The sequence below is a fragment of the Pan troglodytes genome, chromosome 15, assembly GCF_028858775.2.
Source record: "Pan troglodytes isolate AG18354 chromosome 15, NHGRI_mPanTro3-v2.0_pri, whole genome shotgun sequence".
NCBI classification, from domain to species: domain Eukaryota; kingdom Metazoa; phylum Chordata; class Mammalia; order Primates; family Hominidae; genus Pan; species Pan troglodytes.
Genome location: NC_072413.2, coordinates 20,233,858 through 20,305,946, shown reverse-complemented (window position 1 = coordinate 20,305,946; position 72,089 = coordinate 20,233,858). Strand labels below are relative to the sequence as shown.

General features: G+C 37.8%; 2 long non-coding RNA genes and 2 gene segments (V, D, J or C); 1 reads left to right on the top strand and 3 right to left on the bottom strand.

The window, feature by feature from the left end:
• Window positions 1-13,122: 13,122 nt before the first annotated feature.
• Window positions 13,123-16,365, bottom strand: LOC452774 (T cell receptor alpha variable 8-3-like). The segment is given in 3 exon segments: window positions 13,123-14,819; window positions 15,872-15,971; window positions 16,080-16,365. Coding segments are annotated over 3 exon segments (408 nt in total).
• An 18,040-nt stretch (window positions 16,366-34,405) lies between these two features.
• On the top strand, window positions 34,406-36,115 carry LOC107968117 (uncharacterized). Its single transcript, XR_001709025.1, has 2 exons — window positions 34,406-34,487; window positions 35,565-36,115. It is a non-coding gene; the product is annotated as an uncharacterized LOC107968117 (long non-coding RNA).
• Window positions 36,116-50,022: 13,907 nt separating this feature from the next.
• Window positions 50,023-50,720, bottom strand: LOC467388 (T cell receptor alpha variable 13-1-like). The segment is given in 2 exon segments: window positions 50,023-50,423; window positions 50,591-50,720. Coding segments are annotated over 2 exon segments (432 nt in total).
• A 3,304-nt stretch (window positions 50,721-54,024) lies between these two features.
• On the bottom strand, window positions 54,025-65,656 carry LOC129136961 (uncharacterized). 2 transcript variants are annotated; one of them, XR_008538973.2, is made up of 4 exons: window positions 65,230-65,656; window positions 64,853-64,966; window positions 64,383-64,597; window positions 54,025-57,674 (listed from the first exon to the last, which is right to left on the bottom strand). It is a non-coding gene; the product is annotated as an uncharacterized LOC129136961 (long non-coding RNA). The 2 variants fall into 2 exon arrangements; XR_010150877.1 differs by having other exon boundaries at window positions 64,383-64,966.
• Window positions 65,657-72,089: the final 6,433 nt, after the last annotated feature.

Sequence of the window (72,089 nt, the reverse complement as noted above, 5' to 3'; positions counted from 1 at the left end):
TAAGGATCCCTTGAGCAGAACCTCCTGATTGCTGAACACGTGGTGGGTGGCAGAGCCAGAGAAGGCATGGAAGCTCAGGGCCATTTTTCCCATACCTTGCCCTATGCGTCTCTTTAGCTGACTCTTTACTTTACTATGTACATGTGTGTCAAAACTTCATGTTGTTAACTTAAATGCGTACCATACATTTTTTTGAAAAACGGAATCCATTAAGCATCAACTGGCCAACAAAATGCTCTAAACCTTTCTGGGTCACTTTGACTCTAACCTCATTACATGGTTTTAATATCTATATGTTAGTTTCCACTTATGAACAAACAAAATGACAAGTGCTATAACTAAAATTTATTGCAAAGGAAAGGGATGCTGCTTCACCTCCCATCTCAGGTTTGGGTGATGGTTACAGATGCCTGGAAAGCAATGTGTATTCTCTGCACAAAAGTAGACAGCTGAGTCTCCAAGTTGAGTAGCTGCAATTTGCAGAGAGAGATGTTTCACTGTCTTATTCAATAAAACGGTGACTCTTTGGCCTTGCCTTTTGTCCATATTTGAACGAATGTCTATAATGAATTGAGGACCTTTTCCAGATTCTTGCTTGTACCAAATGAAGTAGTCTGAGGCGCTGTTTGAATAAGCACAGTTGATAATAGAGTTGTCACCCTCCTGGACACTCAGGGTAGGAAGATGCAGCCCCACACTCTCTCCTCTGCTCACCCCTGTGCAGAAAGAAAAAGAGAAAGGTTTATCAAGTTATTATTCTCCAGAATTTTCTTTTTCTATAGTAACTAGAGGAAGCCTAAATAAAGCAAGTCTTCCTCCAGATGTCTCAAAATCATCAACTAATATACTGTGTTACCCAAAACTCTAAACTCACAGTCCAGCTGCAGCCACAAGTACATAAATAAAGCTCGAATGCCTGCCATCATTGTTCTTCCCAAATAGGATCAGTCATAAACCTGCAATCTCCAGCCATAAGAGCTACTTCCATCATCGGGTATTCCTTTCTTTCCTCTAACAATCATAGTGGTTTCTCACATTGTCTACTCAGCCAATAGAAAAAGGCTCTACTTCTGCCATAAACCTATTTCATCAGAATCCACTAAAATGAACCCTCTGTGTGTTCTGCATCAGCAGAGAAGCACTGCCATCTTGTGGTCACATTCGTAGCTACTAAACTTGCAGTTTGAATGTTTTTCTATAACCCTAGGAGGGACTCAGATGCACAAAAGGAGCAATAGGTCAAACAAATAAAGTCTTCACTCTGAGATGAAGTTCACAGTAAGAATGTAGATATCAAGATTGATATTTATGCAAACTAATGAGTCATTGTTAAAAAGTTAGAAAGAGGTAGATGTTGCAGGTGTATATACAATGATGCACCAAGTTTACATGTTTGAAATCAGGAAAGCACCATGATTCACTCTCCTGGACAAAGACAAGTAATACATTCCCTTGCAGTCAAATCTATCATCATGATTTGTTTGTTATGGAGAAAAACTCTTTCTTAAAGGAATATATAAGCCAAAGATAAGAGTAAGAGAGAGAGGACTACTCAATATTTCATGTGCATATTATCTCAGGTTCTGCTTCTCCAAGACTGGTCTTCCCCATGACTTTCTATTCCCAGAGACTTGACAGTACCAACAGTCAAAATGTGGAATCTTTCTTTGGTAAAGATGGCTTTAATAAAAGGTAAAGAATTAAAGTACAATGATAAAGGAGGAGGGGGACAAGTTCCATGAGTTATTAAATACTCCAACAATAGGAACAGTTTGACCCATAGGTTGGGCTGGTTTGCAAGGAGAAATCTGGCATGTTTTAAGAAACCTTTTCCTATTGCTATGTGTCTTGTATTCTGCAAAGTGCAGAAAAAACAAGGAGAAATTCTCAGAAAACATCAGGCTGCAGGCTCCAAAAATGAAACCACATGTAAATTTCTTATTAAGGTGCTTTTATTTTCTGATACCAAAATGAATGATATCAATATGGCATGTCCTTAAATACAATGATTGACTCATCTCTTCAGTGGAACTTGCCTCTAAAATATGAGCCAACTCCTCTGGCATGGACTGCTCTTGCCTTAGCCATTGCTAGCTCAGGTTCCATATCTGCCGTTTTTCTCCCAAACTCCACTACAGTGTTCTTCCCTAAGATATTGATAAAGTCCTTCAGTCTTGTACATTTCTGGGTTTATCTCTTCTTGCCAAAAAAAAATTGCTTATCTACTTTAATTTTTGATACGTTCCGATTACTTCCGTAAAACTAAATCTATGGAAGCCAAAATATTGCCTGTGTCCGCTAGGAGGGAGAGTGCAAAACTAAATAAGTGACCATGGGAAATGGTTCCTCAGATACCAAGACTATCTGGTTTCCAGAAGAAAAGCGCATTTCCTGTGACTTGTACTCACTAGGCCCCTGGAATTATAAAGACTGAATATAATTTCTTATTCACATCTTGTACCCTTAAGTATGTAAGGACAGTTATGATGAAAAATAGCAACTAAAACATATAAATACAGATATGTATACATAAAATGTGTGTTTTTACATATGTAAAACTTCTCCGTTCTAAGGATTTTCTCTTTTCTCACTCATTCCTCATACAATATAATTCTCAAATCCTTTATTGGATGAGTTTCCCTCCTTTTGGTGACAGATAATTTAGGTCAATATTTGGCCTTTTGAGTATATCATTAAGAACTGAATGTAATGGTCTAAATATGACTGCTCATATGGATCATAGTATTCCACATATTAACTATGCCTTAGGTATGGCCATCCCCTGGACAAAATTCCCAACCCTATGATTATTTCATTGAATATTACCTAACTCATTGTCAATGTGTTGGTCCAGAAAAGATTTTCTCACACCTTCATGAACTATCAACTACATGAGGACATGTTACCCTTAGCTTCTCTATTCTAATTATTATTTTTTGACAATGTAGAGTAATGCTCACTATGTCCACATCCTTCCTTCAAGGAATATCCACCCAGCATAATGAATATCTCTTACTATTTTTAGGAAGTCCTTAGAAATACCTCTGGGGGTTGAGGGTGGCACCATTATGTTTGGCTCACTCCTACAGCAGCCAGTGAGTCATGGACTGATTTCCTGGTAGAATAACAGTGGCTCAGCCTGAATATCCTTCTTGCCCAAAGTGGTAAATGTTTACACAAACTGGAACTCTCTGTTCTCATGGTCAAAGTGATTGAACCAAGGCTTTCCCAGAACCAAAATGCAGAGGTCAACCTGGCAGGGCTGCCATTAGATAGTTTCTCTTTGTTCAACAATATGTGCCTGCAGGAATAGGCAAGAGCAAGAAGCTAAGCAGGAAGGGAGGAAATCCAGTTTCTTTCTACTGCTAGATCATTTACTATCTAATGGTTTCATACTGGCATCTTGGATATAGTTTCTGTGTTTGTAAAATGAAGTTGAACTAAAAGGTTTCTAAATGCTTTTATAGGTCTAAAATTCTTTTATACTATTGAACAAGGCAAATATTTACTGAGGACTGATTATGTACAACATAGAGCATGGGAGTAGGCAGAAGTTATCCTGCATCAAGGAACTCCAAGACCATTTTCACACCCACAGGCAATCTAGTGGGTCTGAACTTACCCTAACCAATCCTTGGGCTCCTTCAGAAGCAGAGACAGGGTCTTCTGTGATCTCAGCACTTTGGGAGACCTAGACAGGAAGATCACTTGGGCCCAGGAGTTCAAGGCTAAAGCAAACTATAATTGTGCCACTGCACTTGAGCTTGGGCAACAGAGCAAGACCACTTCTCTTAAAAAAAAATTTGTTTAAAAACGTAACAAAGTGGCTTCATGATATGTATATGATTCACTATGTTTGTTTGTGCATCCTATCATTGTATCTTCAATTATAAGAAAAATTGATTTGAAAATTAGCCTCTATGTAGATAACTTGGTCATTCAAAACTTCGCATGAAAATAATGTTCCTTTCTATCAAGCTGCTACACTTAGATTTAATTTCTATTTTGAAACCTGCAGATATTCAAATTGTAATGTATTAATTTTCAATACTAGAGTTTCTAAACTTTTTGAAGGATTCAGATACTCTTCAACATGCCTTATTGCAATGTTCATGATCAGTCTTTTCTTTAAAAGTTTTTAAGTTTAAAAACATAAGTTTTAAAAATCATCTGAAGAGGAAACCACCCACAGTGGCCCAGTGAGACTGCACAGCAATCTCTCCAAATTCATGGGTGTGAATAGTTCACGAGAGGAAGAGGCAATATTTCTAATGTATGAAGATATAGGTTTTTTTTTTAAAAAAGAAGCACTTTATGTAAGACTAGTTTATGGATAGTATGTGAGGAAGGGGGATGATACCTCTCAGAAGAATCTGTGTCTCAGCTAGGTTAAGTAGAGCTTTAAAGAGTCATGGGAAGAGAGATCCCATTTCCCAAATTACACAGTTTGACAGAAAATTGGAGAATTCAAATATATGAAAATTCTAATAAAGGAAAAGTATTTGATAGCATGCATTGCAAATTTAGAAATAAATAGTTTCTTGAAATCAGGGCATTAGAAAATGTTTCCAACTAAAGGTTGGTTGGTTAGAGGAAAAATAGGATGTGCGTATGATATCCACTCTAATTGCATTTCTACCTCTCCCCTTCCTCCGCCCAGACCTTTCCCCACACACCCTGCAGGCCCTCACAGCTGTTCTGATCAGGCCACATATTGCTGGTCAAATTAAATATTGTCCCCTCCCTATTCTCTTTCTGTTCTTCATCCTTATTTTATTCCTATTTTCTTCTCTTCTGTTTATTCTTGTTCCTTCTAGTCTCAGAGAAGATATATGAAAAGATCAGTTATCAGGGGTATTTAGAATAATTTCCAGGTCAGTGAATTTCATGAATTTTAATCATAAAAATTTAGGAACTGAAAACATGGAATGAAGATGTTTTCTAAGGAACATTCATGCTCGCAATGCCCAGTAAAACTCCAATTCCCTTACCTCTGCTTACAGAATCATCCTCACAATGGATTTATAGACCTATGAACTCCAGCTTTCTGAGGTTTTATATAGAATGTCAGAGCTGAAAACCTAAGATGAACTTTACACACACATCACGCTCCACCCCGCCCCAGCTCCCTGTTATCTGTGATTTGACTGACTCACATGCCCTTTTGTATCCTGTTCCGTCCGCTGAGACCATCAGAAAAAGTCTTCATTTCTGGAAATCCTAGAGTGCCCCCTAGTGGACTGAAACCATCAACAAAGACCACTTTGCACCAACTTAACTCCTCAGTAGTCACACACACAGCCCCATTCACTTCATGTTTCCTATGAAGGAAATGGAGGCGGTCAGAAAACAATATAGCTGCCTAGATTGAATGGGGATTAACAGTGAACCAATTACCACTTTTAAAATGCCACTTCATGGAAATTAATATCTTAAAATAATTTGACAATTCCCATCTTGCGCTATTTATTTGAATTCTCTGATTTTGTTTTAGAAAATCCAAAAAGATTTTTTGAAGTATTACCATAAGTGATTAATTTATTAGGTTTTAAGAGTATATAAAAGGTGATGAGACATTAGTTCATAATCTACTGAAGAGTACAAAACTACACATGTCTATAATAGAATCAAAGAGTGGGATCCTAAGCAGAATGTGAACTAAAAGCTATATGATCCCAGAGGTGAGAGAAATACTTAGGAAGGTTGGACAAGACCTTATAAAAAGGGTGGTCATTTCCCCCTTTCTCTCCTTTTTCATGAGGATAATAGAATAGAATATGGATAAACCTTTATGATGGCTTTTATGACTTTTTATTGGTTTAATATTATAAAGAATTCGTGAACATTTGAAATTATTAAAAGTAATACAACATACCCGGTAGACGAAAATCCTCTTTTGCTACCACTCCCAGTTCTGATTCTTTCATCACTCATTACCCTAATTCTCCCTTCATCTTATCAATTTGGAGTTGATACTTCCAAATGTTTTACTATAGCATTATATACATGTACTAAATACAAAAAATGCTGAAAATAAATAGTATTTCATTTATAATTTTAAAATTTAATACCAAATGATGCATCTCATGTATACCTTTTTGTAACTCACATTATAAATTCAATAATATATCTTGCAGAGCTTATTATATTAACACATGTGGGAACTTCTGCTACATTGCACCCTATTAGAGATATACTTCAGTTTATATAGTCCTCTCCCTATTGATGAAGACTTAAGATGATGTGTGATATAGTTTCGGTCTGTGTCCCTGCCCAAATCTCATGTTGAAATGTAATCCCCAATGTCACAGGTGAGTGATGACTACCTGGGCTGGTGGTGTGGGGATAAAATAATTTACCAAGACTGTTGTAGATAAAGAAAGGCAGATTTATTAAAGAAAGTATGAAAGTAGTTGCCAGGGAGCAATCAGCAGAAGAGGAGCTGATGGCAAGGAAACAAAGGCCTGCTGGAGATTTTATAGGATGTTTTTGGGTTGCCGAGTGCTGCATGCAGTACTGGTAATGCCAAGGTAGCAAGGAACTAACTTGCATTCTTCTGTCAACTGAGGTTTTTGATGATAGATAGAGGTGTTTGATGATAAGCAGGAAGTCTGTGAGTTATGTATGTTATTTGCTCAGGAGAGCTATAGGTCCTGAGCCATCAAGAAAGACCTGTAGCTTATCTGCTTCCTCTTTCTGTTTATACGTCCTGGACCATGAAAAAAAGGCAGACCTATAGCTTATTTGCTTTATCCCTTTGCTTTCCCCTGGTCCTGCCAGCCTGACTCCTTTTCCCTAATCAGGATTCCACGCCCAGTGCTGGAGGTAAGGCCTGGTAGGAGGTGATTGGGTCATGGGGATGGATTTCCCCCTTGCTGCTGTCCTGAGTTCTCCTGAGATCTGGTTGTTTAAAAGTGTGTAGTACCTTCCCTTTCTCTCTAGGTTCTGCTTGTGCCATGTAAGACGGCCTCTCCCTCTTTACCTTCCATCTTGAGTAAAAGCTCCCTGAGGCCTCCCCAGAAGCAGATGCTACTGTGCTTCCTGTATGGTCTGTGGAACTGTGAGCCACTTAAATCTCTTTTCTTTATAAATTATCTTGTCTCAGCATTTTTTATAACAGTGTGAGAATGGACTAATACATTGGTTTTTCTTTAACTATGAAATACAATGCTGCAATAAACTTTTTGAGCATTCTACTTTATTCACATGTTCCCATGTTTCTCCAGGAGCAAAGACTATGAGCCAGTGAAGGGATCTATGTGGCTAATGGTGAAAAACACTCCAGGCAGAAGGAGGATCAGGGACAATGGCTCTGAGGATGAAGGGAGCAAATTCATGTTGCAATTATTGTGTCGGATGCTTTTCTTTTTTATTACTTTTCTTAATGTACATTGGAGCTATAGTTTATTGTTCATTTCATAATATCTTACTGAAATTATTGTCCTGATGTATATAGCTTATGTGTAGTTTCTTCCAATCAGCCATGAAGGTAATTCTAAAATTCATAAGTCAGCAGGAGGTAAAGGAGAAGGACTGGGATATACAAGCAAAAATGTTACAGAATAACACTGAGGGGAAAAAAAGAATAACATTGGGCATAAAAATTAGATTTATATATGCATACACATATATACTTACATTTATATGTATTTTATACTTCTATACATACATTTATATAACAAGGGTACTTATCATAACAGAAATACACATTACATTTTCAAAGCAGTATGAAGAAAAATCAAACTTTATCAATGCAAGAGAAGCCAGGCTAAAAAGAAATAAGAAAAAAATCAAGAGAATGCTGCATAAAACAAATATATTTAAAATGAATCCAAGCATGTCAGCAATCAAAGCATATATTTTTTAAAAAAGATTATCTGGTTCAATCAAAATTTAAAATATTGATACATACTACTTGAAAAAAAAACAGAAAACAATCCTCAAGAAAGCTGAGCATATAGGATGGAATTCTTCCTGCTGCCCCTGTGTTTAAGGACTGTAGCCACCTTCCTCATCCACTTAACCCACTTCACTTGCCCTAAACAACTTCAAAAGAATTTCAATTCTTTTTTCTTTTTTAAATGTCAGTTCTGCTGATGAGGTGGTAAAGGAGGAGTGCAAGAGAAAAACAGCAAGTTAGCTAAATTGGCTTCTGCACAGGTAGAATCTAATATTAGACAAATGATAAGACAGAGGTAAAAAAAGTAACATGCAGACAGAAAACAGAATGGGGAAAGAAAGGAAAACTGTCAGAGATAAAATACCAAGGAGAAATTAAGATTTATCTTCAGAAAAGAACAAATCTAAACATGAGAGAATTCTGCACCCCAGTGGAGCAGAGGAAAAAGAAGGCAAGTCTGAAAAACAGCTTTTAATTTTTATCACTGGTCTTTTGCAATGTAGAATATTTTATAAGCTATCTGTATTTGTAATTGCACATTTCTCCTTCCTCTAGAAAGAAACTCAATACAGGAAAATCTCCATCAAAGTTATACATGATCATTGTGTGCACGAGAAGTTAGTAAAGCATTGCACAAAGAAAGGTTTCAACTGTCTTGTTTGTGAATGTAATATTTACTTGGAGAGTTGTTATGGACTGAGCTCTATCCAACCCAAAATTTACATATTGAAGCCCTTACCCCCAGTACCTCAGAATGTAATGGTGCTTGAAAATAGGCTCTTTAAAGAAATAATTAATGTAAAATGACGTCACATAAGTGGACTCTAATTCAATATGACTGCTCTTCTTATAAGAAAGGTAAATTTGGACACAGACATGCATACCCTCAGGGGCAAGACCGTGTAAGGACACAATGAAAAGGCAACATGATCTGCAAACTTCAGAAGAAATTAACCCTGCTGACAACTTGATCTTGGGCTTCTAGCCTGTGGAACTGTGAGATAATAAATTATGTTGTTTATGTCACCTAGTCTGTGATATTTTGTTATGCCAGCCTTAGAATATTAATATAAAGGTCAATTTTATTTTCCTATTATATAAGACATATCACAAAAAACAATTTGAAGTTATAAATACACATATAAACTATCTTCAACATTTTAACGTTCTGCCTTTTATTTTTATTTATTTATATTTTTGAGACAGGGTCTCACTCTGTTTCCCAGGCTGGAGGGCAGTGGTGCAATTATGGCTCACTGCAGCCTTGACCTCCCAGGCTTAAGCAATACTCCCTGCCTCAGCCTCCTATGTAACTGGGACCACAGACACGTGTCACCATGCCCAGCTGTTTTTTTTGTTTGTTTGTTTTTGTTTTTTTTTTACTTTTTGTAGAGATGGGGTCTCATTCTGTTGCTCAGGCTGGTTTCAATCTCCTGGACTCAAGAGATTCTCTCGCTTCAGCCTCTCAAAGTGTTGGGATTACAGGCATAATCCACTGTGCCTGGCCACATTCTACTTTTACACCCATGTTTTGGCGCATTTGTGTGCTAAATAAAGGTATTCCCTTGTCTTAGATATTCCCGTAAAAAATTGTGTACAGACATCCAATTATCCTGAGAACTTTGTTAACGTGCTTAAAAGATTGAAAATGTGTATTGTATATGCTATATATTTGGTATTAAATAATAGATTAGTGAAATTTTCTTCGTAAGTTACCTAACAAGCTTTAAAAGGTTTTAGTATGTACTGTATAGGGCAAAGTGCCTCTAAATGTTAAATAAGTTCTCTAGAATAACTGTTGAGCAAGGATTATAATTACATGACTTACAGATCTTCAGGACCTGCAGGAATAATGATCTAAATTTTGTTCATAATATCTGACTATCAGTTACCAAGTAAAAATAAATATATCACAGTGTTAGGATGTATAATTTACATTAAATCTTTTCGACAAAAGCCAGAGAATATTGGATATGTACTAGTTAAGTCTCAACTCTAAGGAGAGTCAATTGACTTAGTCAAGAAAGCAAATTCCAGGGTGGTCAGCTACTGTTGTTATTAATACGTAAAGCCACAACAGAGGAAACTACAGTTCAGCTACCCACAGCTTGAATAATACCCAAAGCTTTGCTAAATAGCATAGGGAATATTAGATGTTGGGTTTTTATTTGCAAAACTAATGATACAGTAGGTACCATAATGAATGATAGAAATTGGTTTTTAAATAAAGGTATTTAAGATACATGTTTCAACTGAAGTATTTTAGAGGCACACCTTACCCTTGAAAGACAGGATAGAAAAATCTAGAACAACTGTACCTTGCACGCTTAAGAATGATACCAAAGATTTAATCCCTGAAAGATTCTATGTCCAGTCAGTGGTGTGCACAGCTGAACGGATAAACAAATTGTGCTTTATTCATATAATAAGATGCTACTCAGCAATAGCAATAATGAATGACTGATATACATGAGAACATGGGGGAATCTAAAAAACATGATGAATGAAAGAAACCAGGCACGAAAGAGTAACTACTGTATGATTCCATTGATTTGAAGTCTACAATGGGTAAAGTAAATCTTAGGTGATAGAAATAAGAACATCTATTGCCTCCAGAAGGTGAGTTGACTAGAAAGGCACACATAAAACCTTCTGGGGTGACAGAAATATTCTGTCTACAGATAGTTTTGCAATTATCATTGTCTTCTTCCTCCATCTGAAGGAAATAGAAAATCAAAAAATAATGATGTATTAAGAGAGTTACATGCAAGAAAAATGACTTAGAATTACGATCTCCAGACACATCCTCATAGGTGAATTAATGCCTATTTGTGCAGCATGCTAAACCTTTTAAAACTGATTTCAATTTGTACCAATGGTATAATAACATTCTGTGTATAATGTGCACAAAAATTTTAATAGTAAAATTAATTTTATTAATATATTAACAATATTTCCAAATTCTTAATAAAATTATTGTAAAATTTTCTCATAATTATATAACAACAATGTAAATAAAACAATAAGCAAGTAAAACAAATCAATAGAGAAATAAAACAAGAAAACTACTTTGATATCTCAGGCAGGAGTGGGCGGGGAGATGGAAGATGCTCTCCAGGTGCTTGAAGTCCTTGGTGCATGTCTAAGTCGAGTCCAATCAGGAAAGAGAAACCATAGAATTTCAACAGAAAAAATTTAAGGATTAATAAACAGAGTGTTAAAGTAACAAGAGAATGAATAATATGAAGAAAAGAAAACTCTGCTATTCCTATTCCTGCAGGAATAGCAGACATAAGGTGCAGCCTCTACTCTTAGGGCAGGGTAGGATAACCAGGGAAGAGGCCTGTAGCCCCACCCTCAGGGCTGAGACCCAGATCCTATTGAAAAGACACAGCTGTGGCTCACTGGATGAAAGGGAAGCCGCTGTGGTGCTGCACCAGCAGAACTTGCTAGAAATCCACCCTCTAGAACATGGCAGAAAATCATCCTCTAGGACACTGGGGAAAGCTGTTCACAGGGAGGTGTCTCACTGCAGGATCTCTTTCACAGAATCACCCTAAAATGGGGGGGTTCTGGAGGAAACTGCTGGGCACTGTGCACTGCAAGTGCCTCCCGTGGTGCAGGATCCTGATGAGTGAGCACATGGAAAGCAGAAAGCAAAACTTTTTCTTCCTGACTCTCTACTACAAAGCTTAACATTGTGTCAACTGGCAAAGAAAAATGGTCGAAGGTTCCAGATTCACCTTCACAGATGAGGCAAGGAGTGAATTTGGAGCTGAGAGTCAATAAATCGATACCTTCAACTACTTCAAGCTTCCCTATGCAACACACACATTCTTCTACACACATTTGAAACATGTACAACAACAAAATAATTCTATTCCTCTATCTCCTTCAAGATACAGAACTCCATCTTGCAACTGAAGAACTTTTCATCCTTTCTCCAAAATGAGAAGATGCACAATCCCAAAAGTCATTGACTTCATCACTGATTATATTAATAATTCTTCAAATTCAGTCACAGTCCTTCCTAAGTTTTTTTTAAAAGCAGGATCTTGCTCTGGCATCCAGGCTAGAGGGCAGTGTCATGATCACAGCTCAGTGTAACTTTGAACTCCTGGGCCCACGCAATCCTCCTGAGTAGCTAGGACTACAGGTGGGCACCACCATGCCTGGCTAATTTTTTTAATTGTTTGTAGAGAAGTGGTCTTGCTATGTTGCCCAGGCTGGTCTTGAAATCCTTGCCTCAAGTGATCCTCCTACCTAAACCTCCCACAGTGCTGAAATTACAGCTGTGAGCCACCTCACCCAGCCTGAAAATTCTGTTACCTTTACACTAAATTATAAAGTTTGTTTCCAACAGCTTGTATATCAGATAAAAATACGATGTAGGGAGAGAAGAAAATGCTTAGCATACATGCTGTTGTCTCCCAGTCAGGGCTCTAGCTTGGTCTTCAGTAAAGTGTTCCGCCTTTCAATTAGGGCAGCTGCTTCTCAGTGATGGAATATGTGGTAAGATCAGTTAATTTCATGAAAAGTCAGAATTCTTTCTGAAAAATCAGAATGATTGATATCATTGATAAAATAACTCAGAATCTCCACTTTCTTAATATAATTCCTTATTTTGGAAAGTTTCTCCTACAAATCACGTACTCATATAAAAGCAACAAATTATTAATAGAAGGAAGGAAGATTACTTTGATTTTTCAGGCAGAGGTGAGGTAGGGGAGATGGGGAATGCTCTCCCAGCTGCTCAGGGTCCTTGGTATGGAATTTATTTTTCTTTAATATTCAGTTTGAGATCAGAATCAAAAGAAACGGGCAGTTCTTTCTCAAATCGATCTGCATGAAGTGCTCATGATACTATGACAAGTACCTTTGGGCAGTGTGGCTGAGCTGATGACAATGAGTCACTTGAAATTATTTGTCTTATCAGTGGTAGATGAGAATGTGGTCCAAAAACAAAAAAGAAGGAAGGGACTGAGGCAGGAACATCAAATGAGCATACATTTCTTTTTCATAATTTTATATATCTGACACTCCATTCACCTTCCTCACAGCATTCCAGAAATCGCTTAAACATATTTATCACATGTACTCATAATACTACATCCTAAAAAATACTGTTGATATCTTGGTTCACTATTTGGCTAAGGAGTGCCATTGGCCACAATTTACTTATTCGATCTATATTTTCAGGGTCCCTATGCACCTACCCTCTTAGACATTTATAGTGTGAGCTAAATGGCAGCTAAAGAGCTCTCTCCTTCTCCTTCTACTTTTCCTCCGAAGCACTGGTTATCCTCCGAGGCAGCAAGCAGACAAGGAGTATAAAAGCTTCTTATACAGTTCTTTCCATTCTAGACATAAGAAAGTCACATATTTATACTTTCCAGCAGCCGCCTGGAATCCAGTACCATTGTAACTCTTATCAGTATTTCTAGCAGAGCTTGGCATCGCAAAACTTACCACATGACAGATTATCAAAATGTTACTATATAAAAATCAATCTTTGGCCAGGTACAGTGGCTCATGCTTGTAATCCTAGTAATTTGGGGGGCTGAGGTTGCAGGATTGCTTGAGCTCAGGAGTTTGAAACCAGCCTGGGCAACATAGTGAGATCTTGTCTCCACTAAAAATAAAAATTTTTAAAAAAATTAGCCAGGCATGGTGGTGCACACCTGTAGTCTCAGCTACTCAGGAAGCTGACTGAGGTGGGAGAATTGCTTGAGCCTGGGGGCATGGGTCAAGGCTGCAGTGAGCTATGATCATGCCACTGCACTCCAGCCTAGGTGAAAGAGTAAAACCCTATCTCAAAAAAGAGAATCAATCTTTAATATTTCAATAGTGAAACCATGTAACAACAGAGTGAAAGCAACAAGTAAAAGTGTCAGTAGCTAGAAGAGATGAATGGAATTCCATAGACAAACTTACAATGTAGATTTGCATAATTAATATACCAATAGAATAGAAGCTATTTTTATAACTGAAAAAGTCTTTGGAGAAACACTGATGAATTCTAAATCTTCATTCTCCTTGTGTGCTATTCCTAGTTGCCAGAACTCACATCACTGTGACAATTTTCTAAGTCCTTCATGATTCTAATGAAACTTTCACTGTTAGCTAACAATTTCTCATAATTCTTCCTAAATAGAGGTATGAGACAAAATATCCTGAAATCTGAATTGTGCAGTTAGAGCCAAAAAAATAAATTCTAAGAAAATGTCCTGTGAATGACCAGCTCAAGGATGCAAACTTGCAAGGTAAGAACATGAGAAACTTATCTTTTGTTTTCTGCGTTAGTTGAGAGATTAAATGATAAACGAAAACCAAGGTTCTCCTAGACCATATCAAAATTCCCATAGTCAACCACTTAATGCAGTCACAGTCAAGGAAAGGTCCTTGAGAACCTGATTGTTAGGTGATAAGAAGTATGTCTCCTCCATCATTCTAGAATACTATTTCCTATTATGCAGTTTCTTCAATTAACAAAAAGCTTCTAAAACAAAGTTTATCTGACATGGGACATAGCAGGAATTGCAGAATTATATAGAAATGGCTGGATGTGCTCAGTTCTCTTTGCCTCACTCACCATGATAAAAATAAGAGATCTTTGAAAATGCCGCAGGAAGATACATTGAGTCTCTGAAAACTTCTCTAGCATAGGCAGTTTGTGTTCAGCTCCCCTGCAGACCCAGGCACTGTGGCACCCACAGCAGAGAAGTACTCAGCAGCATCACTCCAATGCACAGAGGGTCTCCTCAGGTTGAAGGAAGATTGACTCCTCTTAAATTCAGCCTCAAAGCCTTCAATGCCTTGAACCAGAGTGTCTCCTGAAAAGTACTTCAGGAGCAGCTGGAGGCCTTGGCCGGGGGACTGGACATGCCAGAAGAGAGAAGGTGTTGCCGTATCGGGGAACCTGCCCCGATAGTCACATAGGTTCTTTTCTATTTTCCCTAAGTTTTGGCTGGCTTGAGAAATAAAGGGACAGAGTACAAAAGAGAGAAATTTTAAAGCTGGGTGTCCGGGGGAGAAATCACATGTTGGTAGGTTCCGTGATGCCCCACAAGCTGCAAAACCAGCAAGTTTTTATTAGTGATTTTCAAAAGGGAAGGGAGTGTATGAATAGGTGTGGGTCACAGAGATCACGTACTTCACAAGGTAATAGAATATCACAAGGCAAATGGAGGCAGGGCGAGATCACAGGACCACAGAACCGGGGCGAAATTAAAATTGCTAATGAAGTTTCGGGCACCATTGTCATTGATAACATCTTATCAGGAGACAGGGTTTTGAGAGCAGCCAGTCTGACCAAAATTTATTAGGCGGGAATTTCCTCTTCCTAATAAGCCTGGGAGTGCTATGGGAGACTGGGATTTATTTCACCCCTACAGTTTCGACTATAGAAGATGGCCACACCCAAGGGGGCCGTCTATAGACCCACCCCCAGGCACGTATTCTCTTCCCCAGGGATGTTCCTTGCTGAGAAAAAGAATTCAGCCATATTTCTCCCATTTGCTTTTGAAAGAAGAGAAATATGGCTCTGTTCTGCCTGGCTCACTGGCAGTCAGAGTTTAAGGTTATCTCTCTTATTCCCTGAACATTGCTGTTATCCTGTTCTTTTTTCAAGGTGCCCAGATTTCATATTGTTTAAACACACATGCTCTACAATTTGTGCAGTTAACGCAATTATCACAGGGTCCTGAGGTGACATACATCTTCCTCAGCTGACAGGATTAAGAGATTAAAGTAAAGAGAGGCCTAGGAAATCACAGGGGTATTGATTGGAGAAGTGATAAGTGTCCATGAAATCTTTACAATTTATGTTTAGAGATTGCAGTAAAGACAGGCATAAGAAATTATAAAGGAATTAATTTGGGGAACTAATAAATGTCCATGAAATCACAATCCACATTCTTCTGCCATGGCTTCAGTCGGTCCCTCCGTTTGGGGTCCCTGACTTCCCACAACATCGCCCCATAGGAATAGTTACATCTCAACTCCAGTGAGGCTCCTTCAGAGACAGTGATGTGGGTGTCAGGCTGGGTCACTGACTGGGCTCTGGCAGTTCCTGGAAAAACAATGTACTATCAGTGAAAGCAGTGCAGACTCAGTATAAAAAGCAAGCATTTCTAGTCAGAACCTGTGGAACTAGAGACGATAAAGAAATTTTACTCACTCAGGACAAAATGTATCCCCAGCAGTGGGATGAGCACCAGGAGCATGGCTGAGCAACGGAAACACTGCAGGCTCTTTTCTGCAAGATCTCCAGAGAACAGGAAGGAAAGTGTCTGAAGAGACCAAGACCAAGAGGTGTGAGGAAGTTTCGCTGGAGAAACTCCTTGCTTATTTAAAACTACAAAAGCTGCAGAGATGAATCTGGCTGCTTTTAAAACTCTGATTCTTGTCACTTGTCTTTGTCTGGAAAGAACTCAACCAGCTGCAGGAAGAAGAAGCTGAGCAGTGGATTGATCTTCAACAGAAACAAAAGCTCCAGTGTGTGCAGCATCGCCCTCTGGAGGCCAAGTGCAGAACCAGTTTAGCAGAGAGAGCTCATTAGTGTGTTCTTCCTGTTTTCTGAGATGTATCAAAACTTCCACAAGACGTGTTTCTTCCTGACCAAATCTATGATGGTGTTTTAGTCCTAGAGTCCATTAGCAATAAGATTTCATGTAAAGATGGAGTAATACATCAAGAGGAATCGTTATTGAAAAGCATATCAGAATTTAGATATGAGTCCATGAGAGTTTGTGTTCAGACCAATTGCCCTGGACTGAGTTTTGGATGGTTCAGTGTTGCCACAGTGGTGATGGAGGATGGTAGAGATATTTCCCTTGGATGATGCTTGTGCAGCCATAGAGGAAAAGATTTCACATAAGGAGAGTAGTGCCTCCATGCAACTAATGACAAGGTGTAACTCATGATGGGAAGGCTTTGCCTCTAGGGGTAAAGAAAATAAAACTACAGAAACCTCTGGGTCTGAAGGAAATACAACCACACCAAGCGAGAAATAAAAGTTGAACTTTAAAAATAAAAACAAATAATAATAAATGTAGATGGTGCATGGGGAAAAAATAAAACTCTGAAAACACGAGAATGGAGAAAGTCATTGCTTTCTCTGTGGCTAATGGGACTCTTGACGAAGTCAGAATACTTCTTTCCTTTGATTTGAAAGCATAAGCCCAGTTCTCTCCTTGGGTTCTTGATTCACTTGTTCCTGTTGGAAAAGATTGTCTTGAATGAAGAAAATTGAGTAATGCTGTCATTTTGTAAAAGTGTAGCCTTTGAGTGTGAACTTCTAATCCTAATGCTATATGCTCATTTCCCTTCTCTTGAATATTTCTTCCTAAAGAATAGAAATAAAATGGAAATAGACTAAAATTCACAAGAGTAAAAAAAAATGAAGGTCATCTGGTGAGGAAAGAGTGACACATATTTCTAGGAGACAGAAAGTAGGTGGGATCATATTGAAGATTAAAGTCAGAGCAGAAAAAAAATTGGAAAATAAGCTATAAGGAGCAACTCCTTCTGAATTTCAGAATGGTGGTCATTTTAACTTTTCTCAAAGTTGTTGAGCATTTGCAAAGCCCAGTATGTTCAAAGTCAAAGGCCATAGGATTGTGTGATGTCTTGGAACATTGCCTTTTGCTCTGCACTGGAAGAATGTAAAGGAATTCTTCAATCCTCTATAGTAGTAGAAGCAACACCTCTTAGTTGAATAAGAATAAGATCATAAATAGAATATTCTCACTTAAGGGTGTTGGCAGCATTCTAAGAAATACATGATTTCCTGGAAGATTTAAGGGTCTCCAAACACAGCCCCAAATACCAAAATACATGTTTCATTTAAAAGAAGCAAAAAGTCAGAAATGAAAAAAATAGAGATAGAGAAAATTAAAAACTAATCAGCTCTGTTTTACGTACTAAAAAAAAATAGTGTTTGAATAGTCCTACTATGCCTTAACATACTCTTAAATCCAGATATAATTCAGAATACAAAAATTTTTAGACTTTAGGAAAAAAATAGTACTTGAATTATTTATAAAAACAAGCATGCATTCTCAATTCTTTTGCACCAAAGAAAGACCTTCATAAATTTGGAAAATAAGAAATGAAATATCAAAAAAATTTAAGACCTTAATTAAATGGTCTTATAATCTTGATGAGAAAAATTTGCAAATATAAAAAATGAATTAGATTAACTAAAAAGGGTAATACAACTAAAGAGGGTGGAAAAAGCACACATCAAATAGCCATTCTTGATGAATATTATGGAGAAGCACAAATTAATGCAGGACCACAGTAGAATAGGAGATAACTTTAAGATAACTACAGTCAATCTCTGCCATGGATTGTAAGTAAAAACTGAACAAAACACACATACACAAAAAAGAAACTACCTGTGGACTCTGAAATTACCCAAAAGCTAGCAGATTGCGTAGGGAAGTCAAAAATTGGAGAAGCAACCTGCACAAGGGTGAATTTCATATTTTTTCTGTTTCTTTCTCTTGGCTTTGCCCTGAGGGAGGGCCCAATGCACACAGCAATATGATAATGATGTAGGAAGTCAAAACTCTGCAAGAAACACAATTTTCTGCCTCTGTGGGTCAGGCTAGAAAAGGGAGACCCTAGGGAAGAGATGGAAAATAGTTTAAGTCTCAGGCTAATCCCAAGGCTCTACATACGTGAAATTGACTCAAACCAGAACAACAAATTTTAGGTTACTTAACTGATATTTGAACCACTATTCCAGTCTCAGACTACCCCCAAATGGCACCCATGCAGGACAAACTAAAACCAATGTAGCAGAGAGTTCAGGAACTGACCTGAGATTTGAGCCATGCAAACTGGTATCACTAATCCCTGAGCTACACACGACAGGTATAAACCCAAACCAACATTGCAAATGATTAGAGAACTGAACTGTGATTTTGAGCTACCAAATTCCACAAAAGGGGAGACACAACTAATAGTATGAACCAAACTAGGTTGATTTTCTGCTCAAATAAAAACATTAACATTCTTTAGATGATTGTTTTTTAAAGAAGAAGAAGGAAGAGGAGGAGAAAACAGAGTGTACACACATAATATTTGAAATGTTTAAGATGTACTTCAAAATTATTTGACAAAGGGCCAGAAAAATGAACTAATATTTAAGTAAAAGATCAACAAATTCAAATATCAAGATGACTAAGATGCTAAAACTCATAGAAAAAGATGTCATAGTAGCTCTTTTGATTATGTTCCACAAAGTAAAGAAAAAAATAGAAATTGAATGGAAAAATACAATATCAAAAATAAAAATCTTACAGTAAGGGCTCAGTAGCAAAATGATAGAGGAAAGCATATGCAAAATTGAAAATAGATCTATATAGATTATTTAATCCAACTAATTTTGACTTTGTCTTCCCCTAGGAGACATTTGGCAAATCTGGACACAATTTTGGCCGTCACAACTTGGGGTCTGTAGTGCTACAGGCATCTAGTGTGGAGAAGCCAGTGGTGTTGTTAAAAATTCTACAACACACAGGGCAGCCCCACACCCCAATAAAAAATTATAAGGACCAAAATGTCAGTAGTGCCAAGGTCAGGAAACACTGACAAACCTTAAAATCAATTTGAAAATTGAAAGAAAACAGGCAGAGCCCTGGAGACCTGTGGGAAAATATTCTAAAGTCTAAGTTATATCTAACTGGAGTCCTAGAGGGAGAGAAGAAAGATATTGGGTCAGAAAACATATTTGAAGAAAGAATGGCCAAAAGCTTGCCAAATTCAGTGAAAGACATACATTTATCTTTTTTTTTATTATTATACTTTAAGTTTTAGGGTACATGTGCACATTGTGCAGGTTAGCTACATATGTATACATGTGCCATGCTGGTGTGCTGCACCCACTAACTCGTCATCCACCATTAGGTATATCTCCCAATGCTATCCCTCCCCCATCCCCCCACCCCACCACAGTTCCCAGAGTGTGATATTCCCCTTCCTGTGACCATGTGATCTCATTGTTCAGTTCCCACCTATGAGTGAGAATATGTGGTGTTTGGTTTTTTGTTCTTGTGATAGTTTACTGAGAATGATGATTTCCAATTTCATCCATGTCCCTACAAAGGACATGAACTCATCATTTTTTATGGCTGCATAGTATTCCATGGTGTATATGTGCCACATTTTCTTAATCCAGTCTGTCATTGTTGGACATTTGGGTTGGTTGCAAGTCTTTGCTATTGTGAATAATGCCGCAATGAACATATGTGTGCATGTGTCTTTATAGCAGCATGATTTATAGTCCTTTGGATATATACCCAGTAATGGGATGGCTGGGTCAAATGGTATTTCTAGTTCTAGATCCCTGAGGAATCGCCACACTGACTTCCACAATGGTTGAACTAGTTTACAGTCCCACCAACAGTGTAAAAGTGTTCCCATTTCTCCACATCCTCTCCAGCACCTGTTGTTTCCTGACTTTTTAATGATTGCCATTCTAACTGGTGTGAGATGGTATCTCATTGTGGTTTTGATTTGCATTTCTCTGATGGCCAGTGATGATGAGCATTTTTTCATGTGTTTTTTGGCTGCATAAATATCTTCTTTTGAGAAGTGTCTGTTCATGTCCTTCGCCCACTTTTTGATGGGGTTGTTTGTTTTTTTCTTGTAAATTTGTTTGAGTTCATTATAGATTCTGGATATTAGCCCTTTGTCAGATGAGTAGGTTGTGAAAATTTTCTCCCATTTTGTAGGCTGCCCGTTCACTCTGATGGTAGTTTCTTTTGCTGTGCAGAAGCTCTTTAGTTTCATTAGATCCCATTTGTCAATTTTGGCTTTTGTTGCCATTGCTTTTGGTGTTTTAGACATGAAGTCCTTGCCCATGCCTATGTCCTGAATGGTACTGCCTAGGTTTTCTTCTAGGGTTTTTATGGTTTTAGGTCTAACGTTTAAGTCTTTAATCCATCTTGAATTGATTTTTGTATAAGGTGTAAGGAAGGGATCCAGTTTCAGCTTTCTACATATGGCTAGCCAGTTTTCCCAGCACCATTTATTAAATAGGGAATCCTTTCCCCATTGCTTGTTTTTCTCAGGTTTGTCAAAGATCAGATAGTTGTAGATATGGGGCATTATTTCTGAGGGCTCTGTTCTGTTCCATTGATCTATATCTCTGTTTTGGTACCAGTACCATGCTGTTTTGGTTACTGTAGCCTTGTAGTATAGTTTGAAGTCAGGTAGTGTGATGCCTCCAGCTTTGTTCTTTTGGCTTAGGATTGCCTTGGCGATGCAGGCTCTTTTTTGGTTCCATATGAACTTTAAAGTAGTTTTTTCCAATTCTGTGAAGAAAGTCATTGGTAGCTTGATGGGGATGGCATTGAATGTGTAAATTACCTTGGGCAGTATGGCCATTTTCATGATATTGATTCTTCCTACCCATGAGCATGGAATGTTCTTCCATTTGTTTGTATCCTCTTTTATTTCCTTGAGCAGTGGTTTGTAGTTCTCCTTGAAGAGGTCCTTCACATCCCTTGTAAGTTGGATTCCTAGGTATTTTATTCTCTTTGAAGCAATTGTGAATGGGAGTTCACTCATGATTTGGCTCTCTGTTTGTCTGTTATTCGTGTATAAGAATGGTTGTGATTTTTGTACATTGATTTTGTATCCTGAGACTTTGCTGAAGTTGCTTCTCAGCTTAAGGAGATTTTGGGCTGAGACAATGGGGTTTTCTAGATATACAATCATGTCGTCTGCAAACAGGGACAATTTGACTTCCTCTTTTCCTAATTGAATACCCTTTATTTCCTTCTCCTGCCTGATTGCCCTGGCCAGAACTTCCAACACTATGTTGAATAGGAGTGGTGAGAGAGGGCATCCCTGTCTTGTGCCAGTTTTCAAAGGGAATGCTTCCAGTTTTTGCCCATTCAGTATGATACTGGCTGTGGGTTTGTCATAGATAGCTCTTATTATTTTGAAATACGTCCCATCAATACCTAATTTATTGAGAGTTTTTAGCATGAAGGGTTGTTGAATTTTGTCAAAGGCTTTTTCTGCATCTATTGAGATAATCATGTGGTTTTTGTCTTTGGCTCTGTTTATAAGCTGGATTACATTTATTGATTTGCGTATATTGAACCAGCCTTGCATCCCAGGGATAAAGCCCACTTGATCATGGTGGATAAGCTTTTTGATGTGCTGCTGGATTCGGTTTGCCAGTATTTTATCGAGGATTTTTGCATCAATGTTCATCAAGGATATTGGTCTAAAATTCTCTTTTTTGGTTGTGTCTCTGCCCGGCTTTGGTATCAGAATGATGCTGGCCTCATAAAATGATTTAGGGAGGATTCCCCCTTTTTCTATTGATTGGAATAGTTTCAGAAGGAATGGTACCAGTTCCTCCTTGTACCTCTGGTAGAATTCGACTGTGAATCCATCTGGTCCTGGACTCTTTTTAGTTGGTAAACTATTGATTATTGCCACAATTTCAGCTCCTGTTATTGGTCTATTCAGAGATTCAACTTCTTCCTGGTTTAGTCTTGGGAGAGTGTATGTGTCGAGGAATTTATCCATTTCTTCTAGATTTTCTAGTTTATTTGCGTAGAGGTGTTTGTAGTATTCTCTGATGGTAGTTTGTATTTCTGTGGGATCGGTGGTGATATCCCCTTTATCATTTTTTATTGTGTCTATTTGATTCTTCTCTCGAAAGACATACATTTATCAATTCAAGCCCCAAACAAGGTAAAATCAAAGAGAACCACACCTAAACACATTATGATTAAACCACTGACAACAAAAGATTGTATAATTTTTCATGTGTTTGTGTGTGTGTGTGTATGTGTGTACATAATTTATATATGAAGCAGCTAGAGAAAAACAATATATTACATCATTGAAGGACAATTACTTGAATGGCAATGGATTTCTATTAGAAAGCATGGAGGCCAAAAGACAATGAAATGGTATCTTTAAAGCGGGAGGGGTGGAAGGGTTGACACAGAATTACAGACCCAGTAAAAACTATCTTCCAGAAATAAAAGGCAAGTTAAAAATACGTTTTCAGGTAATGAACAAATGAAAAATATGTTTCCCAGCAAATCTGCTCTAGAAGAAATGCTAAAGGGAGTTTTTAAGTTTGAAGGGAATTTCAGTTATATCCCCTGGTATCAGAGAAAATCCAGATCTTCAGGAACAAAGGAAGGATACCAGAAATGATAAATAGCTGTTAAGTATAAAATAGTTCTTATTCTTCCCCTTAAATTTTATAAGTGCATATAATTGTTGAAAGCAAAAATTATAACATTGTATGGTGAAGTTTTCTATATATTGAGATTTTTAAAAAAAAAAAATTGAGACAAGGATCTCGCTCTATTGCTTAAGCTGGAATGCAGTGGCATGATGGTAGCTAACTGCAGCCTCGAACTCCTGGGCTCAAGCTATCATAATGCTTCAACCTGCCGAGTAGTTGAGGCTACAGATGAGTGCCACCATACCCAGCTAATTTTTTTTATATTTCATAGAGATGGGGGTCTCACTTTGTTTCAGGCTGGTCTGAAACCCCTGAGTTCAAGCAATCCTCCCATCTCTGCCTCCCAAAGTGTTGGGATTACAAACATGAGCCACTGTGCCAGGCCTGGTGAAGTTTTCAATGTATGTGACTAATATATATGAACAACAATAACAAACTTTAGTGTTGGTAGATAAAGAGACGTTGTGTAAGATTTTGACATTTCACATAAGGAGGTACAGTATTTGCTCACATAAGACCCTGGATATTTAGGCATGTACATTGCCATCTTCAGAGCAACTACTCAAAAAGTACAGAGTTATAGCCAAAAAGTTCATAGATAAATTAAAATGTAAATTGAAAAGTATTTAAATAATCCAAAAGGAGTCAGAAAAAAAGAACAAAAAAAGGAACACGGGTGAAACACAATAATGAAGTATACTTAAATCCAACCTGATTGATATTTATATTCCATTTTAATTATCTAAACTTCACAATGCAAAAACAGAGATTAACAAAGTAGATAAAAAGAAAAGATGCTCTTTTATGCTACCTACAGGAAACACACTTTAAAGTCACAGATAGTTTAAAAATAAATAGATGAAAAAGATACAGCATACATCAATAACCATCAGAAACTTGGAATTGCTATTTAATATTATAAAACAGGCTTCAAGGTTGAGTTCTTGAGGCACAGAAAGTCTCAGCATCTCAGGAGGTTTGTGTTCAGCTCTCCTGCAGTCTCAAGCACTGTGTCACTCACAGCACAGAAGTACTCAGCCGCGTCGTTCACATGGGCTGAGGGTTTTGTCAGGTGGAAGGAGGTTTCACTCTTCTTAAATTCAGCCTCAAAACCGTTGATGCCTTTAACCAGGGTGGCCCCTGTTGTGTACTTCAGGAGAAGCTGGAGTCCTTGGTTGGGGTATTGCACATACCAGAAGAGATATGGTGGAACAGACGATGTGTAGTTGCACCTCAGCAGAACCAGGGCTCCTTCAGAGACAGAGACGTGGCTGTCAAGCTGGGTCGCCGACTGGGCTCTGGTTCCTCCTGCAACACCAATGCTGTGTAAGTAAAGGCAGCACAGACTTTGCTATGAAGAAAAGATGTCTCTATTCAGAAAAAAATACAACACGGTCATATTTACAAAAGGAAGAAAGGTAATGGAGTGTTACTAACCCAGGGTAAAAATCACCTCGAGCACTGGGACGAGCAGCAGGAGCATGGCTGAGCAGTGGCCACGCTGCAGGGCCCTGAGCAGAGCGGACAGAAGCCAAGGGCCCTGAGCCTCAGTAGCTAGGAGCAGCAGGCAGGTCAGGCTGGACAAGTCTCTGCCTTTGAAGCGTTTCAAAAACGGTTAAAGAAAGGCTTTCTCTTAAGGAGCCTGGATGCGTTCGGACCTCTTGTTCTCATCACAGCTCCCTATCTACACAGACACCAGTGAGCTACATCAGCCAGCTGCAGGGAGGAGGCTCAGTTGATGAGGATGGTCGGCAATGAGCACAGATGCCTCCTTAGTGCAACGTCGCCCCCTGAAGGCCACAGGCGAAACCACGGATCCAAGGAAGTGAACTGTTTGCTTCTCATTTGAGAAACGTGATATCAAAACCAACAGAAAGTGTTTCTTTCTTCCCAAATCTGTGATGACGTCACCTTCTGTAGAGTACATGGTTTTAATCCTAAATACATGAGAAATGAGAGTAATGTAAAAATAGAAGACTAATTTACTTTACTGAGCAATTAGTCACAGAAGACAACATTCTAGACTTTGGAATACCATTGAGACACTCTATATTATTTTGTAAAACCATTCATCAAGGAGAGGGGAGGTGATCAGTTGCCTCAGTCTGGGCTGAGCTTCATATGGCCCTGTGTTTCTGAATGTCAGCATTACGGTGGGTGAAAGAGATTATTCCTTATTTGATTCTTAAAAAAATAAACAAACTAGACCAGAGTCTCATACTTAAAATCAGCATGGATCACATGTCATTAATTAATTAATCAAAGCGAACAAATAAAGCAAAATTTTTTTTGTTAAGCAAAAATGTTAAAGAGGCCCCTTGGTTTCAGGTCAATAACTTCGATATTTGTAACTCTAGGAAAAAACAACTTAGGTACTTCATGTTTAAAAAGAATCCTGTTCCAATTGTCAAAGCTCCTATAGACTGATACATCATGCCAAATTATATCTCACACTAAAAAGAATATTAACAGAGGCCCATCTATGGAAAAACTTGAGTGGAATGATGAGTGTAAGAAAATATAACAAATAAATAATCCAGGGAAGAGTTCGGAAAATAAAAGTAAAATAAACCTGTGTTAACTCAGAAAATTGGGAGGAATGCAACCAGCCGACAAGAAATGAGAAGATCTTGTGGGAGGTATAGAAAATCCGGGAGAGATTGACAGTGACACTCAACAGAGCTAGGCAAGCAGTAGTACCCTGTGAGTGGGAGATAGGCTGTATTGAACTGGAGCGGTCGCCTCTGGCCTAAAAAGATGAAACTCTTGAATAAGAAGCCATCTTCATCCAACTTATTTTAGCATAGAGATCATTGGACCCTAAAACTTAAAAAACCAAATGAGGAGAGAAATATCAGGTGAAATGAGAACCTGGCCAACAAGGATTCTTTTCACAAGGTCAGAACAAAGTCCCTCCTTTCTGTGTACTCTGTTCACTCATGCCAGCCTGAAATCAGTTCTCCCTTGCACTTCTGATCTATTCCTTGATTCTGCCTATAGATTTTTTATGTGTAAGACAAAATCATATAGCCAGTTTGAACATTTAAATGTTACTAGGATGTGCTTCTGATTCAAAATTCCTAAGAAGCATATGTATTCTCCTCTTATCTTTCCAATATTCCCACTGAAATAAAATTTAGAAGTATAAAAAGAATGACTTGAATCCATAATGGTAAAAGTAATAATGAAAAGATGAAAGCTATCACAATTCCCATGAAATGAAAAGTAGACGTGAGCACACTGATGGATGAAACAGAGAAGGGGGAGAAGTCCAGCCCAGAATGAACTATGAGAAGATTGCAGTGGAAATGCAAGTGAAGGGAACCTACTGGGTGAGACCCTGGAGAGGTTCCGGGTTGAGAAAGAGAGTAGGTGATGGAGAGTGGGAAGAACAGAACACAAGAGAACATAGTGAAGGTCCACACATGGAATAGCTACACTAGCCTCCCTCCGTTCTCACCATCCTGCTTCTGTACTTGTGTGTGATAGGCATAGTAAGCCAACTTTTACTTGGGTATTTAATTTTCACAAGAGTTTAAATGAACCGCTGGGATTACTGCAGTTTTATTATGAGTGGTTGACAGAATTAGGCCATCTTCAATAATATTAGGTGCAAGGAACAAAGAGGAGCAACTTAATTACCACTTCCCTGTTCATTCATCCTAAAAAGAAGCCTGCCAAATCACATGATATGCCCACATACCCACACTACTGGCCAGGCACCCCATTCAAGAAGAAACCTTGAGGGGAACATGGGCACAGTGACCTGAAGAGTCCATCCTGCTACCCAGTCCTCCATTGTTAAATACAAATTAATAACAAAATAGCATTAATCATGTATAAGTATAGATGGGATCTCTTTCTGTTGTTCTCTCTATACATGGAAGCCCAGAGTCATGAACTGTGAATCATCAGAGTCATTTCTACCTCAATACAAAGTGATGAACAGAATGTCATGTAATCATTCTCAAAAGGAAGTAAGATAACATAGTGGTTCCTTAGTCATTATTCTTAAAATATCTTGAGTTTTAGCTTTGAATAATATTTCCTTACCTTTATTTAGATGCTTTCTGTTAAGAAGTGCTTTAGCCTGAGGGAACATAGAGGACCGGTCAATAGGTGCAGGAAACCACCATGACACATGTATACATATGTAACAAACTGCATGTTCTGCACATGTATCGTGTTTTTTTTTAGAAGAAATAAAGAAAAAAATAAAAATATATAAAAAATAAAATCACTACATGTGATTAGTGCAAAAAAAAAAGAAGAAGTGCTTTAACCTAACATTATTTCAACTCTTCAAGATCAGGAAAGCCAGCTATATAAACTCCTTCAAATGGAGAATGAAATTAAAATTCAGAATATAATTACAAAGTCTATTATTTCTTGAATGCTGCCCACATGCCAGGTGAGTTCCATGTTAATAGTGAACAATGCTTGTGCCCAGCCAAGATCCCCTTTCCCAGGACAGTGTCGCCATCCCCAGCTACTGTCATGGCTTTTTTCTTCCTGTAGTTCGGAGAGCAGGAGGAAATGGCATCCAGAGGCTTTTCCACTCCCGTAGTTCAGCGAGTGGGAGAGGGTGTTACAGCTCTTTTCACTCCCACAGTTCGGCGGATTCCAGATTCTTGCCCCACTGGCCAAGAGGAATGAGGTACGCAGACACCAAAGAGTGAGCAAGGCAGAGGAGAATTTTACTGAGTGACAGGAAACCTCTGGTAAGCAAGACGGGACCCAAAGTGTGTAGCCCTCTGTGAGGCTAAGGCTGAGTGTTTTTACGGGCTTAGAATGGGGGAGTGCATGCTGATTGGTCCATAGGTGGTCTTGGGAAAAGCACCATTTGATTGGTTAAAAGGCATCATCCAGAAGGAACCAATCAAGAGAGAGTGGGCAAGAGTGGGGATTCAAGTTCTCACTCTGGCTATGTACTCTATCCGGAACTGGCAGATCGGTTTTAAGGCTTTGAACTGTCCTTGGCTTGAAGGCCGGGTTTCACCGGGGATCTGTCCATGTCTGCGTAGGAATTTGTCTGTCTCCTGTCGCTATTACTGTTGGGAATGTTGGCTACTCTCAGCTCACAGTTGCCCCTTTCCCTAGAAAATCGACCTCTGCCAATGAGAGTCATCATTGTCCAGTAGAGTATACCTCTACCCCAAGAAACACCACAGCCAATGACGACTTTATTCTTACGTACAATAGGTCAGCATTCTGGCCCCCTTGCCTCAGTGTGGAAAGGATCAATCCTGTGATGCAATTCATGCTCCAGAGCTCCCATGAGGTCAGGGTGGATAAAGACTCCACTAGCTGGCACGTTTATGCTTAGCCTTTTCCCATCTCAACCTGGTTTTCTCAATCAGTTATGGATAAAGAATTTCCAATTCGGGCTCTGCTTCTAATGAACTTATCCCAAGACAATATTTCATCTCATTTAATCCTGAATCCAAACCTGAAATATATATAATAGTACAGCTTAATATAAACGGCCTGTTAGCAACATAATTGATATTCAAACGAGCATGGCAGCCCAGGGTCTTTCCAGAGTGCCAGGGTGCCTGAAGGCATATGATAAAAGTGGCACTAAAATTTAAGTATTTTTATTTCAGTACAACTTTCTGATCATCCTCACTGCCTTACAAATCTTACATGACTTGGAAAAATTTCTTAAATCTTCAGTTCTGTAAATTAACAGTTTGAAGCAACTGTTGATTGGCTTGCATCTTTCATCAGTAACTACGTGAACTAACTGAACAGAAATCTTGATTCTTCATTTCCAAAATTTTTCCACCTCCTGTACTACCTAAACAATGTCATGACTAACAGTCCACAAATTCGGTTTTACAATAAATGTCACTTTTCAAGCTTTTTCCTATAACTCAATGTACTAAATATTAAATGGCATTATTTTCATTAGAAAGTAAATATTTTTTGTGGACTTGGCATACATTGCAGGACAAATCTATAATGCCAGGTAGTCAGCGGAGGGAGGCATTTATATGCTGTTCAGCATTTCCATCTCTCCTGACGAAAATTTGCTCAAACATTCTCAATACCATATAGTCTTTGGTAATTGATTCACACAGGTCTTTGCTCATCATACTAAAACCCCTTAGTGTCTGGACCTCTTTTAGATACTTACCCAGAGATCCTTCTCAATGGATTTTAGATTGTTCCATGATCCCATGCCCTGCCTGGAGATATGGCATGCTGTGGCTAGGGCTAATGCTCCCTATCATCTCCAAGCCACACTTAAGTACATAGGTATTAATATATTCTTTTACAAGGCTCAAGCCAGGAGTTTTGAGTTCAGTTCAGACTTTACCCCAAAATGGCAACATAGACCTTTTCTAATATTTAGTCACTGCAACTATCTAGACTTCTAGCTTTAACCAGGTCTTACCCTCTGACTCTAGTTCTTCCATCTATCCATGAAATATACCCTTATATAAATCAGGAGTAGTGCTGTGGCTGAGGCTGGAGATGAGGTGAGGTTTCTATAACTAAAAGAATTTTTGACCGGGCGTGGTGGCTCACACCTGTAATCCCAGCACTTTGGGAGGCTGAGGCGGGCAGATCACGAGGTCAAGAGATCGAGACCATCCTGGCTAACACGGTGAAACCACGTTTCTACTAAAAAAAAAATACAAAACATTAGCCGGGCATGGTGGCGGGCGCCTGTATTCCCAGCTACTCTGGAGGCTGGGGCAGGAGAATGGCGTGAACCTGGAAGGCGGAGCTTACAGTGAGCCCAGATCGCGCCACTGCACTCCAGCCTGGGCGACAGAGCCAGACTCCATCTCAAAAAAAAAAAAAAAAAAATTTTTGACTTGTAGAATTTTTGAAGTCATTTGTTTATGAGTTTTTCTCTGCTTTGCATTCCTGTTTTGCTGTTGCATCCCCAAATTAGTGACTTTCAAACACTTTGAGTAACTAAAGAAGGAAAGACGAAGGTGTCCTGGGAACTATGAGAGAATATCTGTCATTGTGTGAAAATATTTTCTTGTTATGTAATTTAAAAACCATAAAACCAATCTCATAAAGAGGTGGCATAAAACTAGACTGAGCATCGGGATGTATATATTAAATATGTGTGCCTTTTTGTATAGCAATCATACCTCAATTTTTAAAAAAGGAGGGAGAAAGTAAACTTTTAGAAATTATGGATATGTTATGGCATAGTTTGTGCTGTATGTATGAAGTAAATACACATACCTTTTTGTTTATCAGTCAGACCTCAATTAAAAAAATATTTAAAACTATAGTGGAAAAACAGGACTAAAAAATATTTCAACCAGACCAAGATTTTTGTTTTTATTTTTTTCAGGGTTTCAATTATTTTCAGAATTATGAAAATACTTCCCTAATTAATTAATCCTCCATACTGGTTCTTATAATTTCCACTGGAACCTAGAGAGCAAGGGGAGCTTCACTACCCTGCAGTCTAAGCTCTACATCAGGCATTCCTGGGGCATGGCAGGTTTGGGTACAGACTGCAGGTGTCTGGGGAGCACTGTGTGTTCACGGCACAGAGGTAGGTGGCTGAATCACTGGGCTGGGAGTCTCTGATGAGCAGAGAAACATACTGGCTGGCTTTATTGAGCTGTGCTGTAAACTTTCCATCTTCTTCGTCACCATTGGAGTATATGGACATTATCAACTCAGGGCTTTTCCCAGAATATTGTCTGTACCAGAAGAAGGACTGGGAACGTCGGTCACTGTAAGTGCAGTTGAGAGAGACAATGGCTCCTTCTGGAACACTGAGGGGTCCAGAATTCTGCTCCACCTCCTTCTGTTGGCTCCAAACCCCTGTGAAAAAGACAGTGGTCAGACAGAGAAGACTGGCTGGGTAATAGATGCTTACTCCCCAGAATTTAAATCCTCTTTTCACTGGTGCCCCTACTTTCCCTTAGTTAGAAAAAAAAATCATGCTTCTACCTATAGATCTAGAATAGACAATAACTCCAGATACTGTACATTATTTTCCTATATAAAGATGCCCCAGACTCACAGCTCAACTGAAGCCACAGGATCACTAGTAAAACTCTCAAGGATTTCATCATTCTTCTCTGCCCTGGTTCACTGAGGATTCAAATTTTAAACCCTTAAAAAAATGCACATAGAATGGATATTTCTACTTTAAAAATCATAAAAAGAATCTGCTTTACCAGTTCAAAAAAATGATGCTCTTTTTAACACCCCTAAATCAACACTAAGCCCCTTCCCTCATCCTTCCTCCTCCTCCTCCTCCTCCTCTCTCTCTCTCTGTCTCTCTCTCTCTGTCTCTCTCTCTCTCTCTCTCTCTCTCTCACACACACACACACACACACACACACACATGAGTACCTGAGAGCTGTCCTCAAGGTCCCTAAGAACACACTGCCATCTTGTGGAATCATGATAGTGATCAAACATGTACTCAAAATGTAGAGCCTTATTATGTAAACAAGTCACTTTAAAAATCTGACACATTAGTTAAAAATTTGAGAAGCAAATGCTCCAAGTTAATGTCTGTGGGGATGTTTATGTGTGTATTGTATGATATCAAATGGCAATTGTTGTATGAGTAAGAGCAGTTGTTTCTAATAGACACTTTCATACACTGAAATAACAGTCATGAAGTATTCTATTATAAAAATTTAGGTGAGATTCTTGCAATTCAAGGAGCATTTCACATTGCATAGCTCTTCTCCATGTCAGGCCACCCATCCCTATACCATTCTGTTATCTTCAATTTTTAAAGAAGTTTCTTGTAATTCAAAATAATTCTTTCAAAACAGAATGACCTAAAATCTAGCTTAACAAGCATGGTTCTAGCTCACAGCCTTAGCAACATTTTTAAACAAGACCAGGGAATAGAGGGGCTTGGGAATAGCCATTGCATCTTGCACCAATGACACATGCATGTCAAAACAGTACTTACATGGGTTGGTATAATAAAGATAAACCTGCCTTCGGTACATAGCCTTTCTTTTTTTTTTTTTTTTTTTTCAGAGCAAGGGTGGAAGTTTATTTTAAAAGGCTTTAGAATAGGAAAGAAAGGAAGGTACACTTGGAAGAGAGCCAAGCCCGGCACTGAGGTAAAGCGCAGTGTTTAACCTTGACCCTAGGACTTTATAGGCTTTCCCCTTTCCCATGATCCTTCCCTTAGGATGGACTGCCTCTGTGTGCAGTACCCATCTTACCCTTGGGAAGTGAGTACACGAAGTATGTTTAGGAAGTAGTACATAGACTTTCAATGACATCTTGTGTGACTGTTTATTTTTCTAGTTTCTCTCATTGCCTTTCTTGTAAAAATCTCATATCTTCAAATTAATTTCCAAAAGTTATAAATTTGGTGTCTCTTTCTGCCTTTCCATCTCAACCTAAACAGAAAATCAGATCTATGAAGGGTTATCTATGCAAGAAACTTAATTGTGTCTACAGAGAAAGAAGCACAAACAACTACTGTTCCTCCTCTTGTTCATAACATGCTTTGTTTCCTTGCAGAAGCTTGTGGCTGGAGGCCATGAAGGATGCAGGCTCTTTTCTACTCAAGGACCATGTAGCCAGTATCCATCAATGATGGCTTGGGCAGGTCTTTTCTATTCCCACCAACAACTTCATAGGAAATAGAATGAAAGAGAATATACTAATATCGAAATCCCTTTCTCTAAGAGTACGTTGCAAGTGGCAGAAATCACAAAAGCCATTTCTCAGTAACTGTAAAAACCAAAGAAGGAGCAACCCAAGATGGCAGCCGCCACAGTCTTAGAAAATTTATTTTAAAAAATATATAACTTTTAAAATTGAATGTGGAGTTGAAGCACAGTCCTTGTAGAAAGAAATCACCTTTTGAATATTTGTAACAAAAATAGGATGGGTCAATAGCTCTAATGTTGTACCCAAGAGCGATAACAGTGCTAGCAAGATGACACAATTTACATAACATCAAAGTTGTACTGCAAAAGCTTCTGTGCCTAATAATGTCTAGATAACATAGAGAACTCTCCTTCATATGCCTTAAGGACAGTGTTATGGCAATCAATCAAAGAGAAATCACACTCCCCTTCTCCACTGGATTAAGTGGTCTTCATTTTCCATGGCATAAAATTTTCTAGAAATGTCTCGTGGACCTCAAAGTATTGGAAAGCAAGATCTTATTCAAAGGCAATTTATTTTAAGATACTACTGCAAATGCTACTAATTTTGTGTTCATTTGAAATACAGAAGTTGTACTATGAAAAACAACAAAGGAGATTTTTATACACCTGCAAAAACACAAGCATCTTTACCCATTGTGCTCCTATTAATATGTATCTATAATTATTATTTATCCATTAGTTTGTTAAATAATTTAGGGGAAAATGGGAGTTATAAACAAAAACTACAAAAATATTGGCATTTATTCTTATTTATGTAATTACCTTCATCATTGTTCATTATTTTGTATGGCTCCAAGTGTCTAGTGTCATTTCTTTTCTGTCTGAAAGATTCCCTTTAGATTTTCTCATAGAGCAGGTCTGCAAGTGATGAATACACTCAGTTTTTGTTTATCTGGGGCTGTTTTAATTTCTCCTTTGTTTTAGAACAATAGTTTTACCAGATATAAATTGGTGGTTGACAACTTTTTTCTTTAAACACTTTATACCATCCTACTGCCTTCTGGCTTCCATGGTTTCTGATGAACAATTGACTGCTAATCTTATTAAGGATCTCTTGCATGTGGCTACTCACTTCTCTCTTGCAGCTTTCAAGTTCTCAATTTGCCTTTTTCTTTAAACAATTTGATCATAATATGTCTCACTGTGAATTTTTTTGCCTTCATTCTACTTAGTCCTTTTTGAACTTCTTAGATGTGTAGATCCATGTCTTCTATCAAATTTGGGGAGTTTAGGGTCATCATATCACAGATATTTTTCCTGAATCTTTCTGTCACTCCTCCCATTCTGGGAATTCTGTTATACTTATGTCTGTGCTATTGTTAATGTCCCACAGGTCATTTAAGCTCTTAGGTATATATTTTTTCATTCTTTTTTCCTTCTGCTTCTTAGACTGAATAATTTTATTTGGCTTATCTTCACATTTGTAGATTCTTTCTCCTACCTGCTGTTAAGTCCCTTTAGCAAATTGTTTTTTAGAAAAAAACTTTTCTCTGTAGCCAATTCTCCACCCTGAGGGGATTTTGAGTTGTGTGAAACACAGGCAAGCCCTTTGAATTAGCCCTTCAATGAGCCACTGGAGAGGTCAAAGTAATCAAGCACTACTTTGATATAACAAGGTCCACTCTGCTTCTTCTAGCACCAGGAACCCATACTTGGAATGGAGGATGTAGTTTAAAGACTGTCTTAAAGCCAGTGATGAGAAGATGGAGCAAAGGTAAGTTAAAAATAACACAAATTCTCCTACCAGGTTGCAACTACTTTTTTATTGACTAAAGATGTGCTTGGTAGCTGTAAATCTTTCTGTGGTATTTGGCTGGAGTAAACTGGTTATGGTCTTTCAGTTTTGTGTCTTGACAGTCTGTTATTCTCCTGGCTCTTTGGCTAAAGAAAGCAAAAGCCTGGTCTTTGGGATTTTTTGTACATATTCACTAACATTTCCAGGTCAGTGGCTACTCCTGATTGTATGAGGCAAAAGGAAACTCATGGAACTCACTGCTTTAGCGTTTCTGAAATTTCTTAACCAGTTGGGCTTTTTCTCCCCACTTTTTAGAATCTTTTAATTTTTTTATCTTATGCACAGATTATGATGGTTTGAATTATAATTTTTCAGTGGTATGAAAGCAGTACACAATCAGTAGAAACTGAACTTTATGTACATATACAACTATTCTGTTTTTCCCTTTTGGTACAGTATTCAATAAATTACATGAGATGTTCAACACTTCATTATAAAATAGGCTTTGTTAGGGATGATTTTGCCCAACCATAGGCTACTGTAAGTGTTCTGAGAATATCTAAGATAGGCTAGGCTAACTTATGTTGTTCAGCATACTGGGTGTATTAAATGTACTTTTTACTTACAGTGTTTTCAACTTATAATGCATTTATGGGGAAGCAATCCCATTGTAAGTCAAGGAACATCTGTAATATCCAGAATCATTAGCTGTATGTAACAAGATGAATGGAAAAAAAAGTATACCTTCTCTAACTTTCTAGAAGTGGAAGCCATGATGCTCCTTTTTTTTCTCCTAACAGCAACCTTAGAAAAGCCTGGTAGGTATACTGTCCTGGTAGCAACATGGTCAGAATGGTATTACAACTGAATTCTGGTTCAGCCACCTGGATTCTTTTGTTGGACAAACATGGTCATATATTATGAGGTTAACTATCATTAATTTGAGTGTTCTGCTCTAGGAATTATTGTACAATGGTCCACAAGAGCCCAGGTAATAAATAAAATGGGTATATATAAATGTCATAAAATACCTTTTTCCTCTATTTATTGTTCTAGACAAAAGGTTTGAGTATGACTAGGAACCGACCACAAAAAAGGCAAAGCTTTAGCTACTAGAATGGGATGAACAAATTTTGTGATTGTGGATAAAAAGAGCAACAACACTGGCACCTAGGAAGGGAAAATCTTGGACCATTGGAGGTGAAGCGAGTGAGGATTAATGCTCTCTTTGTATGCTAGATGAAGCACACAGCCTGGCAAGGCAACCATATAGTTTGGTTGTGTGTTGGTTTGTCATCTCCTTCCACATTCCATGAAAACAGAAAAACTCCTGTGAATATGGCCTCTCCTGAACATTTCTACAACATGAATGGCAGCTTCCCAATACAGATTCCCCATCCTCTTAAGTATGAAAACACAGGAATCAGCACAACATTTTCTCAATCTGACTCATACAAATGTGTATTTTTCCCCTGGTGTCTGGACTGTCTTGGGTTATACCATGAATGCCTACAGAAGTTTCAAATACTCACTGACCCTGCTCATATAGCCTAACCAAAGTGAACTAATGCTGACCCAAATAAAGTGTAGCAATAAATTTCAAACTGGATTAATTTCGGCACCTTTGGTTATGTTTATGTCTGGGGAATAGGGACCATAGGAGATCTCTATATTGGGAATAATAGTTAACTTTTTGGCAATTAAAACAAAGATCAGCATGTCAGTCTAAATTTCCATGTGTAGGTCATATTAAATAATACACTATATCCTAGCTGTCTGTACTTTGGGACTTATTCACAGCTGGGAGAATCTAGGATCCTATGAGGCATGATTGAGGTTGCTATTGCAGGTTGGTCTTCTCTTCATGCTTAGAGTTCTACTGACAGTAGCCTTAATTAAATCTTGTGTAAGACAAATTCTATGCGTTTAGTCTCTACCTCTCTAGTCAAATTAATCAGAATGACTGATGGAGTGGAATACTCATAAGAAAAATTTCTAGCAGCTAACATGACATAAGACCATGGAGTGGATAGTGTTGAAAGACAGTCCACTATGAGTCTCTTGTACCCCTACATGACCTGCTGGGTAGGCCAATAGTGTAAAGCCATGACCACCCTACCAGGACCACTTTTCAGAGTTAGGCTTGCAGCAAGCAACCTTAAGGGATGAGTTAATGACTCCCTGTACGAAAAAGAGCAAGCTGGCTTACTGTTTACTGTTGCTATAAATTTCCCAGGCTCAGAGTTCCTCATCTATGACACAGCACCACTGCATGCAAACTACTCATCAGCACTCACTGTATCATCTTTTGGGGACTTAAGGAAAGAGTAAATGAAGTGAACATACTAATGTTTAGGCTGTTTGCTGTGCCATAAGTAACAAAATCCTTTGTCTCTGACTAAGGAGTCTCATGTCTTTACTGAAAACCTGGATGAAACAACACACTTATTAGCTTGCAGGAAGAGGGAAAAAAATCCAAGAACTGATAACACCCTTCTCTACTATAGTAAAGGCTTGAACTACATGTGAGAAAGATAAGTTTCTCCAAACTAGTCTGGAAGAGACCTTTTTTTGAAGGATGTAATGTATATAGCCCCATAGGTAATTAACCATCACTTCCAATAAAATGCTTGAGCAATTTTATAATATACTTTAATGAAATAAAGACTCCTTCTGGGAAATTAGTGTTACCAACTCAAACGACTATTAATCTTTTGAGAAGCCTAATAGCCACTACACAGATGGTCAAAAGCAGGGTAATTATGAACCAATCCTTTGAACGTAAATATCTTTAAACCAGATCTTTTAAAAATCTGATCTACAACATGTCTACCAAGGCTATTTATTTGAAATTGTTTCCTGAGGGGCTTTTACTCTTACAGTAATTTGAATTATAACTTTGACTTCAGCTCATAATTATTGGACTTGAGAAGTTACTTTTATACTTTCTAAAATGTTTTAAGTGTTTTTTTTTTCATTTAGATATTTCATCATGTGTTACTAGCCTTTAGAGTTGACTAAGTGCTTCAGATCACATCTGATAAAGTGAGGTCACTTTAGTGAGGAAAGGCTGAAACCCTGAATGGATCTAACTATTTGACCAGAGTTCACTGAGCACAGAAAGGCTGGGTTTTGAGTCTGGGAGCAAGGGTGAGAAAGAACTGAGCTGCCCCACATAATGAAGCAGAGAGAACACAAAAAGAGGTCAAAGTTGCTAGGGTGAGACTGAGAGGAAGGAAAAAAGGAAAGAGGAGGGTCAAATAACATCCATCCATTTATCATTTAGTGAATATTTTTTTGACTGACTATTATAGGCCAGTCATTATTCTAAGCACTAAGAATAAAGCTGTCAACTAAACAAACAATACCCCTGACCTCATAAAGCCTGTATCCTAGGTGGAGATATAGACAATAAACACATTGACAATAAACACGTAGACCAACAATATAACTGCACATTATGATTATTACCGTAATGAAATATAACAAGGGTGTTGTAATAGAGTTAGAGGAAAAGCCATGATGGCCACATTAGTCAGGATGATCAGCAGAAGTCAGCAGGTTTTCTCTATAGCAGTGGTATTTGAGCTGAGACCTGAGGAATGAAAATGAGTCAGGCTCACCAAGATTTGGGGTAAGAGCACTGCAGATGATTGAGAGAGTTAGACTAAATGTGGAAAGGACATGGCAAGTTCAGAAATCTGAAAGGAGGTCAGTGTTTTTGCTGCATAGAAAGCCAGGAAAAAAGAGTTTAAAGCTGAAGGGACAGGGGAGGTTTGAATGATACAGATCTTTGTATGCCACAGCCTAAATTTGCATTTTATTCCAGGAGCAATAGAAAGCCATTGAAGCATGTTTGCCGATTAGAGACATCTCTTTATTTATACTTTAAAAAATCGTTCTGGGAACCCATCAGATGGGTGCTTTTCAAACTTTGAAGTGATAGAATCACCTGGGAATGTTAACGAAATGCAGATTCAAATTCAGTCAGCCTTGGGTGGAGGCTGAGCACCTGCACAAGTCCAGACAGTGCTGGCCCCGACTCTGAGTAGCAAAAGCATGGAGAATAGATTGCCTTGAGAAAAAAGAGACCAGTTAGTAGGTTGGTGCAAAAATAATCGCGGTTTTTGCCATTGAAAGTAATGGCAAAGCCACAATTACATTTGCACCAGCCTAATAGAAGGTAATGTGGGCCAGAACAGTATTCTTCAAACCTTTAAAAAAATCTTATTGTATGAAAGAATATTTATTCTGTGTGATAGACTCTGTTTTTAAATCACATTTTTAATAATAAAACATATAAACTCACTTTAAAAGAAAACTAAAACATTGCTAAAGTGTTTACTTAATAAAATGCAAGCTGCTTTAAGATAATAATGGTCATAATTGATAAAGTATTGAAAAATCAGCATCACCATGTGCTGCTGTTGAAATTACACTTTGGTGAAATATGTCTTCAGGAACACTAGGCATTTAGTGTTATATCTTCTCCCTTATTCAAGCAACTCTATTTCCATTAAAATTACAAATTTCATTATGTTTTTAAGAAGCATTATCTATAACACTGTATAAGAGGAAATAATACCAAAAGCGATAAATTTTTTAAAATATATCTATATAATGGAAACTAGGCAATCACTTAAAATTATGCCCTCTGGGTGCACATCAAAAGTGGATTGGATAAAGAAAATGTGACACATAAATACCATGGAGTACTATGCAGCCATAAAAAGGAATGAAATCATATCCTTTGCAACAGCATGGATGCAGCTAGAGATCATTTTCCTAAGCAAATCAATGCAGAAACAGAAAGCCAAATACCATATATTCTCATTGATACGTGGGAGCTAAACATTGAGTGCACATGGACATAAAGACTACATGTAGATACTGAGCATTACTAGAGGGGGAAGGAAAAAAGGGGCAAGGGCTGAGAAAATAACTGTTGGTATTATGCTCAGTACCTGGGTGATGGGATCATTTATACACCAAACCTCAGCATCATGCAATACGCTCAGGTAACAAATCTGCACATGTACTACCCCCTGAATCTAAAATAAAGGTTGAAAATAAAAGAAAACTATGCCCTCAATATATGCTTCCTGGGATGAAAACACCTAAACATAATGTTGAGAAAAACAAGCATGGTAATAAATACTGGATATATTGCAAACCACTTTTATAGAAAAAATAGCTGCATGTGTATACCAAAATTTTTTACAGGATAATAGTTATAATTTCTTGATTGTGAAATTATAGGTGTGTTCTATTTTTCTGGGTGTTTTATGTCTTTATATATCATTTTATATCTTTATATATACATATAAGTAATAAAAATGTAATTTAGTTCAAAATTACAACACACAACTCCTTTTCTCAAACACCGAATCCCGCTTTACATCTTTCATGGAAAAAGCAACTGACAAGGGGCCAGAATGCCTGGCTTCTACTCCAGGCTTCCATTTCACTGCAACACATGCTTTGAGTAAAGTGAAGCCATGCCTGTAGAGCCTGCTTTTTTCCATCTATCCAAAGAGGGGCATGAGCTGGAAATGTATTTTCTAAAGTGCTATTGATACAGGAGGTCATATTAGGCAGAACACAGATGGTCTTTCTGATTGTTATATATGTAACATTATTTTAATTTGTATTAGGAAAAAATATCTTGCACATCAAATGCACATTTTATAACATATATGTGGTCCCATTGATAGTATCTATTAAAGTAAGGACAATATTTTACATATTTTTGGCATCTATTTAATAGAGAAATCAATTTAATGTTAAATTAAGTAAATTATGGAGTAGATGGTACACAGATACAGCAAACATCATTTAAAGATTATGAAAATATAAGATAAATGCTGCTAAGTGTATAACCAGGGGAAACTTTGCTCCATGGACTCAGAGACTGTGACCTCTCAGAGCAAACAGTAAAGGAGTGGAAGGATTCTGGGCAAGCAGGCCCAGGATCTGTATGGTCTACATTGAGGAATGAAATTTCAATAATGACAAAAGGAAACATAATTCCATATAAATTCAGCTTCTTCACATATGAGAGATGGTGCATTATTCTTCACTTCTGTTTGGAGACAGAGGTTATAAAGAAAGATCCCCCTACACATAAACAAACAAACAAACAAAACACCTTCACTCCCACCTGCAAGGCTAGGCCTGTGTCAAGGGTCCCGGCTGCAGGTTGTGGTACAGGCTGCAGGTGCTGGGAAGACACTACTGCAAAGCACAGAAGTAGGTGGCTGAATCTCCAGGATGAGAGGTAGGGATATTCCAAACACCATAAAACTTCTCTTTTCCAAGCAATTCTATAAAATGTTTGTCTCTCTGCTCTTTCTGGCTTCATTGAATTAAGGTCAAAGACACAGGTCCTTTCCCAGGATCCTGCTGGAACCAGTGGAAGTTGACGAGCATTCTCTCCTGATAAGTACAGTTAAGAAAGCATGCATTCCCTCCTGGATACTCAGGAATGAAGGACTCTGCTCCGGCATATGTAGTCTGTTCACCCCTGTTTAAACAGAGAAGCACAGACAGATGACATTCATTCATGGCTGACTGCTTTTAGAAGATATACTCTCTTTTCACAGCCCCCACAGGTGAGCACAGAGGCCCTAACCACCCTTCTATAACTTCCAGACTTTTAAATAAGATACTACACTCACTCTTTTTCATATTTCCAGAGCCCAGCAACTCACTGCACAGCTCCCAAGAGAAAATCAAGAATGAAACTGCCAAAGCCTTCTTCATTTTTATCCCTCAGACTCACGGAGGACTCTGGCTGGGGCCTGGGAGCCCTCAAACACTACCAAGCCAAATCTCTTGTTTCTCTGAGTGAATATTCATAGTTTTCTTGCAGGAAGCTGAGAGTCTCCCCATCCAGCCAGAAACAAGATTTACTCCCCCATGCACAGATCGCACAGCTCTCTCTGATCTCTGAGGAGGTAGCATGGGAAAGGACCCTGGCAGAACCAGGTGCTGATTCTCAGTCAGCTGCATCTAGCATTTGTCCCTTAGATTTTTCTCTTTCCTTTTTTCTTCTGTAATACTTCCTGGGCATCTACCATGTATGTACAAGTTGTAAACTGAATAACTAAAAAGGATTCCTCCCCCAAGGACGACCTAGAAAAGTTATTTTCTCCCCTTTCCAATGCAGAGCTCTGTTAAATAAGCTCCCAGTTATGGATCTAGTTATTGGCACTGAAGCTCAGTATAAAATGGTGTATATCTGACTCCTGCTCCATAACGCTCATGTGAATCCATCATAGAATTTACACTAAGTTATACCTGAAGCAAGAAAGCTTCATTTTCTATCCGTAAGACCTATGAGATAAAGAAATAGTTCAAATAATTGGATGGAATCAGGCCAGTGTGAAATAGTGACTCTCAGTCCTAAATATAGTAAAATATAATAATATAACCAATAGCAGAAGAGTAGAGGGTTAAGCCTTATCTATCCTTAAATTTTCTTGTTATTTTATTTCAAATTGTTTTTGTTGCAATATCTCATTTATGTCCAAGTATAGCTACCATTGGTGAGAAATTGTTCCCTACCACTACAATTCAATCATTTAATTAAATTCATGAAATTTAATTCAATCCTTACAACTATGTGGAGAGGTGATTGTTATTGTTATTACAATTGATGATGTCTAGGTGGCCTGAGTTTAAGTAATTTTGTCAATGGTCAAATAATTTAGTAAATGACAGGTATATTAATAGTACTTCAGTGACTATGCCTTGTAATCGTCACATGGAACCTGCCAATCGCTAGAATAGGCAAGACAAATGCCTATAGTGAAACAGATATATTGGAAATATCTATATTGGATATTCCTGTAAAAGAAGGGAACACTCTAGACAATTGTAGATCTAAACCTCATGAGGGAAGGTCTTTGTTGTCTGCATGTGTCTGTTTTATTCATTATTCTACTCTTCATACCTACAAAAACAATTGTTGCTTATTGTGTGTTTCATAAGTAAGTGTATAATGAATGAATTCAATGTGTGTCTGTCGTTTAATGCCTAAGTTTTCTATCTCTCCATGATGCTTACTTGTGTCTTTTCGGTGCCACACTATTCTCCTAAAAATACCCCTAAAACTTAATTGCCCACATACTTGGAATTTTATCTATTGGTTAAGTTTTCATGCATTTCATCTTATTCCTCAATTGATTTGCAAGATTTTTCTGGTAAGTTCATTCTGCTTAAGAGTAACATTTTATACTACTGTCAGTATAGTCAAAGGTCCTAATACAGTACGTTGTACACATAGGGGATACATATTTATTCTCGGTGAATATGTATTCTTCTTGCTTACTTACTGGATGATTAGCCACCAATTTAACCAAGTCAATGCAGTCTTTTTTACATTATTAACTGAAGAAAAGTGGTGCCCTTTAAAGATGTTCTTAAGATTAAGAAACAAAAAGAAGTCAGAAGGAGCCAAATCAGCACTGTGAGGGGGATGCCTAATGATTTCCCACAGAAACTTAAATTCTCCTCGCTTGATGAGAGGAATAAGTTGGAGCATTGTCGTGGTGGAAAGGGATCCTCTGGTGAAGATTTCCCAGGCATTTTTCTGCTAAAGCTCTGGCTAACTTTCTCTAAACATTCTTATAATAAGCAGATGCTGTCATTCTTTGGCCCTCCAGAAACTCAATAAACAAAATGCCTTGAGCATCGCAAAAAACTGTTGCCATGACTTTTGCTCTTGACTGGGCCACTTTTGCTTTGACTGGACCTCCACCTCTTGCTAATCATTGCTTTGATTGTGCTTTATCTTCAGAATCAAAAGGATAAAGCCATGTTTCATCTCCTGTTCCAATTATTTGAAGAAATGGTTCAAGATCATTATCCCACTTATTCAAAATTTCATTGAAAGCTCTGCTCTTTTCTGGAGCTGATCTGAGCATAGTGGTTTTGGCACCCATCAAGTACAAAGTTTGCTCAACTTGAATTTTTCAGTCAGAATTGTGTGAGCTAAACCAGTTGAGACATTTATAGTGTTGGCTATTGTTTCCACTGTTAATCATCCGTCCTTTTTGATTAGGGCACATATGGTTAATTTTTTCTTCACAAATTGTTATGGAATGTCTGCCACTGTGGGCTTCATCGGCATCCTCTTGTCCATTCTTAAAAAAAATTATCCATTTTGTTTAAGAACAGACAGACAAGAGGATGGCTGATTTTATTGGAGTGTTGAGCCTATAAATTTTTCATAAAGCATCAGTGATTTCACCATTCTTCCACCCAAGTTTCACCATAAATTTGATGTTTGTTCTTGCCTCAAGTTTAACAGAATTCATGTTGCTCTGATAGGGGCTCCTTTCAAACTGATGTCTTATCCTTCTTAGTGCCTCAAACTAAATCCTGTTCAGATATGTTATAACAACTTAGTATAAGTTTATTTTGGTGCCAGAAAATTTGAAATCCATGCACCGTTTTTCATAATACGCAATTTCTTTCTTCCATAAACTTTTTGAAGACACCTAGCATTTATTGAATAAACTGATCTGAAAATCCAACAATTCACAAAGAGTGTTGAATTTGTTTTTATTCACCTTTCAGTCATATGTTTCTGAATTACCTTAGCCAATTCTTCCAGCTCAATCTAGTGGCCAGATGGCAAATTGCTTATTGTGGCAGTTCTTTCTCTCAATCATTGGTCAAAATTTTGGTGTGTCTAACTTCAAACCAAAGACTCAGGGATTAGGATGTTTTTGATGAATGATAACTCTGGAAATGGTCTATAAGCCTAGAGAGGTATTTTCTTAGAGTGTTTTCCCCCGATGCTACCCCTGTCCTGTCACAACCATAGCCACTTCCTGTCTGTGATGGTGAATCCTTTCTTTGGTCTCTCCAGCAAGTGGATGTCTCAAGCAGACCCTTGGGGATTTTGTGTACCTCACTCCAACAGCTCTCTCACTGTAGCCTCTTTCAGTGCACAGAAACACATCACTGAGTTCTCCAGTTGTGAAGTGGAGATGACAAGTTGATGGATTTGCTTGCCTTCTGCAAATTCAATGAGTAGTGACCTATTGCATATTGCTGATCGTGAGTCCTGATGAATAAGGAAAATCATCTCCCCACTCCTGGGCTACTTGTGCCGGAAAGGACTATGACTTCCAGCACTGGTGTCATCATTGCAGTCCAGAGTCACAGCCTCCTTCTCATGCACCAATACTGATGGTTTAATTTGAGTTACTTCTCAGCAAATTAAACAGATTCTGAAGGAGAAAACAAAGAACCAAAAGGTTTAGGGATGAGCGATGTGGAACAAAGAAATTCTATTTTTACACCCTGTTACTTCTTCTGTCCCAAAGTTTCGATGAGACATTTCCCAGTCCTTGGGTCTTAGAGGAAGACCATTCCCACCAGGGGCATCCCTACCTAGCCACATTGAAGCTGTGACCACCCTCAGGCAGCTGGAGAGCAACATGTTTGGTTCTTTCTCTAGAGAGAATATATTTTGTTCTTCTTAAAATTCAGGGCTCTGCATTGTGAGGTGAGTCTGATGAAGTAAGAGAAGAATTACTGGACTATGTGCTGCTTCTGCTGCCCTGGAATAGGAAACAGAGGTTTTCCGGTGTAGCAAGCTAGTTTGTGTTATCTAACACTTCTTTATGTACTGGCTAAGAACCTCACCCAATGCAAACTTCCTTTGCACTAACCCACCCTTAATTTGATAATAAATAACTTAAATATGAAAATAAACATGGTCAGGTTAGAAGGGAAATTGATAATTCGACCAATTGCTATGTTCAGTCATTGCATCTGTGATGGAACTGAGCACTGAGGTTGAGAGGTTGGCACTTACTTAAAATACTACATGTAATGAATAATGAAGGCAATGGAAGATGTAACAATTATGTATCCTCACATCTATGTATGTTGTTGTTTCTCCTAAGGTAGAAATTAATCACATTATGCTAAGAAGGAAAAGCTGTTTGCACTAATCACTGCAGATCATCGGACCTACATGTTAATATAGCAATATTTGTCCTATTCCCAAAGTATGTCCAGTTGCTTATCTGGGGAACAAACGGTAGAAAAAAACTAATCTCTCTTTCTCTTTTCTATGCAGAAAAAAACTAATCTCTTTTTTCTGAGAGTTTAGAATGAAGCCCTCAGACATTGAGTCCTATCTTAAAAGTTTTCTTCTTTTTTCAAGTTAGTTTAGACAGCCCAGCTCTGTTTATACAGGCCATATTAGACACCAGACTCTGATCATTAAGTTATCAAACCTTTGAATTTATGCATTTTTATTATGTCATCTGGGACCCCAAATGAGCCATAACAAGCCATTACATTCTGTACATCCACTTCTGAAAGGTATGAATCCTAGGTGTCTCCATACATCTCCCAAGGAAAAACTATTATAGGAAAATTGATTGTGATAAGGCTTTCGTTTTGTGAATATTAGCAGTAAGGCCATGTCCTAGGGATATTACTCAATTACATTAAAAACAACAAAGACCCATTGCCTATTATAGCCTATTTCTTAATATAATGATTACAACCTATCCTCCTTGTCTTAAAATGATTTCAGCTTTGTCTAAATTTGTTGAAGCATCTCCAGATCTTTCACTGAAATCACCATTAAATCTTATGATGCCACATACAGCACAAATGATCTACTCTGTAAAAACAACCATTTTTTTACCAGTTGGTGGACTAACTATACAATATTATTAATTTCTCCTCATAGCGTTTAACTCCGTTACACTTCTCAATCAATGAATCTTATTATTGCATTTCTGTCACTCAAGAAGTGTCCATCCCAGAACAGATATTTTGGACAGTCTCATACCTAATTCTGAATTAATTTTGTTTTTAATGTCTTATCTTCAAAATTGAAAAGAAATAACACAAGGCTTATAATGCATTTACTGCTCCAGACTCCATTATAAAATCTAATTCCTTAGAAGAAGCAAAATAAATTAAACTAACTGAATTTGTGGCTCTCTCTTTGCCATGTCCAGTTATGAAAAATATATACAGTGATAGCCTATATGTTTTAACATAGTTCACAACTCTCAAATACTATGGAGATGATGAGATTTCTTAACCTTCTTAACCTTTTCATACATCTCATGTATCGCTATAAAATAGATACCAAATACGAAAATTATTTGATTTCTTGATACTACTCAAAGAAAGACAAAGTTCCAAAGTATGAAAGACACTATAGAAGCCAGGAAAAAATACATGAGCAGAGAATCATGCTAAACATGCCTTTCTGACTAACGTCCTCATGCAAGTACCTCTTACAGAACATGCAGAAAAATCCATGGAAAATTTTAGTAACTATATCTTGGATCAATTATTGATTTGTTTGATCAGTGAGGATAAGATATATCAAGGCCAGAAAGGCTGCCTGGTGGGACCAAACGATCTCCAGTGAATATTTGTTTTAGCAACCTTCCAGAGACAACCCATCACAGTAGGGATGTACTGGCTGCAATATTATACAAATAGTTGGGGAAAACTTTTCTAGGAGAACACAGAAAGTGGCCAGTTCATGCCTTTTTTGAAACCTATAAGATTCCATGAAAAGTGTAAAAATGGAATATGAACTGGAATACTGCCCTAAGGAAACAGTTGAATATGTGACACTTCAAATTGTCTATATATAGGGGAACACAATTTTCCGGGAAGTTATATAATGCTTTGCCCTCACTCAGAACTTCTCTTTTCTTATCACCTCCTTATCCTCTATAAATGAAGACACAACACATGAGAAATATTAAAACTAAAATTAATTATGGTATCAAACATCCTTGAATTTCCATGATCTAATATATTATTACCCTTCACTCTCATGGCCCTGAGTTGTTCACCCTGCCATCATAGGTTGTCTTACTATCAACTGGTGACTTGTAGGTCCATATTACTCCTAGTATCTGGAATCCTATATAGTTCATTCTTTCACAAACTTATCTAGATAAATAAACCCATTATACTCAGTCCTTATACCAACAGGTACAGTTTTCTTTCCTGGCCTTTCATTTAATCAGCCTTTACATGACCTAAGCCTGGATGAGTTGGTATTTGGAAAAAAATTCCAGAGAAAGATTGCCTTTCAACCTTGTGAAAATGACCTTATTAGGTACTGTTTATTACCAGTTCAACAGTTAAAGTACGAGGAATTGATCTGTGGTTACTTTGTACCAATTAGTTTGACATTATCCATCCTTAAATGGCAAGAATTGAGAAGTTATTCATATTACAGATATTAAACTGAATTTCTTCAGAGACTATTTAGGGGCTTTTCAGAAAATGAGTGCAGACTCGAGATCCTTGAAACACATGTATAAGTGGATAAAGTAGACAGCTCCATGCAAGTATAATCGAACAATATTATCTAGATGACTGGAACCAGTGGTTGTTATACTATCTTTGCATTCTTTTCTTTTTCATCCATTTGGTGGTATTTTTCAACTTTAATGGTACAACGTTGCATATATTTGTAATTTTTTTCCACTTTGTTATTTTGTTAATAAAACGATTTGCTTAGGTACAGGCTTTACTTGAGGTAATAACCATCCTAACACTTTTCACCTCTACAAAGCCACAGCTCGTGCAAAAAATTTAAATAATTGTGAGATATGTCATTCTATGCCAACTCCTGGGAAAATCCAAGTATTAACCATACCCAATTAATATGACTAAAACAAATTTCAGTCAATACACTTAGCCTTAAAATGTTAGAAAAATATCTATTGATAAAAATTTAGGGTAGTGTTGGTACAACTAAACTTGATGTGTTTTACTCTGATTCTAGGAGTTGGTTCAATCCTCAAATGAACCTCTCCATTATCAATTGCCATACCATTTCCTTAAACACTATACTTGCCATAGTGTTTCTTTAAACTGTAAATCAAACCTCCAAAGAAATTCAAACATTTGAAATGTTGAGTTATTCCTGTAAAATGACAAAAGTTTAAAACATTCAGGTATAGAAAAAAAAGAGTGGTAGCAGAGATGATGATCATGTATGTGCCCAATGGTGTGTGCTTTCTGTAACCAAGATTCAGACTTTTCAAAAGATTATATATTGTATAATTCCATCCATGTGACCTCCAGAAAAAAATAAAAATATGAAAGAACAGACCAAGGTTGCAAGGAGTTTGAGATGGAGGTGTGATTTCACACAGATAGCACAAGGGAGTTTTTGGGGTGAACAATCTGTTTCGTATCATAATTATGTAATGGTTACAACAAACTATGCAATATATCAAAATTCAAATTTCACACATTGAACTGCATATCAAAATGTGTTCCTTTTTGAGTGATAATTTAAAAACTGAAAATTGTAAAAACTGAGACAATATAAAGCAATTGATGTGGTTTCTATTTTTCTATCTGGAACTCTGATTTTCTTTCTCAACTTCTGAAAAAGATAGCACCAGGCATGCCAACTGTGGTAGGCAAAATAAGGGCTTCAAAAAAGTTAGGCCCCAGTCCCTGGAATCCATGAAAGTTATCTTATATAGCCAAGGGAAAAAAGACACTGCAGATGTGATTAAGTTAAGGATCCCGGGATGAGAAGTTATCTATGTTATATGGGCCTTAAATGTAATCACGTGTGTGCTTATAATAGGGAGGCAGAGGGAGATGACAGAAGAAGAGAAGCAGTGCAACCATAGAGGCAGAGATCAGAGTGATGGAGCCACAAGCCAAGAAATGCAGGCAGCCCTCAGAGCCGGAAGAGACAAAGAACAGCTGACCTTTCTTGTCCAGCTGTTTTAACCCTAATTTAATCTAACTACTTTCCCTATAAGAACAAGCCATAACAGCCAAAACTTAGCCAGGAGGAATTGTTCTCCCCATGCCAAGTGCTGATTAGATCCATCCTTAGGAAGAATACAAGAGATCTTGAAATTAGCCTACTCTTGACCACAGGTGGGAGAAATAGGGAATTAATTATTTATGTACCTTCTTTATTTCCACTGATTTATCTACAACACTAAAAGATATAACTCTTTTAAAAGAAATTGTGGTAGTAATGTTTAATTCAGTCAAAACATGAAAATGAGGCAGGGAGATTTGTAGCAAGCTGTCTGTAAATTAACCATTGGTCCAAAGTCCTGTTGTAATCCACTAACAAGAATGTGTAAGATAGGGCCGGTCGCGGTGGCTCGCGCCTGTAATCCCAGCACTTTGGGAGGCCGAGGCAGGCGGATCACTTGAGGTCAGGAGTTTGAGACCAGCCTGGCTAACATAGTGAAACCCCATCTCTACTAAAAATACAAAAATTAGGCTGGGCTCAGTGGCTTAGGCCTGTAATCCCAGCACTTTCAGGGGCCAAGGCGGGAGGATCACCAAGGTCAGGAGATCAAGACCATCCTAGCCAACATGGTGAAACCCCATCTCTACTAAAAATAGAAAAAATTAGCTGAGCATGTGAAACCCAGTCTCTACTAAAAATACAAAAACATTGAACCTAACCTTTTTATTATATGCTTTGAATGTCAATATGTTAGTTTCAACTTGCAAACAAACAATATGACAAATGCTATAATTGACGATCTATGACAAAGGAAAGGGGGTGCAGCTTCAGCTCCAGTCTCAGGTTTGTGTACGGGTAGCAGGTGCCTGGGAAGCAATGTGTACTTGCTGCACAGAAGTAGACAGCCGAGTCTTCAGGTTGGGTCTCTGTGATGTGCAGGGAGAAATGTTTGGCTGTCTTGTTCAATGTAACAGCAATTCGTTGGTCTTTCTTTTCGCCCATATTTGAACGAATGTCTATAATAAGCTGAGGTCCTTTTCCAAGTTCTTGCTTATACCAAGGGAAGTAGTTTGAGGCACTGTCTGAATAAGTACACTTGATAACAGCGCCGTCTCCCTCCTGGACACTCAGGGTTGAAGGATGCTGCTCCACATTCTCTCCATTCACCACTATGCAGAAAGAAAAAATCAGAGAAAGAAGAGGGATTGTTAGGTCATTACTCTCTAGAATTATTTTTCATAGTAACGAGAGGAAACCTGAATAAAGCAAGTCTTCTCTTTGAACTGCTGAAGAATATTCACTAATATACTCTGTTACCCAAATACCCTCAACTCACAGTCCAGCTGCAGCCACAGGAATATAAATACAGCTCGAATGGATGTCATCCTTGTTCTTCCCAATTAAGATCAGTCATTGACCTGCAACCTCCAGTTATAAGAGTTACTTCTATCATCAGGTTGTCTCTTCTCTCCTCTGACAGCCATAGGGGTTTCTCACACTGTGTAGCCAACCAATAAGAAAAAGGCTCTGCTGCTACCGTAAACCTATTCATTCAGGACACACTAAAGTGAACCCTGTATTCTGCCTCAGCAGAGGAGCACTGCCATCTTGTGGCCACATCCCTAATTACTGAACTTGCTGGTTGAATGTTTTTCTCTAACCCTGCGAGGCACTCAGGTGCACAAAAGCAGCAATGAGTCAAACAGACTGGGTGTTCAATCAGAGATTAAATGCACAGTAAGAATGTAGAGATCTAACTCTATAATTATGCACACTACTGAGTCATTATTCATAAATTATAAAGAAGTAGATTCTGTTGATGTTTATTCAATGATGGGCTGAGTTTATGTTTGAAATTAAGAAAATACCATAATTCGCTGTCATAAACAAAGAAAAAATAATGCCTTCCTTTTAGGTTAAGTCTACCATCATGACTCGTTTGTTATGAAGAAAAACTCTTTCTTTAGGCAATATGTAAGCCAAAGATCAGAGCAAGAGAGAGAGGACCACTCAATATTTCGAGTGCGTATTATCTCAGGTTCTGCTTCTCAAGCCTGGGCCATGACCTTGCTATTCCCAGAGAATTGACGGTACCGACAATCAAAATGTTGAATATTTCTTCAGTAAAGATGGCTTTAATAAAAGGTAAAGAATTAAAGTACAATGATAAAGGAGGAGGGGGACAAGTTCCATGAGTTAATACTCCAACAATAGGAACAGTTTGACTCATAGACTGGGCTGGTTTGCAAGGAGAAATCTGGCATGTTTTAAGAAGTCTTTTCCTATTGCTATGTGTGTTGCTTTCTGCAAAGTGTTGAAAAAACAAGAAGAAATTCTCAGAAAACATCAGGCTGCAGAGTCAAAAAATGTAACCACATGTAACTTTATTATTGAGATAATTCTATTTTTTGATATCAAAGTGGATATCAATATGATATGTGCTTAAATACAGTGACTGACTCATATCTTTAGTGGAATTTCCTCTAAAGTAGAGTCAACTCTTCTGTCATGAGCTGCTGTTGTCTCAGCCATTGCTGGCACAGATTCCATATCTATCATTTTTCTCCCAAACTCCACCATAATGTTTTTCTCCAAGATATTGAGAAAGTCCTTCAGTCCTGTATGTTTCCAGGTTTATCTGTTTCTGCCAAAAAAAAAAAAACCTTTCTAATCTACTTTAATTTTTGAAATTTCAAAATTACTTCTGTAAGAATACATTAATGGAAGGCTAAATATTTCTTGTGCCTGTCAGCAGAATAGTACAAATAGAAAACTGACAGTAAAATACTGATCATGAGAAATGGTACCTGGGAAACCAAGACTTTCTCATTTCCAGGAGGAAAGCCCCTTTCCTGTGATTTGTACTCACTAGTCTCCTGGAGTTATAGAGACTAAATCTAATTATTTATTCACATCTCACACCCTTAAATATTTACAGACAGCTATGATTAAGAATCTCAACTCAATACATAAATATATGTATATATATAATGTGTGCTTTTACATATATGAAATTTCTCCATTCTAAGGATCTTCAGTTATCTCACCCATTCCTCATACAATACAATTATCAAATCCTTCATTGAGCAAATTTCTTTCTTCCTGGAGACAGATACATAGGTTAATATTTGTCCTTTTGAGTTACGGCATCCAGAACTGAATGTAATGGTCTGAATATGACCACTCACATGGAGCACAGCATTCCGTATATTAACTGTACCTTGAATATAGCCATGCCCTGGACAAAATTCCCAGCCTAGTGATTATTTCGTTTTTTGCCAGACTCATTATCAAAGGGTTGGCCCGGAAAAGCTTTTCCAGCACTTTCATGAACTGTCAGCTACACAAGGGCAATGTTCCCCTTAGCTTCCCAATTTCAGTGATCATTTTTAAACAATGTAGAGTGATGCTCCTTATGTTCACATCCTTCTTTCAAGGAATATCCATCCACCATAAGGTACACACCTTGCTATTTTTAGGAAAATTCTCAGAAATACATCCAGGGGTTGAGGATGGCACCATCACTTTTGGCTCACTCCTACAGAAGCCAGTGAGTCATGGACTGATTTGCTGGTAGAGTAACAGTGGCTCAGCCTCATGAGTATCTCTGTGGCCCAAAGTGGCAAATGTTTACTTACACAAGTTGGAACTCTCCATTCTCATGGTCAAACTGATTGGACCAAGTCTTTCCCAGACCCAAACTGCAGAGGTCAAAGTGGCTGGATTTTCCTCAGTTTCTCTTTGCTCAGCAATGTGGTCCCGCAGGAATGAGGCAGAGGAAACAATACTAAGGAGGAAGGGAGGAAATCCAGTTTCTTTCTACTCCCGGCTCATCTAATGGTTTCATACTGGCATCTTGGATATGGTTTCTCTCTTTGTAAAGTGAAATTGGACTAAAAGATTTCTAAGTGCTTTTCTAGCTGTAAAATTATTTTATTCTATTTAACAGAGCAAATATTTATTAAGGACTAGTTGTGTACAGTGTAAAGTATGGGAATGCAAGGAGAAATTGTCTTGCATCATGGAACCCCAAAACCATTTTCACATCAATATGCAATCTAGTGGGTCTGAGGTTACCCTAACCAATCCTTGGGCCCCTTCAGAAGCAAAGACAAGGTCCTCCAGATGAGTTCCTATGTGAGTTTTCATTCCTCCTACAACATTAGTGATAGATGGTAGATCAACAGAAGCCTAAATCCATAGTAAAATGAAATCAATTGAGACTTTACTCGCTAAGTATAAAGGCCATCACAAGCAGTGATATGAGGATGGACACCATGGCTGGGCTATAGGGAGGCAGGATTCTCCCTTCTGGATATCAATTTCTTATCTTTATAGCGTATCATGTCTGTCTTAAAGGAAACACACACACACCTCAGCAACTTGGAGAACATGGAAGAAGTATAGGAGTTTACTAATATGTAAAGCAAAAGGCACTTTCTCAAACATCCTGATTGCTTTCAGACTTCAAAATCCCTCCTTCAAAATTTAGCTTGGGGATTCAAGATTCCCAGCTGGGCTGGCTGTACAATTTGTGGGACTCAGTGCAAAACGAAAATTTAGGATTTCTTATTCGAAAGGCAGGAAAAATAGCCATTAGGTAATAAACTGTAAAGATTTTTTCTTAAAATATTTTATTACTTATAAAATGCAATAGGGTTTATAATGATACATAAGAAAAAACATAAAATTGGTTTAAAAATTTGGTGTCATAAATTAATATAATAATACTTTAATATGATATCTTGATGAATAAAATTTTATGGATCACTTTTCTGCAAATTAATTTATGAGGTTAGCAAAATTCATGCCTGGAGCAACTTCATTTTCAAGCATATAAATGAAAGCAATGTCAAGTGCTCTTATGAAATGCAAAATCTTAACTAGAATTTTTCATTTCTAACTGCGAGAAAGATATTTCTGCTGATGCAACTGATACTGGAGTTCTTAAAGGTATTTTATATACTGTGACAACATTAGCATACTTATCTGATGGATTAACTGAAATATAAATTGTAGTAAATCAGTGGTTGATGGTCCCTGTGAAACAATTTTTCTAAAACAATTTATTTCTTACCACAAATCAGTTTTATGTACGTCTGAACTCAGTTTTCAATGTAAATTTACACAGTGCTGTTTTAATGTTTCCTCTGAAATTTTTAGGAACTTGTGGAAGCTGTATAAGAAACTAGAAATGGCTTAATGATATAGATATAATTCAAAATCCTTGTTTATTCATTTTATCACTGTATCTTCAATTATTAAAAAATTAATTTCAGGCCAGGCACGGTAGGTCACGCCTGTAATCCCAGCACTTTGGGAGGCTGAGGCAGGCGGATCACGGGTCAGGAATTCGAGACCAGCCTGGCCAACTTGGTGAAACCCCATCTCTACTAAAATTAGCCAGGCATGGTGGCAGGGGCCTGTAATCCCAGCTACTCAGGAGGCTGAGGCAGGAGAATCACTTGAACCCAGGAGGCGGAGGTTGCAGTCAGCTGAGATCGCACCACTGCACTCCAGCCTGGGCGACAGAGTGAGACTCCGTCTCAAAAAAAAAAAAAGTTAATTAATTTCAATATTATCCTTTATGTTAAAATGTGGCTGTTCAAAACTTCACATGAAAATAATGCTCTTCAGATACTTCTCAAAAAAAAAAAAAGCATACAAGTGGAAACATGAAAAAAAATGCTCATCACTAATCATCATAGAAATGCAAACCAAAACCACAATGTTTGGCTTTTGTTAAAAAGCCAAAAAAAATAGCAGATGTTGATGAAGCTGTGGAGAAAAGGCAACACTTATACACTGTTGCTGGGAATGTAAATCAGTTCAGCAACTATAGAGAGCAGTTTGGAGATTTCTCAAAGAACTGAGAGTTCATTCCACCCAGCAATCCCACTACTGGCTACATACCCAAAGGATAATAAACCATCCTACCGAAAGACATGTGTGCCCATATGTTCATCACAGCACTATTCACAATAGCAAAGACATGGAATCAACCCAGGTGTCCATCAGCAGTGGATTTGATAAGGAAAACACGGTACATATACAACATGGACTACTATGCAGCCATGGATGTGGCTGGAAACCATTAGGATAACTTAGGATAACTAAGTGAACTAGCACTGAAACATAAAGCCAAATATGACATGTCCTCACTTATAAGTAGGGGCTAAACATTAGGTACACAAGGTCATAGAAATGAGAACAGTAGACCCTGGAGAATACAAGGGAGGGGACAGAGGGAGGGGGTTAAGGATTGAAAAAAATCACCTTTTCAGTACTATGCTCACTACCTGGGTAATGGATTCATTATAACTCCAAACTCTAGCATCACATAATATACTATTGTAACAAACCTGCAAATGAACCCCCAATTCTAAAATAAAAGTTGAAAAAAAAGATGTTAAGGAAAAAAACAAAAGAAGATAGCATTAAAAGGTGAGAAAATGATGCTCTTTTCCATTAAGCTGCTATCCTTACATGTAATTTCTATTTCTAAACCTGCAGATATCCAAATTGTAATGTTATATCAACTTTCAAAACCACAGTCTCTAAACTTTTTGAAGGATTCTAATAACTCTCCAATATACCTTATTGCCTTGTCCATGTATATGCTTTTATTGTGTAATAATTTACTGAAAAGTTTACTGCCACTCACTTTGGATAGCCGCAAAACACCAGAGAGCCCTGTGTGCTCATGCACTCAAAATAGCCCATCCAACTGTTCAGCTCACATGCTGCCCACTGTGCCCATGAACCTGAGCCTGCATGTGATTCTGTCCTGTGTCCTGCTGTCCTGTGTATCTCCTCTGCTCACCTACATGCTCTGTCCTCTCACTGAACTTCACTTACTCACACAAGTTTAAAAACAAAACTATTAAAAATGTCAAGGCAGTGATAGCAGAGCATTAACTAGGGTCCTGTGGGCTGCAACAGATCACATACCCAGGAAGCTGGCCCTGCTCCCAGCTTCACCGGAGACTGCCAGCTTGTCTTCATCTTGGTTCTCAGGGCCCCAGTCCTTCCTAGTCCATTCTTTTACGTTCATGTAACAGACCTTGTAAGGTTGAAATTCTACACGTGTTGTAACTGATCCACATTTAGGTTTAAACTTTGGCTTTGCTTCTCAGAAGTCTTGGAGTGTGGCTACAGCAGGTAAGTTTTTGGGGGGCAACCCTAGAAGTTTCTGCTCTCTTTTCGAGACCTTGAATGATGTTACAAAATCATGAGTAATGCAAGGAAGACAAATGGATTTTAATGTAACAAAATGAAAAGTTTAATGAACTCTTTCTTACTAGATGCAATTTAGAAATTATCCCAACGGATATATTTGCCAGTGATGTATGTGAGCACATTGCACAAATTTATCAATTGAAATAATTGGTATTTTGTGATTCTCAAGGGTCTTCTATAGTGTGTAGCTTAGAGTACACACTCTGCTTTCATACATCAAGAAGGAGAATCCCAGCCCAGCTTCATTGCTAGTTTCATAACCATCTGAGCTCAGGCAAAACATGTGTGCCCTATAATCCTCAGTTTATTCATGTGTAGAGTAAAGAGGTATTGTCAGCACCCAGATAATATATGTAAATTCAGAGAATGTCTGACACCCAATGATGTTACGTGCTTTAAAATTTTATCTTTTATGGGTTCCAGGAGTAAAAAATATATATATATAATATACATCACACATGCTCTCTTCCCTTTTACTAGAAAAGTGAACAACGTGCATTTAGATGAGACATTGAGTCATCTCTTTGCTATTTCTCGACCAGGATATATTTTTTCAAACCTTTTTTATCACAGTAATTTATATGTAATTTATATGCTCTTTGCTAGAGGATCTGTTTTAACAGTACATTGGGTCCTGATATCTTTAAAAGTTGCTCCAGTGGTTCCATATCAAAGCTTTTTCCTGCAAAGAGATTTCTGAGAGCAAAAGGGTAGGACAAAAAAGTTAAACGGCAATCCTGAAATGTCTAATTTTAGCAGAGATAAAAGTGCAACGTCAATCAGAAAACCCGAAGCTGTGCAAGTGATACTGTGGGGGCAACATGCCTCTCTCACGGAAGGGGTTGGGGCTGCAGGCCCAGCTGCAGTTCGGATCCAGGCTGCAGATTTCCTGTGAGAACTGTGCCTCCACTGCACAGAAGTATGTGCCTGAGTCTTTCAGTTGGGCGGCTGTGATGTGTAGGGTACCACAGAGCTCCTCAGAGTTTCTTTTTGACCATAACTTTCCACTGTGCTTCATCCATGAAGCCATGAAAAACAGATTGATGAGGCCAACCCAGGATTCTGTTGGAACCACTGCACGTTGTTCACAGAGGTAGAAAAACTGCATCTCAGAGTAGAGCTGGTTCTCTCCTGGAGACTCGGAACTGAAGGACTCTGCTCCACCTTCACTCGTCTCACTCCTGCTTGGAAAGAGAAAAGCAAATATGTATTATGTCACTAAGGAATCACTGATGCAGTTTCCAAGCCTGTAAAATATCCCTAGAAACACTCATGAGGCTGTAGGACAGTCCAGGAGATTTGTGTCAGCTCTCCCTTCCCTCCCTTCCTCTGTCAGCCCCCATCTAGGATGGCCCAACTCACAGCAAACCTGGACCCACAAAAGCCCCAGGAGAGCTCCCAGTCTCCTCTCCATGGCTCCTTGCCTGGTTGCTGGGGTGCCTTTGCCACTGCTCTGGAAGGGGTCAAGTCTTGGGTCCAGACAAACTTGTTCTTACAGTCAATAGTTTGCACCAGACTCCCTGAGCACCAATCACACCTGAGCTCTGTCATTCATCTGAATAGGAAACTCCACCAGCAGTGGCCTTTGAGACTGCACAGTAATCTCTCCAAAACTCTGGGTGTGAATAGTGTAAGGAGGGAAGAGCCAATATTTGCAGTGTATGAAGTTACAGGGTTTTTTTTTCCTTAAAGTACTTTATATAAGAGAAATTGTAGAATAGTATGTGAAGAAAGAGGATGATACGTCTGAGAAGAATCCGTGTCTCAGCTGGGGAAAGTAGAGCCTTAAAGAATCATGGGAAGCCCAAATTACATAGCTGGACAGAAAATTGCAAAATTCAATTATATGAAAATTTTACTAAGGAAAACTTTCTGGTAGCATGTATGGTGGATTTAGAAACAAATACAATTTCTTGAAATCAGGAGATTGTCTGCATAGAAAATGTTTCCAACTAGAGTTTGTTTGGTTAAAAGAAAAATAGGATGTGTGTATGATATCCACCCCGATTTAATTTCTACCTCTCCCACTCTGTCCAACCCTTTCCCTACACACCCTGCAGGCCCACACAGCTGTTACAATCAGGCCACATACTGCTGGTCAAATTAAATATTCTTCTCTCTATTCTCTTTCTGGTTTTGGTCCTTATTTCCTTCCTATTTTCTTCTTTTCTGCTTATTCTTGTTCCTTTTAGTCTCAGAGAAGATATATGAAGAAATCAGATATCAGGGGTATTTTGGAATAATTTCCATGCCAGTGAATTTCAGGAATTTTAGTCATAAAAATTTAAAAACTTAAAATATGTAATAGAGATGTTTTCTATTGAGTGTCCATCCCCCCAGTTCCCAGTAAAACTCCAATTCCCTTACCTCTGCTTATAGAATCATCCTCACAATGGATTCGTAGACCTATGAACTCCAGCTTTCTAAGGTTCTATATAGAATGTCAGAGCTGAAAACCTAAGATGAACTTTACACACACACTGCCCCCCATTCCACTGCAATTCCTTGTTATCTGTGATTTGACTGACTCACATGCCCCCTTGTCTTCTCTTTTAATTGTTCCACCCTTTGGGACCATCAGAAAAAGTCTTCATTTCTGGAAATCCTAGAGTGCCCCCTAGTGGACTGAAGCCATCAACAAAAACCACTACGGACCAACTTATTCCTCAGTAGTCACACAACCCAGCCCCATTCACTGTTTCCTATGAAGGAAATGGAGGTGGTCAGAAAACAATACAACTGCCTAGATTGGATGGGGATTAAGAATGAACCAATTACCACTTTAAAATGTCATTTCGTGGAAATTAGTATCTTAATTTGGCAATTCTCTTTTTGTACTCTCACTTAATTCCTTTAATTTAGTTCAAAATAAGTCCAAAAACATGTATTAAAGTTTTACTATAAGTGAATAATTTATTAGGTTTTAAGAATACTTAAAAGCAGATGTAATATTAGTTTTATGGTCTACTGGAGTGGACAAAAATACATATCTATAATATAAATCACATAGTAGGAACCTAAGAGGAGTGTAAACTAGAAGCTGTATGATCCCAGAGGCAGAAAAAAATACTTAGGAAGGCTGAACAAAACCTAATGAAGAAGGTGATCGTTTTCTCCTCTCTCCCTTTTTCTATGAGTAGACAAGAAAAAAATGTAGATAAACCTTTGTGATGGCTTTTATGACTTTTTTTGGTTTAATACTAGAAAGAATTCACAAATATATGAAATAATTTAAAGTAATACAGCATTCCAGATAGACTAAAATCTCCTTTGACCACTACTCCCAGTTCTAGTCCTTTCATCCCTTATTACCCTTATTGTTTCATCTAATCAATTTGGAGTTGATGCAATCTACATTCATATACAAAATATATGAAACAGCTGAAATATATGGCATTTCATTTATAGGTTTAAAATGTAATAAAAATGATACATCTTGTGCATACCTTTTTGTAACTCACTTTATAAACTCAATAATAAATCTTTAGGTCTTATTGTATTAATTCATATGGGGCCTTCTGCTATACTGCATCATATTAGGGATATACTTCAGTTTATACAGCCTTTCTCCTATTGATCAACACTTAAAATGTTGTTTTTTAACCATAAAATATAAAATGGCAATAAAGCCTTTAAAGAATTCCTCTTTTTATTCACATGTGCTCATGTTTCTTCAGGAGCAGAGACTAGGAACTAGTGAAAGAACCATCAGTGTGGCTAGTAGTGAAAAGCACTCCGGGCAGAAGGAAGATCGGGCAAAGGCTCTGAGGAAGAAGGGAATGAATTCATGTTCCCATTATTGTGTTGAATGGTTTTCTTTTTCATTACTTTTGTTAGTGTGCATTGGGGCTCTAGTTTATTGGCTAATTTGATAAACTCTAAAATTACTGTCTTCATATATATAGTATGTGTATAGTTTCTTCCAATTAGCTACAGAAGTAATTCTAAAGACAGTAAGTCAAAAGGAGAAAAAAATATACCCAAGGAGAAAGAGGGGGACATATAAGGAAAAAATGTTACGGAATAACTTCAGGAAAAAAATAATAACAACTTTGGGCATTTAAAAATTATATATATGTATACATATATAATATAAGGATACTTTTAGGAACAAAAAATACAATTTACACTTTCTAAAACAATAGAAAGAAAAAAGAAAACTATCACTGCAACAGAAGACAGACTAAAACACGAAAGAACAAATCAAGAGCATGCTGAGCAAAGCCAAAACGTTAAAATGAATCCAAATGTATCAGTAATCGAAACATATTTTTAAAAAGACTATGATTCAATCAAAATTAAAAATCTTGCTACATACTGCTTGAAAAAACAGACAACAAGCCCCAAGAAAGCTGAGCATATCGGATGGGATTCTTCCTGCTGCCTCTGTATTCAAGGACTATAGCACCCCTCCCTCATCTACTTAACCCACTGCACCTGCCATAAACAACTTCCAAAAGAATTTCAATCCTTTTCGCTTCTTTTAAATGTCCCTTCTGCTGATTAGGTAGTAAAAGAGTAGTGCAAGATAAGAATAGCAAGTTAGTCTGCTAAAATAGCTCTGGCAAAGTTGAGATCAGAGACGAGAGAGGGAAAAAAAGACAAGGTAAAAAACTCAACATTCATACAGAAAAGAGTAGAGAAAGAAAGGAAAACTATCTGAGATGAAAAACCAAAAAGAAATTAAGATTTAGCTGCAGAAAAGGACAAACCTAACATGAGAAAATTCCATATCCTAATGTAGCAGTGAGAAAGAAGGCAAGTCTAAATAATAGCTTTTACATTTTTATCATTGTACTCTCTACTTCCTTTACAATTTGAAATATTTAGGAAGTATCTGCATCTGTTATTGCACATTTCTAATTGCTCTAGAATCACAAAAGAAAGCAGGGAAAATTCATCATCAAAATTATATATGATCATTGTGTGCGCCAGCAATTAGCAAAGTGTTGTGTCAAGAGAGGCTTTAATTGTCTTCTTCATTAATTTGATATTTATTTCCCTGGAGGGTTGCCACAGAATAAACCGTGTCTCATCAAAAATTTACATGTTGAAGCCCTTATCCCCAGTACATCAGAATGAAACTGCATTTGAAAACAGGATCTTTAAAGAGGTCATTAAGGTAAAATGAGGTTATATAGCTGGGTTCTAACTCAACATAATTGGTGTTCTTGTAAGAAAGGAAATCCAGACACGGACATGTGCACCATGAGAGGAGAGACCACCTGAAGGCACGGTGAGAAGGCAACCATCTGCAAGCCTCAATAACAACCTGCCCTGCCAACGCCTTAATCTTGGATTTCTATCTCCAGAATTGAGAGAAAAACAGATTCTGTTGTTTATGCCACCCCGTCTGTGGTATTTGTCATGGCAGCTCTAGAAAATTAATGTGAAGGTAAATTTTTAATATCCAGTTATATGAAATATATCACACAGAGCAACTTGAAGTCATAAATATACATATAAAGTATCTTCAGCATCTTAACATTCTACCTTTTACACTCATGTTTTGGTGCACTTGTTTCCTGAATAAAAGTGCTCGCTTGTCTTAGATATCCCCATGAGAATTCTGTACAGAGCTCTAATTATCTTGACAACTTTATTATTGTGCTTAAACGATTGGAAATTTGTATTGGATGTGCTGCATATGTGATATTAAATAACAGCGAAATTTCCTTTATAAGTTACCTAACAAGCTTTAAAATATTTTCATATGTACTGTATATAGCAAAATGCCTCTAAATATTAAATGAGTTCTCTGGAATGACTGTTGAGCAAGGATTATAATTACATGACTTATAGATCTTCAGGATTTGCAGGAACACTTATCAAAATATTGTTCATTTTATATATATATATATATGTTACCAAGTAAGAATAAATATACTAAAGTGCTAGGATATATAATTTACATTAAATCTTTTCAACAGAAACCACAGAATATCAAGCATGAGCTGGTTAACTTAAGTCTCAACTCTAAGGAGAGTCAATTCACTTAGACAAGAAAGCAAACTCCAAGGCGGTCAGCTACTGTTGTTATCAACACGTAAGGCCACAACAGAGGAAACTACAGTTCAGCTACCCACAGCTTGAATGATACCTGAAGCTTTTATAAGTAGCACAGGAAATATCAGATATTGGGTTTTTATTAGAAAAATTAGTGACATGTTAAATAGCATAATGAAATTTAGGAATTGGTTTTTAAATAAAAGTATTTAAGATATGGATTTCAACTATAGAACTTTAGAGACACACCCTACCATTGCCTGAACAGCATATAAAAATCTAGGACAGCCTATACCTTGCACCAAGAATGCTACCAAATTCCAACCAGTGGTGGACTGGATGAAGAAAATGTGGTATATGTACACCACAAAATACTACACAGCCATAAAAAGCATGAGATCATGTCCTTTGCAGCAACATGGATGAAGCTGGAGGCCATTATCCTAAGGGAATTAACACAGAAACAGAAAACCAAATACACAATGTTCTCACTTATAAGTGGGAGTTAAACATTGAGTACACAAGGACACAAAGATGAGAACAATAAGCACTGGGGATTCCAAAAGGGAGGAGAGGGGGGAGGGTAAAGTGTTGCAAAACTATCTATAGGTTACTACGTTCACTACAAGATCATTAGAAGCCCAAACCTCAACATCACGCAATGAACCCATGTAACAAACTTGCTCATGTAACCCCTGAATCTAATTTAAAAAAAAAAGAATGCTACCAAAGCTTTAATCCCTAAAAGATTCTGTAATCAGCCAATGGTGTGCACAGCCAAATGAATAAATAAATTGTGCTTTATTCATATAATAGGAAACTTCTCAACAATTACAGTAATGAACACGGATTAACCTCCAGAACATGATGAGTGAAAGAAACCAGGCAGAAGAGAGTACCTACTGAATAATCCCATTGATTCAAAGTTTTAAAATGGTTAAAGTATCTGTAATACTAGAAATATGAACATCTGTTGCCTCCAGAAGGTGGGTTGACTGGAAAGGCACACACAAAAACTTTCTGGGTGTTAGAAGTATTTTGTCTTCAGATTGTTTTAAAGGTATCATGGTCTTTTCCCTCCATTTTAAAGAAATCAAAAATAAGGATAATTAAGAGTTAGATGGATGAAAAATGACTTGGAATTTAAAATCTTCAGACACAGTCTCATTAGTGAATGAAAGACAATTTGTGTTGTAAGCTAAAATACATTTAAAAGGGATTATAATTTGCCTCAATGGTATGATAAAATTTTGTGTCAAACATGCACAAAATGTGAAAAATCAAAATTAATTTCATTAATATAAAAACATATTTCCAAATTCTTCTTAATGTAATTCTTTATTGCATAAAGTTTCTTGTAATCATATAAGTAAAACAATAAATAAGTAAAATAATAAACCATAAATAAATAAAACAAATGAGCAATAAATAAAACAAGCAAGCAACTAGATTTGTCAGGTGACAGTGGGTGGGGAGATGCTCTTCAGTGGCTTGAGATCCTTGGTGCATGTATAAATCTGGTCCAATCAAGAAAGATAGACCATATAATAATTTGAACAGAAAATGCTTTTTATAATTATAGGAAAATTTAATATCAATATAAAAAATTATTAATTATAACAGGATTTAGAGTAACAAGGAAACAGGTAATACAAAGAAAAGAAAACTCTGCTATTCCTATTCCTGTAGGAATAGCAGATATAAGGTGCAGTCCCTACTCCTAGGGCTGGGTACAACACCCCAAGAAGGGACCCCTAGCCCCACCCCCCAGGGGTGAGACCCAGATCTTATTGGGAAAGGCACAACTGTGTCTCACTAGATGACACAGAAGTCACTGTTGTGCTGTGAATTTTCTACAGAGAAATTCACCCTCTCATACTTACCAGAAAACCATAATCTAGGGTGCCGATTCATGAATCTAGGGATGAATATGGGGAAAGCTGGATACAGGAAGGTGTCTCACTGCAGGCTCTGTTCTGCAGTACCACGCAAAAATGGAAGTCCTGGAGGACACTGCTGGCCACTGTACAGCGCAGGAACCTGGTGTGGGTGCACTGCATGAGCCGGACGCTGGAGAAGCCTCTCATGCTGCAGGAACCTGTGGCGTGTGCACACAGAAAGCAAAAATCAAAATCTTTTCTCCCTGATCCTCTACTGGCAAAGCATAACGTTATGCCAACTGGCAAGGAACATAGTTGAAGGGTACAGATCCACATTCACGGAAGAGGCAAGGGGTGAATTTGGAGCTGAGAGTCAATAAATCAATCCACCCCTTGGACTATTCAACTTCTATATACAACTTTCTACATACATTTGAAACACATACAACAACAAAACAATTCTATGTTCCTACCTCCTTTAATAGTCGCATAAAGTGCCCATCACAGTCCCTGTGGGCAATGTGGCTGAGCTGATAACAGTGAGTCACCTGAAGTTAGCCATCTTATCAAAGGTAGAAGACAGTGTGCTTTAGAAATAGAAAAGAATGCAGGGACTGAGGCAGGGGACATTACACGAGTACATATCTTATTCATAATTTTACATCTATAATGTTCCATTTACCTTCCTTATACCCATCCAGCAATCATTGAAATACATCTATCCCATATAATCATCTCACTAGGTCCTAAAAACTTCTGCTGATCTCTGCTGGTTCACCATTTGGCTAAGGTGTACCATTGGCCACAATTTTCTTATTCTCTCTATATTTGAGGGTTCCTACGTACCTACCCTCTAATACATTATAGCGTGAGCCAAGTAGCAGCTGGAAAGATTCATCCTCCTTCTCCTTTTTCTCCAGACTACTTGCTACCCTCCAAGGCTTCAAGCAAACAAGAAGTATAAAAGCTTCTTCAACAGTTCTTTACATCCTAGACAAAAGAAAGTCATAAATTTATACTGGGTCCAGTGACCCTCTACCATGCATTGCAATTCTTATCGGTGTTTCCAGCACAGTTTGGCATTGCTAAACTTATCACATGATTGATTATCAAAATGTTATAAGAATCCATCTTTAATATTCCAATAGCTGAAATCATATAACAACAGGGCGAAAGCAATGAATAGAAATGCCAGTAGCTAGAAGAAAAATGAAAGGGATTATAGCCACAAATTTCTGATACAGATTTGCAGCATTTCTGACACTAAAAGAATAGGAAACTACTTTTCTCACGGTGAAAAAGTATTTGGAGAAACACTGATGAATTTTTAATCTTCATTTTTCTTCTTCACTATTCTTAAATAGTTGTCGGAACTAACATCACCTGACATTTTTCTAAGTCCTTCATGATTCTAATGACTCTTTTATTGTTGACTAATAACTTCTCACAGTTCTTCCTAAATAGAGTTATTTAAACTCAGACAAAATATTTAGACACATAAATACCACAGTTAGAGGCAAAAAAAGAAACTCTAAAAAAAAAACCTATGAATGACCAACTTGAAAACAAATTTGCAAGGTAAGAACATGAGAAAATCATCTTCTGTTTTCCAGATTAGATGACAGATGAAATTATAAATGAAAACCAATTTTCTCTGAGGCCATGTCACAGCTCACATAGTCAACCCCCTAATGCAGACAACATCAAGGTAAGTCATGGAGGACTTGATTGTTATAAGAATACTATCTCTTCCATCATTCAAGAATACTATTTCCTATTACATAGTTTCTACAATGAGCAAAAAGCTTCTGAAACAAAATTTATCAGGACATGGAGCATAACAGGAACTGCAGAATTACATAGAAATGCCTGGGTCGGCTTAGCCCTCTTTGCCTCATTCGCCATCATAAAAAAGGAGATCTTTGAAAACGCCACAGGAAGATATACTGAAACTCTGAAAACTTCTCTAGCATAGGCAGTTTGTGTTCAGCTCCCCCTGCAGACCCAGGCACTGTGGCACCCACAGCACAGAAGTACTCAGCAGCATCACTCCAATGCACAGAGGGTTTCCTCAGGTTGAAGGAAGATTGACTCCTCTTAAATTCAGCCTCAAAGCCTTTAATGCCTTGAACCAGAGTGTCTCCTGAAAAGTACTTCAGGAGCAGCTGGAGGCCTTGGCCGGGGGACTGGACATACCAGAAGAGAGAAGGTGTTGCCCCATAGGAATAGTTACATCTCAACTCCAGTGAGGCTCCTTCAGAGACAGTGATGTGGATGTCAGGCTGGGTCACTGACTGGGCTCTGACAGTTCCTGGAAAAACAATGTACTATCAGTGAAAGCAGTGCAGACTCAGTATAAAAAGCAAGCATTTCTAGTCAGAACCTGTGGAACTAGAGACCATAAAGAAATTTTACTCACTCAGGACAAAATGTATCCCCAGCAGTGGGATAAGCTCCAGGAGCATGGCTGAGCAAGGGAAACACTGCAGGCTCTTTTCTGCAAGATCTCCAGAGAACAGGAAGGAAAGTGTCTGAAGAGACCAAGACCAAGAGGTGTGAGGAAGTTTCCCTGGAGAAACTCCTTGCTTATTTAAAACTACAAAAGCTGCTGAGATGAATCTGGTTGCTTTTTAAACCTCTAATTCTTGTCACTTGTCTTTGTCTGGAAAGAACTCAACCAGCTGCAGGAAGAAGAAACTGAGCAGTGGATTGATCTTCAACAGAAACAAAAGCTCCAGTGTGTGCAGCATCGCCCTCTGGAGGCCAAGTGCAGAACCAGTTTAGCAGAGAGAGCTCATTAGTGTGTTTCTCCTAATTTCTGAGATGTATCAAAACATCCACACCATGTGTTTCTTCCTGCCCAAGTCTATGACGGTGTTTTAGGCCTACAGTCCATTAGCAATAAGATGTTATGTAAAAATAGAGTAATACGTTACCTCATTGAGAAATCAGGTTTTAAAAATATATCAGAATTAAGCTGTGTTTCTGAGAATCCTTGGACGCAGACTAGCTGCTTCGGGATGAGTTTTTGATGGTTCAGAGTTGCCTTGTTGGTGGTGGAGGATGATAGAGATATTTCCCTTGGAAGATGCTTGTGCGGCCATAGAGTAAAAGACGGGACCCTTAAAATGGGAGTAGGGCCTCTATATGACTAATGACAAGGTGTAACACAGGATGGAAAGGCTTTGCCCCTAGAGCTAAGGTAAACGCAACTACAGAAACCTCTAGGGCTGAAGGAAATACACCAACACCAAACAAGCAATCTCTGAAAACAAGAGAAAGGAGAAATTCGACAGGTTCTCCGTGGCCAATGAGAATCTTTTACAGAGTCAGAATACTTATTTTCTTTGATTCCAGGAGCATGTGGCCAGTTCTCTCCTTGGGTTCTTGATTCATTTGTTACTGCCTGTACAGATTGTTTTTTGTGTAGAATGAGTATGGCTGACATTTTGTAAATACATAGACTTTGAGTGTGGACTTTAGATTCCTAATGCTATATACTCACATCCCATATCTCCCAAATTTCTTCCTAACTAAAAAAATAGAAATATAAATGAGAACAAACCAAAATCCAAAAGAGTAAAAACAAAGATCATCTGGAAAGAATAGATTTATCCATGTTTCCATAAGACAAAAGTAGATGGGATCACAGTGAAGTTTAAAGTCAGGGCAGGAAAAACATAGTCAAAATAAACTATGAGGAGCAATTTCTGCTGACTTTCAGGCTGGTGATGATTTTAATGTCTCTCAAAGTTGCTGGGTGTTTGCAAATCCCAGTGTGTTCAAAGAGAAAAAGACAGGATTGTATGATGCCTTGGAATACTGCCTTTTGCTCTGCACTAAAACAATGCAAAGGAATTTCTCAATTCTCTATTGATTTAGAGGCAACATCTCATAGTTGAAGAGGAATAGGATCAGAAAAAGAATGCTCTCATCGGAGGATGTTGACAGCATTTGAAGAAATACATTGATTGTCAGGGAGATTGAATAGTCTCCAAACACACCCCAAAATACCAAAATGCATGGTCCAGGCTGGACGCAGTGGCTCACACCTGTAATCCCAGCACTTTAGGAGGCCGAGGCAGGTGCATCACCCAAGGTCAGGAGTTCCAGACCAGCCTGACCAACTTGGCAAAATCCCATCTCTACTAAAAATACAAAAATTAGCTGGGCGTGGTAGTGCATGTCTGTAATCCCAGCTACTATAGGGAGACTGAGGCAAGAGAATTGCTTGAACCTGGAGTGCAGAGGTTACAGTGAGCCGAGATCACACCACTACACTCCAGCCCGGGCGACAGAGCAAGACTTCATCTCAAAAAATAAATAAATAAATAAATAAATAAATAAATCACAAAATGCATGGTCCATTTAAAATAAGTGAAAATTCAGAAATGAAAAACACAGAGAGAGCAGAAAATTGAAAATAAAATAGCTCTGCTTTAGGTACTGGAAAAGCATAGTCTTTGGATAGTCGTACCACACCTTATTATGCTCTTGGGTTCAGATATTGTTCAGAATCCAGAAGATTTTATATTTTGGGGAAAATAGTTCTTTAAGCTCATATTAAAAACAGGTGCACAGGCTCATTTTCTAGCATCAAAGAAAGACTTTCGTGAGTTTGGAGAAAAAAGATCCAAAGAATCAAGACCGTAATTAGATGATTCTTATAATCCTAATGACAAAAAAAGTACATATATAAAAAATGAATAAGATTGACTGAAAGAAGTAATAAAAAATAAAAGTGGGAAAAGAAAATATCAAATAGCAATTCTTGATGCATATTATGGTAGACCATAAGTTAATGCAGGAACATAGTAAAATAGGAGACAGCTTTAAGACGCCTACAGCCCATCTCTCCTATAGGTTACAAGTGAAAACTGAACAAAACACACAAAAAAAAAACTATCTGTGGCCTCTGAAATTACTCAAAGCAGACAAAATCAAACGTTGGAGAAGCAACTTGTGCAAGCCTTTTATTTCATATTTTTTCCTGTTTTTCTCTCTTGTCTTTGCCCTTAGAAAGGCCCCTGGTGTATGATTAGGGTGGCAATAACAATGGTATAGGAGACCAAAAGAGGTGCGGAAGATTGTGCAGGAGACCAAAAGATTGTGCAGAAAGAGACACAATCTTTCTGCCTCTGTGGACCAGGCTAGAAAAGACAGACCCCAAGGAAGAAATGGAAAACAGCTCAAGTCTCAGGCTAATCCCAAAGCTCCATGTACCTGGGACTGACTCAAACCAGATCAACAAAGCTTGGGTTATTCAACTGATATTTGAACCACTATTTCAGTCTCAGACTACCTCCTGAGTGGCACCAATGCAGGACAAAAAAACCAATGTAGCAGAGAGCTCAGGGCTGACCTGATATTTGAGCCACCCAAACAGGTTTCACACTAATCCCTAAGCTACACATGACTTGGATAAATCCAAACCAACATTGCAAATGATTAGAGAACTGAACTGAGATTTTGAGCTACCAAATTCCACAAAAGGGAAGAGAAAATTTACAGTATGAACCAAACTAGGTTGATTTCCTGCTAAAGCAAAAGCATCAAAATTCTTCAGAGGAATGCTTTGTAAAGAAGAATAAGGATGAGAAGGAGAAGAAGAAAACAGAGTCTACACCCTTAATATTTAAAATGTTTAATATGCATTTCAAAATTATTGGACATACAAAGGATCAGAAAAGTGGACTAATATTTAAGTAAAAGATCAACAGATGAAAGGTCAAGATGACTAAAATGCTAGAAGTAATAGAAAAAGACGTTAAAGTAGCTCTTTGATTATGTACCACAAAGTTAAAAAAGGGAAAATTTAGCCCAGGCATGGTGGCTCATGGGTAATCCCAGCACTCTGGGAGGCCGAGGCAGGCGCATCCCGAGGCCAAGCGTTCAAGACCAGCCTGGCCAACACGTTGAAACCCCATCTCTACTAAAGATACCAAAAAAAAAAAAAAAATCCGGGGGTGGTGGCATGCAACTGTAATCCCAGGTACTCAAGAGGCTGAGACAGGAAAATGGCTTAAACCCGGGAAGCGGAGGTTGCACTGAGCCGAGATCATGCCATTGCACTCCAGCCTGGGTGACAGGGCAAGACTCCGTCTCAAAAAAAAAAAAAAAAGGAGATTTGAGAACTGAGAAATACAATATCCAAAATGAAAATCTCACAGTAAGGGCCCAATAGCAAAATGAAGATGATAGACAAAAGAATAACAAACTTGAAGATACATCAGTATAGATTATCTAACCTAGCTAATTTTGACTTTGCTCCCCTCAGGAGACAGTTGACAAATCTAGATACAAATTTGGTTGTCACAACTTGGGGTATGTAATGCTACAGGCATCTAGTGAGTAGAGGCAGACCTTAAAATCAAGAAAAAAATTGAAAGAAAAAAAAATAGAGCTATGGAGAGCTAGTGGGAAAGTGTCCTAAAGTCTAAGCTGTAACTGATTGGAGTCCTAGAAGGTGAAGAGAAAGAGATTGGGCCAGAAAATATATTTGAAAGAAGAATGGCCAAAAGCTTACCAAATTCAAAGAAAGACAAACTTATGAATTTAAGCCCCAAACAGGAATAAATTAAAGGGAACCACATGTAAACATCATAATTAAACTGTGGACAACAAAAGACGACATGATTTTACTTGCGTGTATGTGTGTGTACAAATAGCATATATATGAAGCAGCTAGAGAAAAACAACATATTAATATCATTGGGGAACAATTACTTGAATGACCATAGATTCCTAACCAGAGAACGTGGAGACCAACAGACAATGAAACAGTATCTTTAAAGTGAAGGGGGGAAGATTGTTGGCATGGAATTACAGACCCAGTAAAAATATCTTCCACAAATAAAGGGCAAATTAAGAATAAAGACATCTTCAGATAACAAATGACTAAAAAATACCATTACCAGCAAACCTACTCTAGAAAAAATGTTAAAGGGAGTTTTTTAAGTTTGAAGGGAATGACACCATTTCAAACACATCTCCTGGTGTCAGAGGAAAACTTACTTTAGAAACAAAGGAAGGACACCAGAGTTAGTAAATAGCTGTTAAACATGAAATATTTATTATTATTCCTAGTGAGTTTTATATGGTCCATACAATTATTTAAAACAAAAATTGTACCATTATATGGTGAGCTTTCCAATATAGGTAGCTTTGATATACATGAATGACTACAACAAACTTCAGTGTTTGTTGAAGAGACAATTATTATTGTAAAATAAAGAGACATATTATACAAAAATTTCTACATTTTACATAAAGAGGTACAACATCACAGAAGACCCTGGAGAGTTAGTCATATGTATTATAATCTCCAGAGCAACCACTCAAAAAATATGGAAATATAACCAAAGAAGTCCATAGATTAAAATAGTGTTAAAAATATTCAAATAATCCAAAAAGTGTCAGTAAAAAAAAAGAACAACAAAAAATAAGGGAGGAACAGAAACACAATAATAACATAGTATACTAAAATCCAATTTCATCAATATACATTAAATTATAATTATCTAAACTTGCCAGTGCAAAACCAGAGATTGACATAGTGGATAGAAAGACCTTATATATAAAGCTACCTAAAGGAAACACACTTTAAATTTAAAGTCATAGGTAGTTTAAAAATAAATAGATGAAAAAGATACAGCATACATCAATAAGCATCAGAAACTTGGAATTGCTATTTAATATTATAAAACAGAC